This window comes from Cebus imitator, unplaced genomic scaffold (genome assembly GCF_001604975.1).
Source record: "Cebus imitator isolate Cc_AM_T3 unplaced genomic scaffold, Cebus_imitator-1.0 Scaffold98, whole genome shotgun sequence".
Classification (NCBI taxonomy): Eukaryota; Metazoa; Chordata; class Mammalia; order Primates; family Cebidae; genus Cebus; species Cebus imitator.
The window spans coordinates 1,330,823-1,402,911 of record NW_016107413.1 but is presented as its reverse complement, the minus strand read 5'-3'; the positions used below and the strand labels follow the sequence as shown (position 1 = coordinate 1,402,911).

The window sequence follows — 72,089 nt, the reverse complement described above, 5'->3', positions numbered from 1 at the left end:
TCTATGCCCTTGCTAGAGACATGTTGCTATCATTTGGAGGGGAAAAGACACTCTGGCTTTTTGAGCTTTCAGCATTGTGTTGATTCTCATCTTCAAGAGTTTATCTACCTTTGATCTTTGAGGCTGCTGACCTTTGGATGGGGTTTTTCTGGGGTCTTTTTTGATGTTGTTATTGTTGCTTTCTGTTTTTCTTTTAGCAATCAGATCCCTCTTTTATAGGGCTACTAAGGTTGGCTGGGGGTCCACTCAAGGCCCTATTTTCCTGGGCCCCTCCTGCTCTTGGAGGTATCACAAGTGGAAGCTGCAGACCAGTAAAGATGGCAGCCTGCTACTTCCTCTGGGAGGAGGAGTACTCTCTCAGAGTGGTACCAACTGATGCCAGCAAGAAAACTTCTGGATGAGATGTCTGGAGACTCCTGTTGGGAGGTGTCACCCAGTCAGGAGAAGTGGGATTAGGGACTTGCTTAAGTAAGCAGTCTGGCTGCCCCTGGGTGGAGTGGGTGTGCTGTGCTGGGGGAAATCCCCCTTGTCGGGGCTGCCCTGACTCTCCAGAGCCAGCAGGCAGAAAAGACTAAGACCATTGATTCATGATACCACAGACACCCCTCCTCCTAGGGGCTCCTCTCACGGATATCAGGATTTTGTCCAAAAGTCCCTCGCTGGGAATGCTGAAATTCCCAGAGAGAGGCCCCGCCCAGGGAAGAGGAGTGGATCAGGGTCCTGTTCAAAGAAGCAGTCTGGCCATGAAGTGACCCAGTTGCTGTGCTGCACCGTAGAAAATTGTTCTTGGTCCAGACTGCCCGGTCTCACTGGCACCAGTGGCAGGGGGGAATATGGTCAACTGTAGCTGCACTGATGGTGGCTGCCCCTCCCCACTGGAAACTCAGTCTTCTTAAGCAGTCTTCAGCATGCTGTGCTAGCTGGCAGGGATTCCAAGCCAGTGGGTTTTAGCTTGTGGGGTTTCATGGGAGTGAGGCCACTTGACTCTCTGGCTTCAGCTCCCTTCCCATGGGAGTGGACAAATCTCCTGCCTCATGGGAATTCCCAGAGCTGGAATATGCAAATACTCTTGTGTCTCAGTGTCTGCTTAACTGTATGTCCACTTGAGCAGCCACTGTGATTCTTCACAGCTCTGTGCTTGGGACCCAAGGCCTTGGTGGTGAGGGCTCACAAGGGCACTTCCTGATCAGTGGTTTGCAAGGATCCATGGGAAAAGTGTGGTTTTCTGGGAAGGGTAGCATAATCCCTCACCACCTCTCTTGGCTAGGAGAGGGAGTTCCTTTTGCCCCATGCAGCTCCAGGGCATGACCTTGCAACACCTTGCTTTTCCTTGCTTTCTGTGGGTTGCACCAACCACCTAGTCACTCCCAGTGAGAGAACCTTGGTGTCTCAGCTGAAGATGCAGAATTCACTCACCATTTTTCATCCTGAATAGAGCTGTTTCTATTCAGTTTTCTTGTCTGCTCCCCCCAGGTAGAAATTTAACCAAGGAGATGAAAGATCTTTACAAGGATTACTATAAAATGCTGATGAAGGAAATGAAAGAGGGCACAGACAAATGGAAAAAACATCCCAAGCTCATGGATCAAAATAAATACCATTAAAATGACCACATTGTCAAAAGCAATCTACAGATGCAGTGTAATTCCTATGAAAATACCAATGTCATTTTCATAGAAATATAAAAAACATTCCTAAAATTTATATGAAACCAAGAAAGAGCTCAAATAGTCAAAGCAATCCTGAGCAAAAAGAAAAAAGCTAGAAGCATCATATTTCCTGACTTCACAGTATATTACGAGGCCATGGTAAACAGAATAGCATGGTATTGGTTTAAAAAAAGACAGAGTCCAATGGAACTGACTAGGGAATCCAGATAGAAGTCCACAAATTTATTGCCAATTGATTTTCAGCAAAGGTGCCAAGAACATACATTGGGGAACGCATACTCTCTTCAATAAATGGTGCCAGGAAAACTGTCTACCCACATGCGGAAGAATGCAACTGGATCTCTACTTCTCACCATATAAAAAAAACAACTAAATATGTATTAATCACTTAAACTTAAGGCCTGAAACGAATAAATAGGAAACAGGGAAAATACTTCAGGACATTGGTATAGGCAAAGGTTTTGTGGCTAAGACCTCAAAAGCAGAGACAACTAAAACAGCTTTGTGCTTGGGACTCAAGGCCCTGGTGGTGAGGGCTCACAAGAAAAACAAAAGTAGACAAAAAGTCTATATTAATTGAAAAGGTTCTGCAGACAAAGGAAGCAATCAACAGAGGAAAGAGACACCTGTTGAAGATGGGAAAATACTTGCAAACTGTTTAGCCAACAAGGTACTAATATCTACAATATATGAGAAACTCAAACCACTCTTCAGTAAAAATGCCAAGTAATCCCATGAAAAAGTAGGCAAAGGACATGAATAGACATTTCTCAAAAGAAGGCATACAAATGGCCAACAATAAAAAATGCTTAATATTGCTAATCATCAGGGAAATGCAAATCAAAACCATAATGGGATATCATCTTACCTCAGTTAGAATAGCTAGTATTAAAAAAAAAAACAAAATATAACAGATGCTGACAAGGATAGAGAGAAAAGGGAATCCTTATACACTGTTGATGGGAGTATACAGTGGTACAGTCAATATGGAAAAAGGGATAGAAATTTCTCACAAAATTAAAAATAGAACTACCATATGATCCAGCAATCTTGCTACTGGGTATTTACCCAAAAGAAAGGAAATTAGTATATCAAAGGGATACCTGCATCCCCAGGTTTATTGCAGCACTATTCACAATAGCAAAGATGTAGAATTCACCTAAGTTGTCCTGGACTGGACCTAACTGTCCATTGACGGATGAATGGATAAAGAGAATATGGTATACACACAATGGAACACTATTTATTATGTTCCTTAAGAAATAATAAAATTCTTGGCCAGGCGCGGTGGCTCATGCCTGTAATCCCAGCACTTTGGGAGGCCGAGGTGGGCAGATCACAAGGTCAGGAGTTCAAGACCAACCTGGCCAATATGGTGAAACACTGTCTCTACTAACAGTACAAAAATTAGCCGGGTATGGTGGCAGTTGCCTGTAGTCCCAGATACTTGAGAGGCTGAGGCAGGAGAATTTCTTGAACCCAGGAGGCGGAGGTTGCAGTGAGCTGAGATTGCTCCACTTCACTCCAGCCTGGGTGACAGAGCAAGACTCCGTCTCAAAAAAAAAAAAAAAGAAAAAAGAAAGAAATAGTAAAATTCTCTTATTGTGACAAGAAATAGCCTGGACGACATTATGGTAAGTGTAATAAACCAGTCGCAAAAAGACAAATATGGCATGATTTTGCTCATATGTAAAATCTGAAAAACTCAAACTTACAGAACTAGAGAGTAGAATGGTAGTTACCAGAGGCTGGGGGTTGTGGGAGGATGGAAAATGGGGAGAAGGTAATCAAAGAGTAAAAAAGTTCAAGTTAGACAGGAGAAATGAATTTTCAATATCTATTGAACAGCAAGGTGACCATAGTTGTTAATAATGTGTTGTATGTTTCAAAATTGCTAAGAGGAGATTTTAAATATTCTCACTACAAGAAAATGATGCGTATGTGGGGTGATGTACCCTGATATAATCATTCCACAGTATATTAATGTATCAAAACATCACATTGCATCCCATGCATGTATACAATTATTTGTCAATTAAAAATAAAAATTTAAAGAAAAAAAGACTTGAATGTAAGGCTTAATCAGTTTTTATATATCAAACAAGAATGCACCATTTTAGTTACCACATAACATTCACTGTAGAAGTATGGGTGGGCAGTCTTTATGTCATCATTTTTTAAATTCAACTAAATTTTGTTGCATTAAAAAAGAAGTTGTATTGAGATATAACTCACATTCATACAAGCCATATATTTAAAGTATACAATTCAGTGGTTTTCACTTATATGCATAGTGTTGGACAACCTACTTCAAGAACATTTTCATTCACTCTCCCCAAAAACTCTGTACCCAGCAGCAGTCATTCCCCATTTCTTCCCAGTCCCTATCTTGAGTCATAGGCAATCACAAATTTACCTTCTATTTCTATAGATTTACCCATTCTGGATATTTAATATAAGTGAAATTATATAATACATGGTTTTCTAATGATTGGCTTCTTTCATTTGATATGTTTTCAAAGGTCATCTGTGATGTGGCATGTATCAGTGCTTACATTTTTTTTAAAGATGGAGTTTCACTCTTGTTGCCCAGGCTAGAATGCAATGGCATGATCTCAGTTCACCACAACCTTTGCCTCCTGGGTTCAAGTGATTCTCCTGCCTCAGTCTCCCGAGTAGCTGGGATTACAGGCATGGGCCACTGTGCCCAGCTAATTCTGTATTTTTAGTAGAGACAGGATTTCTCCATGTTGGTCAGACTGGTCTTGAGCTCCTGACCTCAGGTGATCTGCCTCTGAAAGTGCTGGGATTACAAGCATGAGCCACCACGCCCGGCCACTTTATTCTTTTTATTGATACAGCCCAATCATATGCATATACTACATATTATTTATCAGTTGAATGGACATTTGGTTTTTTTTTTTTCCCACTTGTTGGCTGTTATGAGTAATGTGGCAGTGAACCTTCCTGTACAAGTTTTTGTGTGGACACATACTTTAATTTCTTGTGGCTGTATACCTAGCAGTGGAATTGCTGGATCACATGGTAACTTTATGTTGGACTTTTTGAGAAACTGCCATTCTATTTTCTAAAATGTATATACCATGTTATATCTTCATCATCAGTACATAAAGCTTCCAATATCTCTACATCCTCATCAATATTTGTAATTATCTGTTGTTAAAAATTATAGCCACCCAGTGTGTGTAAAGTGGTAGCTCATCATAGTTTTGATTTATACTGTTTGATGTCTAATGATGTTGAACATTTTTTCATGTACTTTTTCACAGAAATGTCTATTCAGATCCTTTGCTCATTTAAAAATTAGGATATTTGTCTTTTTATTATTGAACTACAAGAGTTCTTTTTTTTTTTTTTTTTTTACGATCTCAATTAAACCTCATTATTTTGGGAAAAATATAACAAGAACATTTTATAGATTTTAAAATCTATACTTAATATTTTTATTTATAATTACAATTATTATACTTTAAGTTCTGGGATACATGTGCAGAATGTGCAAGTTTGTTTCATAGGTATACATGTGCCATGGTGGTTTGCCGCACCCATCAACCCATCATCCATCAGGTATTTCTCCTAAGGCTATCTCTCCCCTGGCCCCCCACCCCATGACAGGTCCTGGTGTGTGATGTTCCCCTCCCTGTGTCCATGTGTTCTCAGTGTTCAACTCCCACTTATGAGTGAGAACATGCAGTGTTTGGTTTTCTGTTCCTGTGTTAGTTTGCTGAGAATGGTTTCCAGCTTCACCCATGTCCCTGCAAAGGACATGAACTCATCTTTTTTTATGGCTGCATAGTCTTCCATGGTGAATATGTGCCACATTTTCTTTATTTAGTCTATCATTGATGGGCATTTGAGTTGGTTCCAAGTCTTTGCTATTGTGAGCAGTGCTGCAGTTAACATATGTGTGCATGTGACTTTATAGTAGAATGATTTATAATCTTCTGGTATAAATCTTCTGGTATATACCCAGTAATGGGATTGCTGGGTCAAATGGTAGCCAGTTTTCCCAATACCACTTATTAAACAAGGAATCCTTTCCCCGTTGCTTGTTTTTGTCAGGTTTGTCAAAGATCAGAGGGTTGTAGATGTTTGGTGTTGCCTCCGAGGCCTCTGTTCTGTTCCATTGTTCTATGTCTCTGTTTTGGTATCAGTACCATGCTGTTTTGATTACTACAGTCTTGTAGTATAATTTGAAGTCAGGTAGCATGATGCCTCCAGCCTTGTTCGTTTTGCTTAGGATTGTCTTGGCTATACAGACTCTTTTTTGGTTTCATATGAAATGTAAAGTAGTTTTTCCCAATTCTGTGAAGAAAGTCAATGGTAGCTTGATGGGGATAGCATTGAATGTATACATTACTTTGGCAGTATGGCCATTTTCATGATATTGATTCTTCCTATTCATGAGCATGGAACGTTTTTCCATTTGTTTGTGTCCTCTCTTATTTCTTTGAGCAGTGGTTTTTTGTTCTTTTTGAAGAGGTCCTTCACATCCATTGTAAGTTATATTCCTAGGTATTTTGCTCTTTTTGTAGCAATTGTGAATGGCAGTTCACTCATGATTTGGCTATTACTAATATATAGGAATGCTTGTGATTTTTGCACACTGATTTTGTATCCTGAGACTTTGCTGAAGTTGCTTATCAGCTTAAGGAGATTTTGGGCTGAGACAATGGGGTTTTCTAAATATGCAATCATGTCATCTGCAAACATCTCTCTTCCTATTTGTACATCCTTTATTTCTTTCTCTTGCCTGATTGCCCCAGCCAGAACTTCCAATACTATGTTGAATAGGAATGGTAAGAGAGGACACCTTGCCTTGTGCCAGTTTTCAAAGGGAATTCTTTCAGCTTTTGTCCACTCAGTAAGATATTAGCTGTGGGTTTGTCATGGTTCTATTTATTGACAGATTATGTTTATTGACTTGCATATGTTGAGCCAACCTTGCATTGGAGGGATGAAGCCATCTTGACTGTAGTGAATCAGCTTATTGATGTGCTGCTCAATTCAGTTTGCCAGTATTTTATTGAGGATTTTCACACTAATGTTCCTTAGGGATATTGGCCTGAAATTTTCTTTTTGCTGTGTCTCTGCCAGGTTTTTGTATCAGGATATTGCTGACCTCACAAAATGAGTTAGAGAGAATCCCTCTTTTCCTATGATTTAGTATAGTTTCAGAAGGAATGGTACCAGCTCTGCTTTGTACCTTTGGTGGAATTCAGCTGTGAATCTGTCTGTTCCTGGGCTTTTTTTTTTATTCATAGGCTATTAATTCTGCCTCAATTTCAGAACATGTTATTAGTCTATTCAAAGATTCAACTATTTTCTGGTTTAGTCTTGGGAGGGTGTATGTGTCCAGGAATGTATCCACTTCTAGAATTTTGAGTTTATTTGCATAGAGGTGTTTATAGTATTCTCTGATAGTTGTTTGTATTTTCTATGGGAATCAGTGGTGAGATCCCTTTTATCATTTTTTAAATTGTCTATTTGATTCTTCTTTCTTTTCTTTATTAGTCTGGCTAATGGTCTATTTTGTTAATCTTTTCAAAAAAACCAGCTCCTGGAGTCACTGATTTTTTTTGAAGGATTTTTCTTCTATCTCCTTTAGCTCTTCTCTGATCTTAGTTATTTCTTGTCTTCTGCTAGCTTTTGAATTTGTTTGCTTTTGCTTTTCTAGTTCTTTTAATTGTGTTTTAAGATGTTGATTTTAGATCTTTCTCACTTTCTTCTGTAGGCATTTAGTGCTATATTTTTACCTGTTAGCACCACTTTAGCTGTTTCCCAGAGATTCTGGTAGTTTGTGTCTTTGTTCTCATTGGTTTCAAATAACTTATTTATTTTTGCCTTAATTTTGTTATTTACCCAGTAGGCATTGAGGAGCAGGTTGTTCAGTTTCCATGTAGTTCTACAATTTTGAGTGATTTTCTTAATCCTGAGTTCTAATTTGACTGCACTGTGGTCTGAGAGACTGTTATGATTTCCTTTTATTTTTTATTATTTTGCATTTTCTGAGGAGTGTTTTACTTCCAATTATGTGGTCAATTTTAGCATAAGCGTGATGTGGTGCCGAGAAGAATGTATATTCTCTTGATTTGGGGCGTAGAGTTCTGTAAATGTCTATTAAGTCCGTTTGGTCCGGGGTGAATTTAAGTCTTGAATATCCTTGTTAATTTTCTGTCTCACTGATTTGTCTCGCACTAACAGTGGGGTGTTAAAGTCTCCTACTATTATTTTGTAGGAGGCTGTGTCTCTTTGTACGTCTCTAAGAACTTGCTTTATGAATCTGGGTGCTTTTGTATTGGGTGCTTACATATTTAGTTTAGTTAGTTCTTCTTGTTGCATTGATCCCTTTACTATTATGTAATGTCCTTCTTTGTCTTTTTTGATCTTTGTTGGTTTAAAGTTTGTTTTACCAGAGATTAGGATTGCAACCCCTGCTTTTTCTTTTTTTGGCTTTCCATTTGCTTGGTAAATATTTCTCCATCCCTTTATTTTGAGCCTATCTGTGTATTTGCATGTGAGATGGGTCTCCTAAATACAGCTCGCTGATGGGTGTTGACTCTTTATCCAATGCCATTCTGTGTCTTTTGATTGGGGCATTTAGCCCATTACAATTAAGGCTAATATTGTTATGTGTGAATTTGATCCCATCATTATGTTGCTGGCTGATTATTTTGCCCATTAGTTGATGCAGTTTCTTCATAGTGTCAATGGTCTTTACAATTTGGTATGTTTTTCCAGTGGCTGGTACCCAGTTTTTCTTTTCCATATTTAGTGCTTCCTGCAGATCTCTTGTAAGACCAGCCTAGTGGTGACAGAATCTCTCAGCATTTGTTTGTAACGGATTTTATTTATCTTTCACTTATGAAGCTTAGTTTGACTGGATATAAAATTATAAGTTGAAAATTCTTTTCTTCAGAATGTTGAATATTACCCCCACCCCACTCTCTTCTGGCTTGTAGGGTTTCTGCAGAGAGATTTATTATTAGTCTGATGGGTCTCCCTTTGTGGGTAACTTGACCTTTCTCCCTGGCTTCCCTTAACACTTTTTCTTTCACTTCAACCTTAGTGAATCTGACAATTATGTGTCTTGGGGTTGCTCTTCTCGAGGAGTGTCTTTGTTGTGTTCTCTGTATTTCCTGAATTTGAATGTTGGCCTGTCTTGCTAGGTTGGGGAAGTTCTCCTGGATAATAACCTGAAGAGTGTTTTCAAACTTGGTTCCATTCTCATCATTTTCAGGTACACCAATCAAACATAAGTTTGGTCTTTTTATCTTTTCCCATAGTTCAGGGAGGCTTTGTTCATTCCTTTTTATTTTTTCTCTAATCTTGTCTTCATGCTTTATTTTATTAAGTTGATCTTCAATCTCTGATATCCTTTTTTCCACTTGATCAATTTGGCTATTGATACTTGTGTATGCTTCACGAAGTTCTTGTGCTGTGTTTTTCAGCTCCATCAGGTCATTTATATTCTTCTCTAAACTGTTTATTCTTGTTAGCAATTCTTCTAACCTATTTCAAGGTTCTTAGCTTCCTTGCATTGGATTAGAAAATACTCCTTTAGCTTGGAGGAGTTTGTTATTACCCACCTTCTGAAGCCTACTTCTGTTAATTCATCAAACTCGTACTCCATCCAGTTTTGTTCCCTTGAGGATGAGGAGTTGTGATCCTTTGGAGAGGAAGAAGTGCTCTGGTTTTTGGAATTTTCAGCCTTTTTGGGCTGTTTTTTTCCTCATCTTCATGGATTTATCTACCTTTGGTCTTTGATGCTGGTGACCTTTGGATGGGGTTTTTGTGTCGACATCTTTATTGTTGATGTTGATGCTCTTCCTTTCTGTTTGTTAGTTTTTCTTCTAACAGTCAAGCCCCTTTGCTGCAGGTCTGCTGGAGGTCCACTCCAGATTCTATTTGTATCACCAGTGGAGGCTGTAGAACAGCAAAGATTGCTGCATGTTCCTTCCTCTGGAAGCTTTGCCCCAGAGGGGTACCTGCTAGATGCCACCTGGAGCTCTCCTGTATGAGGTTTCTGTTGACCCCTGATGGAAGATGTCTCCCACTCAGGAGGCACAGGGGTCAGGGACTCACTGGAAGAAACAGTCTGTCCCTTAGCAGACCTTGCATGCTGTGTTGGGAGATTCATTGCTCTCTTCAGAGCCAGCAGGCAGGAACATTTAAAACTGCTGAAGTTGCCTCCACAGCTGCCTCTTCCCCCAGGTGCTTTATCCGAGGGAGATGGGAGTTTTACCTATAAGTCCCTGACTGGGGCTGCCGCTTTCTTTCAGAGATGTCCTGCCCAGGGAGGAGTAATCCACAGAGGAAGTCTGGCTACAGCAGCTTTGTAGAGCTACGATGGGCTCCGCCCGTTTTGAACTTCACAGCTGCTTTCTTTACACTGTGAGGGGAAAGTCACCTTCTCAAGCTTCAGTAATGGCGAAGCTTCTCCTTCCACCAAGCTCGAGTGTCCCAGGTCGACTTCAGACTGCTGTACTGGCAATGAGAATTTCAAGCTAGTGGATCTTAGCTTGCTGGGCTCTGTGGGAGTGGGGCCTGCTGAGCTAGACCACTTGGCTCCCTGGCTTTATCCACCTTTCCAGGGGAGTGAGCGGTTCTGTCTTGCTGGCATTCAGGTGCCACTGGGGTATGAAAAAAAAACTCCTGCAGCTAGCTCAGGGTCTGCCCAAATGGCCACCCAGTTTTATGCTTGAAACCCAGGGGCCTGGTGGTGTTGGCACCCAAAGGAATCTCCTGGTGTACAGGTTGCAAAAACCACTGGAGAAGCATAGTATCTGAGCCAGAATGCACTGTCCCTCAAGGCATAGTCCTTCATGGCTTCCCTTGGCTTGGGGAGGGAGTTCCCTGAACTCTTGTGCTTCCTGGGTGAGGTGATGCCTTACCCTGCTTCCGCCCACCCTCCATGGTCTGCACCCACTGTCTAACCAGTTCCGGTGAGATGAGCCAGGTACCTCAGTTGGAAATAAAAAGCCACCTGCCTTCTGCATAGGTCTCGCTGGGAGCTTCCTATTTTGCCATCTTACCAGCCACCTCTGAATTATAAGAGTTCTTTACATATTCTAGATATGAGCCTCTCATCAGAAATATGATTTGCAAATATTTTCTCCCTTTTCCTGGGTTGTCTCTTCACTTTCTTGATAATTTGTAGCACAAGAATTTTAAATTTTGATGTAATCCAATTTATCTATTTCTTTGTTGCTTGTACTTTTAGTGCATATCTATGAAACTGTTCTCTTACTCAAGGCTACAAAGGTTTAAGCTGATGTTTTCTTTTAAGAGTTTTATAGTTTTCATTTTATGAAGTACAGTTTTATGAAACTATAGTTGTAGTTCTTACAGTGAGGTCTTTGATCCATTTTGTGTGAATTTTTCTATATAGTGTGAGGCAAGGGTTCAGCACCATTTGCTCAAAAGTGTACTCTTTCTTCATTGAATGGTTTGAATAGTTGAGTTGAATGTGTAGATCAATTTGGGAAATATTGCCCGTTAACATGAGCATATTAATGGTATCTAATCTGTGAAAATGGTATGTTTTTCCATTTATTTAGGTTGTCTTTAATTTCTTTCAATAATATTTTATAGTATACAGTACATACGTTTTTCACTTCCTTTGTTAAATATATTTCTAAGTATTTTATTATTTTTGATGTTGTGGGAAATGGAATTATTTCATTTTGGATTGTTTGGTGCAAGTGTGTGATAATGAGATCATTATACAAAAATCAAAATACAATTGATTTTTGTATAATGATCTCATATCCTGCAACATTGCTGAACTTATTTATTAGTTTGAATAGTTTTTGCTAAATTTAGGATTTTCTGTATTATCATGACTTAAACATATCATGTATACATATATTTTACTTCTTTCTTTCAAAATTTGATGCCTTGCATTTAATCTTCCCCCCTAATTGGCTCACCTATATAATGTTATATGGAAGTAGTAAAAATAATCACTCGTCTTGTTCCTGATCTTAGAGGAAAACATTCAGTTGTTATGTATAATATTATCTGAACTACTTGGGACCAGAAGTGTTATGGATTTGGTGTTTTTTTGGATTTTGGTATATTTGCATTATACTTTGCAGTTAAGCATCTCCAATAAACAAGTAAAAAATTTGAAATGATCCAGTGAGCCTTTGAGCATGATGTTAGCACTCAAAAAGTTTTGGATTTTAGGGCATTTTGGATTTTGGACTTTCAGATTTGGGATGCTCAACATGTATTAACTGTGGGTTTTTCATATATGTACTTTATCAAGTAGAGAAAGTTCCCTTCTGTTCCTAGTTTTTTTATAAACCGTATTTTAATCTCACATTGTGTAAAATATTTTTCCTTTTCTATTGAGATGATCATGTGAATTTTATACTTTATTGTATTGATATGTTGATTAATTTTTGGTCTTTAAACATTTGTCAGCTGTTATTCATTATGGTGTCTGCTCAACAGCTATACATTGACAAGTGTGAGATAAATGCTGAGTCCTGGCCATGTTGCTGTCCCTCATTTTTTTTAAAAAACATTTGATATTAAGTAAGACATTTCTAATGGAATCTTCCATTAAATGTCACGCTGTAAAATTCAAAATTTCCCATTTCTCAGTTTTCTAAACTTCATAGTGCTCTTACTAAATTGTCTTTATGAAATATGTGTCTCTTTCTATTTATCTGAAAGTAAATGAAGAAAATTTTATATTGCTCCAGCCCTTCAGCCAAAATTGAATTGGAATAGGATGCAATTCTTAAACAACATGAATGTGTATCTATAATACACCTTTCAAAAAAAAAAACACGTTCTTAGCAAATTGCCCTGTTGTTTTTACTGGAGTCTTAGCTTTTATGATTTTTTAAAAAAACACCTCTAAGGCTCAAAGTCCTTCATTCTTGGTTCAAAATCAGTCTCTTCTTTTCCTACATGGTTGGAAGGTTTACATACCTATGACCCACAAGCCAAATTTGGCTTGTATATATGTTTTATTTGTCCATAGACTTCTGAAATTTAGGGCAAGCATGTGCTCCTAGCTAGACACCACATTCAATCTTCCTATTGCCTTTCATTATGCATTTAAGCATGGATTTGGAGTTTGTAATGCTTGCAGTAAACATCTTGTTTTTGGTATCTTTATTTATCTCAATGGAACCATGATCTCTTGGCTTACCCAAGTTTGAAATACGGGAATCATGGAATCATTATTAATAATTTTCATAAAGCTATTTTATATAAAAAATCACTTAAATACAGATTCTCATTGTGTAAGATTTAGACAATCAAAAGTACAAAATGCTCAAAGTCCCTTTTCATTTTTGTCTAACCACTTTTTTCTCATCTACATGTAATCATATCATTAAGTTGGGTTGTATTCTTTCAGCTCACTTTGTAGACTTTTACACACACACACACACACACACACACACACACACACGGGCTTCTTTTTTTTTTTTAACATAAAAAGTAGGCTTGACAAATATAGTTCAACTTATCAACAATGGTTACTTCTAGATGGGGAAGAAATAGTAGAGAGAAGTGAAGGGAGCCTTTTCAATCTTTTGCCATTACTACTAATTCTGTATAATTATGACTTACACACACATTAATATGAAGACTAAGTCAGCAAGACACAAAACCCAGCAGCTATAAATGAGATTATTGATAGATTGACTATGTAAAAATATTATACTGTATCAGCCAGGGTTCAACCAGAGAAGCAGAACCGCCAGGGAGAATAACATAAGTACAAATTCAAATATATACATATATATATATAGACAGATATAGATTCAGATAGAGATATGTGTGTTTACACACACAGACACACACATAGATTGGCTTGTGTGATTGTTGGGATTTACTAAGAAAGTCTGAAATCAGTAGAGAAGGTCTTTAGGAAGGGAATATCATAGTATGAAACTTCATATTCCTTTTGGAGAAGCCTCAGTCCTACTTTTAAGGCTTTTCAACTGATTTAATCAGGTTTTCTCAGATTATTTAAGATAATATCCCTTAAAGTCACCTGAGTAGGGACTTTAATTATATCTGCAAACTACCATCACAAGAAAAGATTAGGTGTTTAATCGAATAATTAGATATTGTAGCCTAGCCAAGGTAACACATCATAAAAGTCATCACATATACAAATTAAAAATTTACATATAGCAAAAGATAGTGTGAACAGAGATAAGCAACACACAGGTAAAATATCTAAACAATATAGGTAATAGATGGATTAATATTCAGAACTTATTGAGTTCCCCTAAATCAGCAAGAAAGATAAGAAACAGCTGATAGAAAAATCGGCAAAGGGTATACATAGGCAATTTACACACAAAATTTCATAATCTGAAAAAAAAAAATACAAGAGAATGCTCAAATTAACTAGTAATTAGGTAACTGAAATGTAAACCAATAGCTTTTTTCCTGATCATTTTAGCAAACATTTAAAATGATGGATAGTATCAAAAGCAGGCAAAAATGCAGAATAATAGGAACTCCTGATAGGGATCTGTCCTTTCTTACTTTCTTTATTAATCACTAAGTTCATATGTTTGATTGTTTACAGCTGAGTCTCCCAACTAACTTCTCTGATTCTTTTCTCCCTGAGTTCAGCTTGCATAGTACTACCAGATATATCCTAATTCTTTTTCTCTTACATACACATACACACACAATGCCTTAACATTATTTGTAACAGCCTCAGCCTGGAAACCACTAACTGATTAACTATAGCCTGGATAAAAAACTTGTGATATATTCATGCAACAAATTATTTATAATAAAGAAAGTGACTATAAACTACAAGAATTAGCATGGATGACTCTTCAAAAATACTGTTGGGCAAAGAAGCAAAAAACAAAGAAAACATCAAGCATGATTGTATTTAAACAAGTTCAAAAATGGCAAAACTAAACTATCTTATTTAGTGATGCATATCTAGGTGGTAAAACCATAAAGAAAAGCAAAGAAATGGTTATTCCAAATATGTGGGTAGTGATTACCTTATGGTTTGGGAGTGAGGAATGGGGAGGGAGAAAGCTGTGATTTGGGAGTTAAGCTCAGGAGATTTCTGGGGTGCTTTTGATCTTAGACTTCTTGATCTTGATGGCAACATGTTAAACAGACACATTTTATGTTTTCTCTTTATTTGGTTATAGTTCATAATTTTTAAATTTAAAAATACCACGAGGTAGCTTCCTGAGGTGCTGGTAGTTTTCTATTTCTTGATATGAAAGGTGGTTGCATAATGTGTGATTTAAAAAAATTAAATTTACTTAAATTTTCCACACTTTTCTCTTTGTTCTATTTGGCTAAAAAATTGTAAAAATAAAGTAGATAAAAAACTTTTATGAATTACTCCCTGCCTACAGAATAATGTTCAGACTCCTAACCTTTCAAACTCCTTTACATATTGACTACCACAGCCTTTCTAATCCTAATACCACTGTTGCCTTCAATAGAAACCAATAATGATAGCTCAAAATAAATAAAAAACCCCCCAAAAACTCCAGTCCTCAAACTTCAAACAAAACAAAAAAGTCCCCAAAGACACTAATTTTACTAAATGTCCTTTAAGAAAAAACTTGACCTTGCCTCTTTTTATTCTTTATTTGAAGGATTTTGAATTGCCTAACACATGTTTTCCTAAGATGAATCAGAGCAGGATGAAATGCTTGCTTAGTCTTTGATGATAATGAATATGTGTTTACACATTCGTCAGAAAGGACACATTTCTCCCAAGTTGTTACCTAACTGGTATTGTGTGTTTAGATGAAGAATTTTCTGATTTAAAACAACTAAAGCCAGTTTTTTAAAAAACATATATATATATTTATATTTATTATATATTTACTTTTCATACATATATATATTTGTTTTTCACTGTGTTTTCTTGGGCACAAACTGGTTATATATATGGTGTTAGTTACTGGTTTGTGCCCAAGAAAACACAGTGAAAAATAAATAACCCAAATCAAGCCCTGTGTCTTCATGTGCAGAGTATCAGCTTCACACTTAGTCATAGTTAACTTCACACCTAAACGCCATTGAAAGAAGCAGGGCCAAATGTTCCTGGAAAATGGGACTCTTAGGTTCACAGACATTTGCTGCAAATACCTGAGCCCCATACTTCGGGAGGATCTCACTAAGATTGATGTGCAGCTTCCAGGGGAAAGAATGAGGGAGGGGCAGGATGTGGTCTTGGTGAATAAGAGGCGGCTCTCCTTCCCCACCCCTCTTCTGAGTCAGCATGCAGCCACACGGCCCCACATGGTGTAGTTCTGGCTCTCAGATGAGCTGTCATACCCGGTCCTCCCTGCCTGTCTTCGTTAAAGCACTTGGTGATTTCCAGAAGCCTGATTTGTCATATGAATAGTTTGGTTCTGTCTATAAATTAGTCAAGCAATGAATTTTTGAATCTTTCTGATAAGTGACACAGTGGCATGAGGTGTTGTTGGGCTTGCTTCTTGGTGGATTTGCTTGCCTAATTTGGTCCTTAAAATGGTAAAGTAACATCACGTCTTTGTAGACAGTCTCGCAAAAATTTGAGCCCCTGGTTTTGGAACCAAGTCAGCTGGGTTCAAATTCCTGCTTGCCACCTTCCAGACCTGGGATTTTATAAGTGCATGCATTCCCTTTTGCTTTAGGGCATGAAACATGTGCTCAACACTTGGTTGCTGCAGTGGGAACCAAGAGTCATTCTTGCTGGTGGTGCTGGTGGCAGAAGTTACGGCGAGCCTCCCCAGAGCAGTGGCAGATTTGCCAGTCCCCATGTCTGGGTTTCAGGGCTGGCAGTGTGGCAGAGTGGGTCACAATCTCCGGTGCTGGGCAATAAAACAGCGTTTTCACACTGGACTCAACTTGGCTATTCTCACAACTCTGGGAGTTCTGCAATGCCCTTTTAAGCACATTCCCTTTTGCTTAAACCAAACGTGGTCTCTTTTAAACGTAACAAAAGATATTGACTGATACACTGACCTTGTGAAAATTTACTTTCTCATCTATAAAGCAGCTTAATAATATTCATCTCTAAGGGTTACTGGGAGATTTCAATGTTTTAATGCACGCAAGCACTCAGTGTGGTGTCTGCACTAAAATATTAGCTATTAATTATTAATAATGTGCTGGACACAGGACGAACATTGAACTGTCTGTAATGAGAGTGCATCTTGTTATCAGGAGGGCCTCACTGTTTTAGCTTTAGGAATGATAGGATTAAAAGTAATTTGGGAATCTTTATGACTCATGACTTTAAGGTGGTTGGTTTAGGCAACCATTTGTTTCACTTATTTAATTTAAATTTAATTTTTGGACTGGTAAAGGCATAAACATTAATTTTACAGCTTGATTATGACACAAAGCAAGATACTGAACATTAACACCACCACAGAGGCCCACTTTGTGTTCCTGTCCCTGTTGTTGCTTCCTCCAAAGGTAACCACGGCACAGATTCCTATTACTATAAATTTGTGTTGCCTGTTTTTGAATTTTATTTGAATGAGATTACATAGTATATACTCTTTTTGTTGCTAAATGTTATACCTTTGAGATTAATTAATGTTTTTATAGATATAATTTTCTTCATTGCAAAATTGTATTCCATTGTACATATATAACATAATTTATCCATTCTATTGTTAATGGGTGATGTGGTTTGGCTCTGTGTCCCTACCAAAGTCTCATGTCAAATTGTATCCCCAGTGTTGGAGGAGGGGCCTGGTGAGACGTGATTGAATCATGGGGATAGACTTCCTCATTGCTGCTCTTGAGATGTACTTCTCACAAGATCTGGGTGTTTGCAAGTGTGTACCACCTCCCACTTCGCTACCTCTCTCTCCTCCCAGCCATGTGAAGACTGTGGCTGCTTTCCCTTTGCCTCCCATCATAGCTGTAAGTTTCCTGAGGCTCCCCAGAAGCAGAAGCCTGTACAGCCTGCAGAACTGCAAGCTGATTAAACCTTTTTTCTTTATAAATTACCCAGTCTCAGGTGTGTCTTTGTAGCAGTGTGATAATGCATTAATACAATGGGCATTTGGTTGCTTCTAGTTTGGTGCTATGAAGAATAATGTGCTAGGAATATTCTCATTCTCATAACTATGTTTTTGTGCACATATATATGCACAAAATATATTTCTGTTAGGTTTATACCTGTGGATTGAATTACTGAATCATAGGGTGCACATATGTTCAGCTTTACTGGCAACAAAATTTCCAAAGTGGTTTTTACCAATTTACACCCCTCAAAGCATCCTATGAGTTTCTGTTGCTGTGTATCCTGACAAATGCTTGGTATTGTCAATCTTTTTAATTTTAGCCATTCTGGGGTGTGTGTAGAAATATCCTATTTTGTTTTCAATTTGCATTTTCCAGATAACTAGTGATGTTGAATACCTTTGCATGTTCATCGGCCATTTGGATATCGCTTGTAAAAAGCCTGTTCAAGTTTTTTGCCCTTTTAGAAAAAAATTGAGTCTATCTTTTTTGAAGATTTATAAGAGATATTTATATAGTCTAGATATGAGTTGTATGATTTAAAAGTCAAATGTCTTCTTCCACTTTGCATCCTTCCTTATCATTCTCTTAATCATGTCTTTTGATGAGTAGAAGCTTTAAATTTTAGTAAGTCCAAATGATCAATAATCTTATTTTGGTTAGTACATTTTATTTTGATTAGATTTTATTTTTAAAGCAATTTTAGTTTTACAGAAAAATTGAGCAAAAGAACAGAGATTCCCATATACTCCCTGCTCTTCCAGTTTCCCTATTAATTTATGTCTTACATTGATGTGATACATTTGTTACAGTTGATGAACTGATATTGATACATTGTTATTAATATAAAGTCCATCTCTTCTTATATATTTATAAATATCTTATTGGTTCTGTTTTTCTGGAAAGCCCTGATTAATACACACTGGGAACCACTAATCTTTTTACTGTCTCTATAGTTTTGTCTTTTCCAAAATGACATTTGTTGGAAATACACATATGTGGTCTTTCAGACTGGCATCTTTCACTTGGCAATATGCATTTAAGTTTCCTCTATATCTGTTTTTAGCTTATTTTTTCTTATTGCTCAGTAATATTAATATTCCATTGTAGGGATGTACCACAGTTTGTTAATCCATTTATCTGTTGAAAGACATCTTGGTTGCATTCAATTTTAGGCAATTATTAATAAAGTTCCTATAAACATTCATGTCAAATTTTTATGTTAACGTAAGTTTTTAACTTATTTGGGCAAATACATAGGAGTATGATTGTTGGATCATAAGGTGAGACAAGGTTTACCATTGTCATAAAATTCCATTTGTCTTCCAAAGTGGCTGTACCATTTTGCATTCCTACCAGCAATGAATAAGAGTTCTGGATGGATATGTGTGCATGGGTGCGTGTGTGTGTGTATGTATACTATATATGTATATGTGTTTCTGTTTGTGTATATATGTGTGTATGTAAAACTTAACCCCGACTTCACATCAGATATAAATATCAATTCCAGATGGATTGAAAGATAAATCAATAAAGGTTCTAGAATATAACACAGGAGAATATTCTGTTTATAATATCCTTCAAAGCACAAACTTAAGAGAATTAAAAACAAGTCACAGACTAAGGGGAAATATTTGCAAAACACATATCTGATAAAGGTCTTGTGTCCAAAATATACAAAGAACTCTTAAAACTCAACAGTAAGAAAACAAACAACCCAATTACAAAGTGGGCAAAAGACCTGAACAAACGCTTCACCAAAGAAGATATACAGATAGCAAATGGCATCTCAACAGATGTCCAACACCATATGCCATTAGAGAATTCCAAATTACAACAAGATATCACTACACATCTGTTAGAACGGTTAAAATCCAAAACACTGATAATACCAAATGCTGATAAGAATGTAGAACAATCAATCCAGCATAATTTATTTAAAAGACCATCCTTTTCCCACCGCATCATAGTAACACTGTTGTTGAAAATCAGGTAACTATGTATCAGGACTATTTCTGGATTCAATTCTATCCTCTTGGTCTATTTTTCCTGATGCCAATCACCCTTTTGGCTACATTAAAATAAACTTTAAAAAAGCTTTAAAATAAACTTTGATAGCTGTAAGCTAATCTTCACAATTCTCTTGGCTATTCTTGATCCTTTTATTTCCATGTAAAGATCAGAAACAGCTTGCCAATTTCCACACACACAGACAGATAAACAAAAACATGCTGATAACTAGATTGTAAGTGTTTTGAATCTATAGATCAGTGTTATCAAACCTTTTGATCTTGCAACCCTTTTACAATCTTAAAAAGTATTTAGAACTCTAAAGAGCTTTTGTTTATGTGGGTTTTATCTATTAATGGTTACCATAATTAAATGGAAGACTGAGAAAATTTAAAAGACTTATTAAATTATTTAAAAATAACAATAAACCCATTACATGTTAAAATATATAGATAAGTGAAAACAGCTGTATTTTCTAAAACAAAAAAATAAAGTGAGAAAAAGAAACTTGCTTTATGTTTTTACAATTTTTTTAAAATGCCCAGCTTAATGGAAGACAGTGGGATTCTCTTATTGCTTCCGTCTTTAATCCACTGTGGTGTGTTGTTTTGATTGTAGTACATAAAGAAAATCTGGGCTCAGGCATATGTAATTGAAAAGGGAAATGTTTTAATAGTGTTTTTCAGAAAATGGTGAATATTCTTCTATGATACTACAATGAAACATAAAAAGTGGTAGTTTCTTAAATTTTAATTGTAGTGTTTGATACTTAAAAAAATGGATTTTAATTCCCTGATTTTTTTTTTAATTTTCTCATCTATGTTTTTTCAAAATATCAGTTTACAGCTACCTTAAAGTCAGTGTCTTATAACTCCAATATCTGTATCACCTATGGTTCTATTTTTAATTGTCTATTTTTTCTCTTTATTTTTGTTTGGCACCATTTCCTAGTATACTTAGGATTTTTTTTTACCGATTATAAGAAATTTATTGTAAAAATTGTAGAGTCTCTGAATGATGTAAGCTTTTCCAGAGAAGATTTGATTTTTTTTTCCTGTATGGCAGGTAAGAGTACATGCAGAACACTTTAATCTGGTTAAGGCTTTTATATTTCTGTATTATTCTTAATCCTAGGATATATCTTATTCAGGGCTTTAATTGAAAGCCTGAAGTGTTTACTAGTATCTCTTTTACTTGGTGGTTCCTGAATTCCAATTTTTGTTTCCTTGATACCATGAGATTGCCTAAATATCTGCTTAGGTTTTTAGCTTCTTAGCAGCTGTTTTCTGCCAAGTTTCTGCCATCTTGCCCAATATGTGCTCATTTCAGAAATCAGGAAATGCTTCATAGGAAAATTTGCATGCTGAATGTTGGGATTTCTTCACTGTAACTCCCTTTTCTCCTGGAGCTGGATTCTTATATTCTGGGCCTTAATTTCTCTTCTATGTGTAGAAAGTATATTAAAAGTAAGAAAAAAGTTTATTACAGAAAGCAAATATGTCTTAATATTAGGGAATTTATTAATATGATTCATCAAAATGTTTTAAAAATCAACAATCCTTTCTTAGAAAACTCTAAATGTTTTTCTTAGTAAACTATAACTTGATGACTGCTTTATCAACAGGACTTAAAAAAACTTAGTTATCTATCGAAGGGGTTGGCAAATGTGGTACGTGGGCCAGTCTCTTGTTTTTGTAAATAAAGTTTTATTGGAACACTGACATGACAATTTATTTATGACATCTATGGCAGTCTGATGGTAGAGCCATTTCTATTATTTCTCTAAGAATAACACAGGCAGAGTAGCTGAGAGCTTAAGAATTCAGGCTTTGATCTGGATTCAAATCTGTGCTCTACCACTTTCTATCTATATAATGGGAAATGTATTTAATATTCCTAAGCTACCGTTTCTCATAAAATAATAATACTTTATAGGGTTGTTGTGAGGATTATATGAGATAATGTATATAAAATCTTAGTTGTAAGTACAATAAATAGTAATTTTTATTAATATTATTGCAAGTGAATGGTACAGCCAAGATTTTTTGGACTCATTTATCTTGGTATCTTTAGGACTTAGAGTAGTATATAATATAGACTTCAACAGAGAGAGTTCTCACACAGCACAGAGAAAGTGAGTGAAAGAATATTTAGGAATAATTAAACAATAAGGGTCTTCATAGGCCTAGAGAATAGCAATATTGACAACATATGTACCTAAAAGTATGAAAGGAAAATATGCAGAGTTTGATATTTTTGTTGGTTTGCTTCAAAAATACCAATAAATACATTGCAATGCAGTGAGACATTTTTTAATCTGATGACAGTACATGACTTCAATTGGATCAGAGAAAACTAAATTGAAGGTTGAGCCTTGGATGAGAGGGAATGAAGGCCTGCTCCAGGGTGGCAAAGGGAACAAAAGAAAGGCACAGATTTCAGAGACATCATGAAGGAAGATGCAGACTCAACCAAGTATCCTGAGTCTCTACTGTGGGTTAGGTGTCATGCTAGGAGCCTGTATAGTTTTCTCATTGACTTGTAGGTGACAAACTGAGGCTTTGAGAGACTAAGTGATTTGCTTAGTGTCACAGAATAACAGATTTAATGTGGGGTTCTAATTTCAAGGCCAGCTTTGATTTTTAAAGATACCTCAACTACCTCTCTTGGAGTCAATGACAAATTGGACATGGAAGAAAGATGAGGGGGGAAGCAAGATAATTGAGAGCATAATACCATGAGAAATCAAGAGGTAAACTTATACCAGCATGCATATGTATACACATGTGTGCATGCGTGCACGCACACACACACACACGCACACACACACAGAGTCCCATCCTCCCTGTTATGGTCTAAATGTTGGTGTCTCTCTCAAATTCCTACGTTGGAACCTAGCCCCCAACGAACGTGATAGTATTAAGAAGTGGGTGTCCTTTGGGAATAAAGTTATGGGGGCTCTGTCTTCTTGAATGTGATTGGTGCCTCTTACAAAAGTGGGTGAAGGGAGCTGCCTTGCCCCTACTGCCATGTCAAGATGAAACAACAATGTATCCTCTGTGAAGCAGAGATTCCTCACCAGCCACTGAATTTGCTGGTGCCTTGATCTGGATTTTCCAGCCTCTGGGACTGTGAGCAATAAATGGCTATTACCTGTAAGTCTGTAAGTCAGCCTCCAACATGAGCACCCAGTTTTCTCTGACCCTACTGAAATTATGTACTGTCATCACATTTAAAAACCATTTCTCATGCATTGTAATTTATTTACTGATATTTTTGAGCACCCAGCCTAAGGTATTTTATTATAGCAGTCTGAATGGGCTAAGACACTCCCAAATATATGACAATACACACAGATTCTCTAGTTAATATCCATAATCACACAGAATCCACACATTTCTTATCTGACAGCAATGTTGTGAAATAAACTTGTGTAATATGCTTCCCAATAAGAATGAAATACAAACAGATATAGTAAAGGTTTATGGCTAATTTTTATGGAACAATTATCAAATCATAGTACTGTGGTTACATGCATTAGGCCATTGAATCACAACCCTGTGAGAGTCTTATGAGATAGGTATTCTCACTGAATCCATTTTACAAACAAAGGAAACCAATGCACAGAAAGATTGCCCAATGTCAACTATGGTGTAGAGCTGGCATTGTCTTTCAGCTAGAAATTGGAAATTGGAAGCATAAGTCTACTCCATGTTCTGCTTTGCCCAATTCCTATTTTTAGGATATTTAGGTGCTACATGGCAGGGTTTGTAAGCAACTTAGATAAACGAACATTATCTTTCTGCATTAGGACCCAGTGACAAAATGACAATGTATTATGATCTTTGTGTATATATGAAAAGCATATCTTAGAACTTTGCCCATAGCAAACAGAATAAATGCACTATTTTCTCTGAAAGAAAATGGGAGATGTTGCTTCTAGCTAGTGTTCCCTCTTCCTATTTCCTAGGTACAGTATGCGTTTTATAGTTGTTTACCTCTTTTTCTCTGTTATTTATCTTTCTTCCTGCAGGCTTACATTTTTGGAAAATGCCCATCAATTTTTACTACCAGTCCGAAAATAAAGCTTCTCTTTTTAGCTCCTCCCCAGTCTTGAGCACCTTCCTACTCCACTTTGGAAGCTGAAAACCTCACAGGCCATGCTTTTATGGAGGCCTGGACACCCCCAGTGTGGGCAATGAAGCTCTTTATATAGAAGATGGAAATATGGCTTGGTATGTATTTGAATTTGTTGTTCCTGGAACCAGAGATAGTTTATTTGTGACCAACAGAAAACTTACTAATCTTTCTCTTTTAAGGGACAAGTGACAGAAACCCAGCTCAAACTTAAGCAAAGGAAAAATATTTTGGGTGACTGACTCCATTTTTTTTTCTTTAATCAGTGAAAAGTCATATATTCCTTTTTAAAAGCCATGCTTGCATATATAATGACTGAAGTGAAAATAACTGCATATAGTTGCATTAGTTTCTAAGCTCACCCTTACAAACAGGAGTACTTATTCTTAATATCGGTTACTTAAGTGCAACAATGTGTAAGTTTTGGAAGAAATAAGTCAATATAAATGTATGAAATGTTAGGAAGGCATTTCTAGGTATAGTAAATATAATAATTCAACTTTGCTTTTGAAAAGTATAATAGCTAGAAAAATTATTTTTAAAACCACATATAAATTTCTTAGTTTGATAAAATTCTTAGAGAGAAATAAAACATGAGGAGGTCTGCCGTGAAGATAACTAATGAGAAGGTGTTCTTGATTATGTTAAGGTAAGGCAAAGGATCTTTAAAAACTGAAAATGTATTTTAAAATGCAAATTTTCTATACAGTATGATACAGCAAAACTGTATGAGAGACAATTTATTTGTTTTTTGGCTTAATTGATAGAATATGTATTTTATTTAACCTAGGTTACAGGTCAAATGGATTTAAAAAATTAACTTTTGCTAAGAACATGAGACAGTGGTAAGGGGTCAGTTGAACTCATTTAATATTACTGTTTTGAAAAAGTAGAGACTATATGGTGTAAAAATATTAATTTAAAAGTGAACTATATTGGTCGTAATCTCGTTCAACATATCTGTAAGCCTCATGCTTATAAAATCTGAAGCAAAAATAACTACAGATCACCCTGTTAATCCTTTAGGCATTCCTAGTTGAATTAAGTTTGTCCTTGTTAAAGAAATTATCTTCGTTTTTTTCCCCCTCAGGCATGCATGTAAAACAGTTCCTCTCTCAATGTATGCCTTAGGCAAAAAGTTCAGTGCTCAATTACCTGCTGTCTGAAGTCTCATATTTTGCAGCAAGCAAGTGAAATAGCATTTTAATCAGAAGTCTTGACCTCTGCTCTTCTTTTCCCTTCACAGCGCTGCAAGCTATTTGGCATATGAAGGTCTTGACCTGAGAAAACCATCTTGGATAACCACAGCAAGGAAAAGGAAAAATGCAACACCTAGGAGATTTCAGTAAACAGTAGAATCATGCCAACCTAATCTGTGTTAAAATGCTTGGAATGTGGGAGCCGCTGATGATGCCTGTTGTCTGTGTGTCTGACTGAATCCTTTCTTTTCTCAGAGCAGCAAAGCAAAGCCTGGGAACCAGGCCAAATGCCTGCCACTTACCTTAAATTGATCAGCCACTTTGAGATTAAAACCCCTGAAAGCTGCCACACCGTGAAAACAAGGCCTCCTTCACATTAAAGGCAAATTGCGACTTTGGGTTTGCTGTGATCTTTTTTCCATTTTATCCAGTTTTTCACAGTGTACTTTTTTTCCCCCTTTCCATTTATGCTCCAATATAGAAGCCAATAGTTACAGCATCTTGGCCAAGCATTCATTAAGGTTTATAAGAACAAAATTTATGGTTATTTAGGAGTTGGCGCAAAGGCAGACTGTTGCTGGAAAAAGAAAAAGAAATACAGGTGGGAAATAGAAGCCTTCATAAAAGCCCATACTATACAGTAGTATACTGGGCTCTAGTAGTGGGCTGGGAGGAAAATGAAATAGTATTTGAAACCAGCTACTCTTCTATTCTGAATTATTCTCATTTTATGGCTCTGCAGATTGTTGAAACAAGTATATTCGTTATTCCAAGAGATTTTTCTGTCTTGGGTAAACGCTACCATTTATAGGAGCTGGCAGTAGAGATAAATAGATGTGTGTTAATCAGGCTGATTTGCCAGTTTGGCTAAAGGACAAAGAGCATTTTAAAAAGTACATGCATACACACACACACACACACACACACACACACACACACACACACATATACATATCATACATACACACACATAGTAGGGTTCCACATCTGCAGAGTCAACCACACACACATATTATATATATATATATATATATATATATATATATATATATGACCAGAATGAGGGCTCTTGCGTAAAGAGAAGAGTCACATTATCCTCGTCCTCAGCAGATCTTACATAATGCAGGGCCTGTGTTCCCAAAAATCTAGGGTGTGGGTAAAACACACCCTTAATCTTAGAATTCTGGTAGTAGTGTGGAATTCTGATACATGCTGGAAGGCTGTATTCTCCTTCAGGAAATACTGTTAATGATTCTTCTTCCTTTAAAAAAATACCCTGATTTTCTTTACTAGGGGAATGAGAAAGCTCTTTGCCCCATCTTTGCAATATTTATGAAGTAAGCCCTTTAAAAATATAGTTTAATTTCTACTCATTGTTGTCTAAGGACTACCCAGGGTATTTTCATTTATTGAAAAAATATACAGTTTCAGTGTTTCATGATGTAAACTGTTCCTAAAATATCACTTATTTTAGCTGACCCAGTAACTCACTGTGTGACCTGGGAGATTTTAATTTAGATGTTCAGCCATCTCCTATTATCAAATAGGAATACTAATAACAATGATGATAATAAAACATACTCTACCAGGTACACTGTGATGAGGCATTTGCTTCTACGTCCATAACTTTGCACATACTAGGATATTTTACCCTTTTCTCCCCATAAAATTAAGTTCATCATTTTTACTGACACTGTTCTGAAAATCTTCCACCCGATTCTTTTTATTCCTTTTTATCAGCATCACTTCAGCAGGGATACACATACTGATATTTTGACCCGCATTTGTTCACAGGTTGCTCTGCAACGGACCTATTTAATTGTGCATGGATATAAGTACTTCCTCCAAACTACACACTCTTAAAGCTCCACAAGGGCAAGGGTAATGACCTTCTTGATATCTTGTTCTTATTATAGTCCTCTGTTCTGAAAAGACACTCATTAAATTTGGAAAATTGAAGATGGGCAGAATCTTTTGTGTCATTTCATAAAATGCCAGCTACAACCCTGGATGCATGAGCACATATGTGATCATCATTTGCAGATAATACGGATTATTTCTGAGCCTGGGTTAGTCTGTTTAGTAATCATAAGTCATTTACCTTGTTTTGTGGAGTGTCAGAAAGCCAGAGCTGTGATAAAAGGAAACACAGAAAAAAGCCATGGTTCAGTCTGCTGGTCAACTCTGTTTCTGCCTCTTTTTAACCAGTTTGTGTTATAATTTTGTCACTTAAATTTTCCACCACACCTAATAAACTTTTGCCTTGACCACAAATTTTATAATTTCCAAGTCTTCATATTTCCTATTAATTCTGATTCTTCTGTATTTCTCTAGCTATCAAATATTTACAGAAGTCCTGGTATATATTTAATGTTAGACTAATGATAATTCAAAAATCGCTATATAAAATGAAGTAGTTGTTAAGAAAAGACAAACAAGCAAAGGACTGCCTGTAGCAATTTGGTTTGTATTTTGTTGCAAAGGGTAACAATTAGAGAACAATCCAAGAAAATACGTTAAAGAGTCATATTCCATGATGAAACAGTCAATATAGACAGTTCAGAGAGTATACATTGAAAACACCATCACAGAATGTATAAGATTTGAATGGGGTCTAGAGGGATGAAAGATAAAGGAGGTAAGGATCTTTAAGGGGGGAATGGCATAAACAAAGGCGCAGAGGTGGGAATGATTTTGGTGAGCTCACAAAGCAGCCAACCAGGCTTTGGATGGAGAGGTGGGAGTGTAGCTAAAAGTGTGATTGGAAATAGGATTGAGAGACAGACAAGAGCAAACTAATGGAAGGTCTTGAAAGTCAAACAGAAGAGTTGTCACAGTCTTGGGAGAAAAATGGGACACTCTTAAGATTTGGAGTCCAAGAATAAAAGATTTTAAAATGATTATCCTTTTTTTCTTTTTGGTGCAAAGAGCGTCGAACCTGGAAACAGAATGCCTAGGCTGTGGTCTTGGTTTCACCATTTTCAAAATGTGCAATCTTGAATAAGCGAGTGGATCTTTCTGAGCTTTAGTTCTTGCATTCATAAATTGGGGATGAAAATATCAGCCTTGCCGGTCAGGTTCAGCACACCATTAAGCCACTGCAGCTATACAAGTGTGAGGAAATCAGGATCTGGAGGGTGGCAGTGGCTACAGAAAATGAGTGGGAGAAACAAATCAAAGAGATGCTGCAGAGGCTGACCTTGTGTCATAGGCGTGACTGGTCTGCCTGTCTCCAGAAATAAATAACACTTCCAATTCACTTCTTTCCCTGAAACTTTATCTTGTCACCTGAGGTCCTTTACAAATTCTCACATTTTGCTGTTCTCTTTCTTCCCTTGTCCATTTTGGGAATCACCTAAGAGGGTTCAGACTCTCTCTGAGGAGTCACCAACAGATTTCCAAAAGACCTCTGTTGTCTACTGAGTTTCTTCACCACTCAGCTTATATGCTTTCATCTGTTAACCTGTTAACATCTTTCCTTAATAATATACATCTTTTATGTTTTTTTTAGTTCAAATCATTGTTTTATTGCAAAGGGAAATAAACTGTTACTAAGTTAAACTACCACATGTGAGTTACAGGTGTCACTGCATGAATGTATTGACTGAACATCTGCTGGGAAATGAAATGTGAAACATACTTTTAGAATTATATACATATTTTTGTTTAAAGCACATTTTAATGGTTCTGTAAAAGTATAACATCTTCCTTAGAGTATACAAATGATTAGTATCAAAATTAGACATATAAATACCATGTGGGTTCATTAATTTTTCATTATTCCTGCCTGTTGCAGAACTAGCCCTGTGACCAGGTTCTGGCTGTGTCTTAAATCACATGCACACTATGTTAGTCCTTCCCTCTTCTTCTGTTCTGGGCTAAGGGAGTCCAGAATAGGCACCATTAGCAATTCCGAATGAAAGCTCTAATTCCTACTTAGAAGCAAACAGTAGGAAATTAAATTGGTTCAATCTAAAAACATACGGTGGTAATTCTGTTTCACAAGGGATGCTGTTTAAACAGTTAACTCAGAGTGAACTCCTCCTGTTCTTTGATTGGGAAGACTTTCAGACCTTAATTACTGTGTTCTGTGAATCTGTGACAGATCTTGGTAATGTACCTTCTTGTTTTCTGTAGCTCTACAGAGTTTCTGCAGTCTGATTCTAAACGACTTTTATTTCCCACCTAAAAGAATTCTTGAGAGTGATGTCAGCAAGAATCACTTTTTGATTAACATAACCCTACAGAAGCACTCATTTTAATAACCACACATGCATGAGAGTACCTTTGAGGAAGTCTGGGAGTCCAGTGGACAAGTTCCAGCACACCATTAAAGAAGAAAATTTGAAAATAGGTGCATTGAAGAGAAAATAATAATTTCATTTACCTATGTCACTCCTCTAGGTATAGCTCAATACCAAGAGAGATCCCTTTAGCCCATGATCCTCCTACAGGAAAAAGTGAGAGTATAGTGAGTGAGCACCCAGCTTACTCAACCATGGGGTGGTGCCAAAGAGGCCCCCTTGATTCTAGCCCCACCCAGAATACTGAGGTGCTTAGCTCTGCTGAGTGGCTGGGAGAAGCTGGAAGCAGGGAAGAGAGATGGGGATTCACAGCAGCCAGGGCATGGAACTCAACCAAAGGCCTTGGATTCTACTAACTACTTTGGAGACTTCATCAGAAATCCTGCCCATGAGCTACTTGGGAGACCTTGCCTGCAGACCCCTTCAGCTGGCTCATGGGAACCCCCAACACTGTGTACCTCACTCCTGCCCCTGACTACAGCTGGCTCTGTACATGCTCCCGTGAACAGAAAGTAAAAGTCTCTGCAGATGGCTTGTGAGCTTGCACAGACAACAAGCCTGATTCTGAAAAACAGGAAGAAGATATACAAATTTAAGCATTTCAGGGCACTGACGTAGGAATAAGAAATGGTAGCCTTTTATTACCTACCATGGCTTGTGTGATTGAGAGAAGACATACAATCTTAAGCATTTTTCTTGAAGAGGGAACAAGAGATGTTGAGTTGGCAAATCCATAGGTAAGTTTTGAGAGAGCCTCAGAAATCCCTACTCAGGCCGGTTGGTGATGGTGTTTCCTTTCTGAAGCTAGTCAGTAGAGACTTGAGGAGGTGATTACTTTTTCAGGTGTCTTTACTTTCAGGAACAAGAAAAACCAAGTGAACATGACACTATCAGAGAAATATAATAATTTTCCAGTAATTCTCCCTGAAGAAATGGAGATCTACAAACTGCCCACAAATAATTTAAAATAATTGTTTTAAGGAAACTCAGCTGTGTTCAGCATCTGTTCAACACAGACAACTCAACATAATCAAGTAAACAAAATGAGAAGTTAACAAAGAGAGAAATTATAAGAAAGAACCCTTATGAAATTCTAGAATTGAAGAACAGAATGAATAAAAAAAAAAAAAAAAAAAGCATCAAAAGCAGACTTGATCAAGCAAAAAAAAAAAAAAAGAACTCAAAGACAGGTCATTTGAAATTATCCAGTAAGTGAAGAAAAAAGAATGAAAAGAAACAACAAAGAAGCCTATGGGATTTATGGGACACTCTCAAGAGAATGAATTTATGAATTAATGGAATTCCCAAGGAAGACTGAGAGAAAATAGAAGAAAATTTCATTTAAAGAAATAATAACTGAAAACTTCCCAAATCTGGGAGAGATTTGGACCACCAGGGATATGACACATTTTAATCAAACTATCAAAAATCAAAGTCAAGAAGAGATTTTTGAAAGCAGCAAAAGAGACTCATCACATATAAGAGAATACCCATTAAACTACCAGTGGGCTTCTCAGCAGAAATTTTGCAGGCCAGGAAAAAGTAGATGATATAGTCAATGTGCTAAAAGGTAAAACTGCCATCAAGAGTACTTTACCCAGCAAATCTGTTTCAGAAATGAAGAGGAGAGAAAGACAAACAAAAGCTGAGTGAGTTCATCATCACTAGACCTGCCTTGTAAGAAAGCTAAGGGAGTTATTTGAACTGAAAGAATGTCAATTAGCAATACAAAAATATATGAAAGTATAAAATCCACTGGTATATAGTCAAATTCTGAATACCCAAATACTGTAATGATAGTATGTAAATCAATATAAACTCTAGTATAAAGGTTAAAATACAAAAATATTAAAAATAACTAGAACTACCATAACTTGTCTATATATATATATAGAATAAAAAACAGATTGTGGTATCAGAACACAAAATGTGGGGATAGACACTAGAAGTGTAGAGTTTTTGTATGTATATTTCAATATGCCTCACATAGAAAGACAAATACAGCATCATCTTATGTATATGTGGAATCCAAAAAAGTTGAACCTGTAGAAACAGCAGAATGGTGGTTATCAGGGGCTGGAAGGTAGGGAAGATTGGGAGATTTAATTAGAGTGCAAACTTTCAGTCATAATATGAATAAGTTCTGGTGACTTAATGTACAGCATGGTCTCTCAAGTTAACAATAATACATTCTTGAAATTTTTTAAGAGAGTAGATCTCAGATGGGTGCATTGGCTCACGCCTGTAATCCCTGGCACTTTTGGAGGCTGAGGCAGATGGATCACCTGAGGTCAGGAGTTCAGGACCAGCCTGGCCAACATGGTGAAACCTCATCTCTACTAAACATACAAAAATTAACCAGGCGTGGTGGTGGGTGCCTGTAATCCCAGCTACTCGGGAGGCTGAGGCAGGAGAATTGTTTGAACCCGAGAGGCAGATGTTGTAGTGAGCCGAGATTGTGCCATTGCACTCCAGCCTGGGATACAAAGTGAGACTCCATTTCAAAAAAAAAAAAAAAAAGAAAGGCATATTTATTGCAGATCCAGGGATCTTAAATATCCACTTATTAAGGAATTTTGAAGCTTAGTCTATCATCTTTCCTCATCTCTTTCTACTCTCTGACTGTTCTCCTAGAACATGAGCATAAGTCTCAACAAATTTTTGTTTTAATTTCCTAGTGATAAGTATAATTCGATTCAGTCATTTCACCTACAGTCTGTGACTACTTTTTCCTCACATAAGGAAATTCATTCCTTTAAATGCTGAGGTGGTTGCATTTAACATTGCTGAAGGTGTACAATTAGTCTGACTATGTTTTAACTCTGTCTGTTCCTCATTCCTTAATGTTCTTTTTGTCTGGAGGGGAGCATAGAGCAATGAGCATGGACTTTGGAGTCATATCTAAGTTTGAATCCATGCTCATTCACTTCTTAGATGCGTCACTTTGGGCAAGTTGTCTAACTTCTCTGAACCTCAGTTTCCATAAATGTAATGACACTAAAATCAGCCTTTTAGAACTGGTGAAATAGTATATACAAGGAGCCTAGCACAGATGCATTGCATCATTGCCTGGCATGCAGTAGCTTCAATACACTACAGCTGCTGTTAACCCAATAATGCTTCTGCTGCTAATCTTGCTATTGTCACAATCAGATTCATTTGTCTTAACCTTTTTCCCTACCCCAAAAAACTTTTTTTTTTTTTTAATTTTACCTTAAGTTCTAAGATACATGTGCAGAACGTGGAGGTTTGTTACATAGGTGTACATATGCCATGGTGGTTTGCTGCACCCATCAACCCATCATTTAGGTTTTAAATTTTGCATGCATTAGGTATTTGTCCTAATGCTGTCCCTCCCCTTAACCCTCACCCTCAAAAAAAAATTTTTTTTAATACTTTAAGTTCTAGGGTACATGTACAGAATGTGCAGGCTTCTTACACAGGTATACACATGCCATGGTGGTTTGCTGCGCCCATCAACCCATCATCTACATTGGGTATTTCTCCTAATGCTATCTTTCCCTCCGCCCCCCCGCCCCCCACCCCCCGATATCAAAAATATTTTTTAAGAACATTATATTGGGTTGAGCATTACACAGTGGCTCATGCCTGTAATCCCAACACTTTGGGAGGCCGAGGGAGGTGGATCATTTGAGGTCAGGTGTTCAAGACCAGCCTGACCAACATGGTAAAACCCCATTTCTACTAAAAAAAAATATACATAATTAGCTGGGTGTGGTGGAGGGCACCTGCAATCTCAGCTACTTGGAAGGCTGAGGCAGGAGAATCGCTTGAACCTGGGAGGCAGAGGTTGCAGTGAGCCAAAATTGTGCCATTGCACTCCAGCCTGAATAACCAGAGCGAAACTCCATCTCAAATAAAATAAATAAATAAATAAATAAGCAAGCATTATACTGATTGAACATTGTGTTTACTTTTAAAGGCTGTCTTTAAAAGTCCTCCATTCCCTCCATGTTTCCAGTCTCATTTTTCCAGTGTCTTCAGGTTCCCTTCTCTCCTACCTAGCCAGCCTCTCCCAACCTGCCAAGTCTTCTCCAAGTCAAGATCCCACCCCTTCTGTTCTGTTTGTCTGCATTAGAACATAAACTCCCCAGGGCAGGAAACTTGTCTTTCTACATATTTGTCAAGTATCGTGTACATTTAGAGAGCTAAACGAATAACAAATATTACCCAGTCAGCATGAACTTGTTCAATAAATATCTTAGGTATTATCTCTAGGCTCTAATTACATCAGTTCTATGGACATGAAATATATAAACAAAGAGCTGGCTAAAAAAATAATAAAATTACATTTTTGGCTTCTCTACATCAGAAAGAGGCTGTCAATGCGGATGGATAGCTAAGTGCTTCCTATCCCCTACTCCTTGAGAGCTGAGTTCCAGCTATCATTCACATCAGGTATCACATCAAAGGGTCAGCCATAGGTCAAAGATTAGTCCAATATAGTCATCTTTCCTCTGCAACACTGACCATAGACAAGCTGCTAAAACCTCTCGAGTGAAATTTCTCTAGTACGTGTAGGTTGTGCTACACAAATACCTGCCTATGCATATGTTGTTTCCTAGTTACTGTATTGGTCTGGCTCTGTATTCTTAACCGGACTCTAGACTCCCAGAAAGTGCCTTTTCCTTCTTTCTTATTCCCTCACAATACCGGGAACGTAATCTGTACTCAAGAATTGCTTGTTTTGACTTGAAAAGCCACCAAATTGATGGTCTCCTCCATGTAAGATTTTGGCTAATTTCTCATTTCTAAGTGTTTTCAAAATGCTTATATAAAATATTTTAAACGTACAGAAATGAATTTTAAAAATGATACTTATGTACCAGTGCCTGGATTAAACATATGTTAATATTTTTTCATGTTTTCATCAACTTTCTTTTTTGTGTTAAATAAAAACAGAGAAAATCATCTCCATTCCTCATTACTTCTTCCAACCATCTCTCAAGGTAAGATGTCTTTCAATTGGACTATATCATTCTCATCTAAGCTTTTTAACTACTACATGTGTAATTATCCATAAACTATGTATTTTTGTTACATGTGTTTTAAATTTTCCATCCATGGTGTTATTGGGTATATTTTGCAGCACCTTGGTTTTCTTCCTGCAAGATTCTATTTTTGAGATTCTCCATGTTAATATTTGTAGATCCAGTTCATTAATTTTAGCTCCTGATAACAGTCCATGGGCATATCCATACATTCTCTTTTGAAGGGGCAAGTTTGGCTATTCATACCTTTTTATTGTTCTAAGTAGCGTTGCAGAGAACACTCATAATAATCATCACTCCTGGAACCTCTATTATTACAGGCAGTATGCGGTGTTCTGGAGCCTAACTGCTGCACTCTAAACCCCAGTTCTACCACAACAGTACGACCTTGGGTGTGTTATTTAACTTCTCTGCACCTTGGTTTCCTAATTAGTAAAATTAGGATAATGATAGAACCTCCTTGAAGAGAATAAAGCAAAAAAACGGTCTTCCTGTATTAGTTTATTCTCATGCTGCTAATAAAGACATGCTGGAGACTAGGTAGTTTATAAAAAAAAAAGAGGTTTGACTCACAGTTCAGTACGGCTGAGGAGGCTTCAACAGAGTTACAATCCCGGCGGAAAGGGAAGCAAACACATCCTTCTTCACACAGCAGTAGGAAGGAGAATGAGTGAATGCCCCACGAAGGGGGAGGCCCCTTATAAAACCATCAGATCTCAGGAGAACTAACTCATTCTCACGATAACAGGATGGGCGAAACTGCTTCCATGATTCAATTATCTCCACCTGGTCGCTCCCACAACATGTGGGGATTATGGGAACTACAAGTCAAGATGAGATTTCCGTGGGGGCACAGCCAAACCATATCACTTGCACTTAGTAGGACCTCACTTTCTAGGTGTCTGCCCTAATGATAATTGTAATTGACAATTACAGGTCAGGTGCTGAGCATCTTTTTAATATCTATTGCCAAACTGATTTCCAATTGGTTGTACCAGCTTACACTCTCTCCAGCACTATATGAGTTTCTGCATCTCCACATCCTCTTCAGGACCTGGCATTAGCAGTGTGACTTTCTAATCCTTTCAAACACAAGGAGACTCAAGAAAGAAATGAGGGAACAGGAAAAAAGACGTGTGCTGGTAAAGAGTAATCAGAAAGTTCAGGTGGCCAACAGAAAGGAAAAAAGTAGTTAAATATTTGGGAAACTGCAAAAAAGAGACTCTTTCACCCCCTCAGCTTTATTGAGTATCACTAACAAATAAAAATTATTATGTATTTAAGGTATACAAAATGGTTTTGATATAAGCATACATTGCAGAATGATTATCACAATCAAGCTCATTGACATATTAATCACAGTATTACATTTTTTGGTGCGTGGAAAGAACATATGAGATCCACTCTCTCCCTCTCTCTCTTTTTTCTTAGATGGAATTTTACTCTTGTCACTCAGGCTGGAGTGCAATGACCTCCCAAAGTGCTGGAATTACAGGTGCAAGCCACCGCGCCCGACCTACCTTTCATTCTTGAGTCTGTGATCAGGTTGTTCTGGCTGTCTGTCTCTCCCCCTGCAACCCACTGTACAAGGTTCCAGTGCATGGAAATCAGTCTGTTTATTTCTGTTGTCTATTTATCTATCAATCCGTCTTTATCTGTCTATATATCTAATAATCTCCCACCATTTTTCCAAAAAGATTTAAAATATGTTTTAATAAAATTATATTAATAGATATAATTCATAAGATAAAATATTATATCTATTCAATAAGATAATATAGATAAAATTATATCTATTCAATAAGGTTAATAAAAGTGAAATGATTGTAAATTTGCCTGAAATACTCTTTCCCAGCCCCTCACTCCGACCCAACCACCTACCCATCACATTTCTATCATATTTTAAGACTCAGCTCAAAATTCCTTGTCAATCTGATGCTTCTATGCTGTCCTACCACTGTCCCATGTACATAATTTTATAATAGCACTTATTATATGATTTTATAACTAGTTGTTTCATGTAAGTTTTCTCACAAGACTACAAGGTCCTTGAGGTGGGAACTCAAGTTTTGCTCAAAGTGTCTGGCATGTATTAGGCACTCAAATAATTATTGAATAAGTGGATGACTAGATAAAATGAGAACAAAGGAAAGAAGAGGAAGCAAGTATGCTAAATGTATGGATTAACATGTCCTTCTGTTGCTGAGCATCAGATTTAATTCTGGAAGCTAGGGCAAAGGGGAAACACAGAAAGTCACATAATTCTCATCAAAAAGGAACACCAAGCATATTCTCAGGGAGGCAATATTTATGGCTATTTATGTCTGAATAGCTTTTATTTGGGGGCCTTTGTAAAATGTTATGAGTAATATGAAATAAGTAATATGTTCTAAACTGATTTTTTTTCAAGCAGAAGTTTCATATTAAATAAAGTATATCTCCTTATCTAATAATGGATGGCAAGGTTGTCAAAGAGCTATAACCAGAATTTCCCAGTACTATTGACAAAAGATTCCTAAATTTATTAAGAAATGTGACACAATATTACCATGAAAAAGCTTTTTGCTTTGTTGTCAATGAGTTAGTATGCCAACAAAGGAAATAGCATGCTAATCACCAATTAATGTAATTCACAGCAGCATTTTAAAAAATCATATGTCAAGTGCCTTCTTTTTCAGCATATTTATTTTTTAAATTTAAATTTCTCTTTGAAATGACAAATAGTAATTGTGTATGTTTATGGGGTAAAATGTGATGCTTTGATATATATATGTATACATTGAGAAATGACCATATCAAGCAAATTGATATATCAATCACCTCACATAATTATTTTTTGTAGTGAGAACATTTAAAATTTATCATTTTAGCAATTTTGAACTGTGCAACACATTAACTATGGTCACCTTGCTGCGCAATAGATACTGAAAACTTATTTCTCTTATCTAATTGAAACTTTGTACCTTTTGGTCAACCTCCTTCCATTCCTTTCCCCTTCTCCCACCTCTGGTAATCATGTTCTCACCTTTATTTCTATGAGTTTGACTTTTTTAGATTCCATATATAAGTGAAATCATGTGGTATATGTTTTTCTGTGCCTGGTATATTTTAGCATAATGTCCTCCAGATTCATTCACATTGTTACAAATGACAGAATTTGCTTCTTTTTAAAGACTGAATAATATTTCATCATATGTATGTATAAAAACACTTTCATAAACTATTCTTGCATTGATGGACACAGGTTTGTTCCATGTCTTGACTATTGTGAATAACAGCATATTTGTTTTGAGACATGTGGTTCAGTAAACAGAAGATGCATCTTGAATCAAGCATCCTTAGGCTCAGTTCCTAGCTCTGCCATTTATTTGTCATGCAATCTTGGAAAAATTATAGTATCTCTGAGCTTCAGTCCCTCATCTGTAAAAATTCTATAAGCAGTGTATACAGCAGTATATGTCAGACACCTAGGGATTTCACATAGTACCCACTCAATCAATTATGGTTATTATTGAAGGCAAAAATGCAATTCTTCCCTGGTTGCCTTTTGTTAGGATATTTGAAACCATTCTATGTGTTTTAAGAGTGAAAAGTGAGGAGTGAACACCTTTCAGGTTGTTTCCTTGGGGCGGGTTGCCTCTGACTGTTGCTTTGCTGATTATGGCCAAAACTATCACTGTCTTAGCACTTACCCTGGGGATGAGCCCATATGTTGCCAACAGGGGAGCTAAAATGTTTGCCTATCTGCTTGGAGTGGTACCATTTTCTTCCTGGCATCTAACCCTGCTGAAGAAGATATTAAAATTTTCTTATATTTATGCTTTCTCTTTTTGTATTTTTTTTTTCTTTTTAGTAGAGATGGGGTTTTACCAAGTTGGCCAGGCTGGTCTCAAACTCCTGACCTCAAGTGATCCTTCCACCTCAGCCTCCCAAAGTTCTGGAATTACAGATGTGAGCCACTGCGACCGGCTTATGCTTTCTCTTTTTAATTTTCATAGGCTGCATCCTGGTCACTGATCACTACTCACCTTGTTTCAGTTCATTCTAAAGAAATGACCAGGACGATCTTACTGAAGCTCGGAGTTCAGGATTTAATTACCATTTTCAAGAATTTAAGATAGAAGACATACTAACCTACTCAGATCGTGGATCCATTCATAACAGTATTTTACTTCTGCACCAAGGAACATTTTCTGAGGAGTCTCAAAAGGTTATGAAAATACCCATTACCTTTAGTAACTTCCTAGTAAGCTATTACCTATATATCTAGAATCGCTTTCTTTTTTCAGGATTGGCTCCTTGAGACAGACAGTGACATACTGTAGGGTAGAAAAAGCACCAAAGAACAAAAGGATATAGATCCCTGCCCCCCAGCCCCACCCAATTTATCTCAAACTTTCTGCAGATAATGGGAAGCAGTCACCCAAGGCATATAAGCTAGAGGTGCTTGAGCTAGAGGTGATAATTGGGGTCATGCATTTTTTTCAATAAAGAAGAAGTAAAGACAAAAATGCTCTGGTCTGGTGACTTCTGATTTCCTCAGAAAATAGAGCTTTAGAGGGAAAAAGTAAACAGCTGTCTAGACACACATAGAAATGAAATGATAAAGGTCTGCCTACAAGGAAGGCTAATAGTAACTATAACAATAGGCACCATTGACTTAGAACCTTCTGTTCCTAATTTTCATTCCCTTTTAAAGTCCTCATTTGTGCTCATCAGAAAAAGACTATTTAGCATCTATTTAGGTGCCGAAATTCTGTAGCTTCTCATTTATTTTCCGTAAAGTTAAACTATTCAGTTCATCAATCCCAAATATTTATTCATTGACTACTGCAAGAAAGGAAATGAGCCAGGTTTTGTAGCACAAATAAAGTAACGTATGACTGCAGTGGATATTTGTAGGATTTGTGTGTGTGTGTGTGTGTGTGTGTGATCAATATTCAAGCTCCTTTTCGCTTGTGGACATGCCCCAATGTGTGGTTCTGGTGAAATGGAAGCAGCATGGGGCAGATGTCCCTTTTGTCTTACCCCTCTTGTATCTAGGGTGTGAATATATGATGTAAGCTGAGGTCACGTCTCCCCTTGGTAATTTTATCCTGAAAACAGTGACCCAAAGACACAGGATTGTTTAGAAATTATTTGTGGTGGCAAAGAGAGTCTAGCAGCAGTGATGTCCCCTGGGGCAGGGATGATGCAACCAGCAGCAGTATTTTAACCAGATTGTTCCTATGGCTTCACTTTGACTATGACTCTTGTTTTGGAGTGTCTGATTCTCACCTGCTTTCTGAATCTGCTTCTCCAGCTTCCCTTTGATATTTTGCCTCAGTTACCTAGAGCAGATTTCCATTATTTGTCAGCCAAGAGGTCTGACTGATGAAATACCAATACAGCTCCTTTCTACACATGCTGTGTCTGGGATTCAGCCTATTTCCATCTTGTGACTCCACCATTTCAGCATGGCTTCGAGGGTTGCTGCGGCAGAGAAAGGGAGTGTGTGAGAACTTGTAATCTCTCTTAAACACTTTGGCCCAGAAGCACACAAAGCACTTTTTCTCATGAGTGTTACCCGAACCAGTCACATGACCTCACCTGACTGCAAGGAGTCAGGAACTAGACATCTGCGTATCTAGGAGGAAGAGGATGTTCACGTATGTGTGGGCACTAGAAGTCTGTGTCATAGAGCGTGTAGATGAAGTGGTAAGAGTTCACTAAAAGCAGAAAGTGACAGAGGTTTAGAAGGTCAGAGAAAGTGTCTCAGAAGCAGCTTGAGCGCTTCCTCAGGTTGCTCTGCACCAACATCTCCTGAACCATTACTCTTAGCTGAAGAGCCAGGTTGTTCCGGCACCCACTGCTACCCAATTGTTGGGTGGGCTGGGCTATGTAGCTTCTTCTGCCACTTTTTAATTTGAGTGAAATGTTGCACAGCGATGTGTGGAATCTCTTTCTAAGTAAATATCAAAGGGGCTGAATGCAACTACCTGGAAGGGCTAGGAAACAGACTGCCCGTGGACCAAACTTGACTAATGGAAAACAGGAGTCAGGATGGAATTAGGCAGATACAATCCCTTTTTCTTCCCCTTCTTTGAGGCAGTTTCTCTGTAAGGTCAGTCAGTAGACCTGTTGTGTCTCTTCATGGCTCATTGTAAATCAGTGGCCAGCATGGAAACATTAATATTTCTCCTTGTATGTTTTCCCATCTTTTCCTGTTTTATTTTCTTTCTGCCTCACTCTTGTTGACCTAGGATTGTATTACCAAATAAACCATCAACACTTAGTACCTGGCCTCAGGCTCTGCTTTCTAGGAAACCCAGACTAAAAGGAGGCTTCATGCAAAACAAATTAATATTGTACACACTTATTTGAGCTTTAAAAATACTAATTATATGCAAGACTTACATTAAGAAAATTTGAAGAATAGAAGTTTAGTCTGTTATAAATTAAGAGACAATGGTGTGCTTTCAGAAAGCATTCCTTTCTATATTTACTAGTCTTTCACTGTCATTTCGGGAGAGGATGAAGAGTTTTAGGAACGTTGAGATCATAATAAAAGCTTACAACTTGCAAGTTCTGTGAAACTAAACTATATTGTTGCAAAGGTAAATCTAGTCATCATACAAGGATAGAAGGTAGCACAGAACAGTGTGGCTATCAAAATAACAAATAGAATTTGTAATGCAGAGTATTTAGTATTCACATACAAAGCAAATAACTTAAGATATAGATAGGTACAGGTAGGCAGATGATTTTGAACCACAAATCAGTTAGCCAAATTCAAAACAGTTGAATTGTTTGAGGACAGACTTGAGTTTTACTGAGCTATACATATTTGATAAATGTCATATTATTCTATGAGGTTCTGAATGGGAGGCACCTAGAAAAAAATAACTTCTACTGGAAACATGTCAGCCTTATTCAGAATCCGGAAAGATATCAAGAGAATATCATACTATAGGTATTTACTATCTAAAAGTTCTAATCAAGGAGGTTAGAAATCCATTATATTATACCTGAATCTCTCCCACAATATCTTCACCTCTAGTCCTGCATTTGCTTGCAGAATGCTAATCATGGGGAATTTGCTTTCTCAATTGAAAAATGGTTTCTGGGGTCATTGTGTGAGTGTGTGTATGTCTTAAAAGTAAAATTTGCTATCCTTTAACTTTAGCTGATCCTGGATCCTTAAACCAAACAAAAATGGTCTAAAATCTAACTGCTCTTCTATATGACAGTACTTAAAACACTTGAAGAGAGTTTTCATATTTCCTCAGGGTCTCCTGTGCTCCAGGCTAAATATCTATCACTTCATCAATCACTCTTCCGGTGATTTTGCATTTTTGTTTTGGCATGACCCATGTTGACTTTCTAAGTGAAAGAGAATCAGTCACTTTCTCTGATTGAGACATTATATTCTTCAAAAGAATGCCCAGAATTGAACACAAAATTTTAGGTATTGTGAGACCTGTGCAGAATAGATAGGATTGTCAATTTCTTTATTAAAGATTCCATACTTCCATTAATGCAATCTAAAATTACACGTCTTTTTTTTGGTGGCCACTGTTGACTGCAATAAAACATAGCCAGCTGCTAAACTATTAGTTTTTTTCCTTTCTGTTTCTTCCCAGCCATGTGTCTTTCATTTGGTCCTTGTATTAATTTGTTTTGAACCCCAAATTAGTGCTTTACATGAATCGTTATTAAAGTTCATTTTATTTGATTCAGGCTATCATTAATGCCTGTGGAGATTCTTTTTTGATCCAGAATCTGCTAACTAATATATTTACTATCTTCATAGATTTTGAACACAGGCCTTCAATGATAAGCAACTTGACAAGACAGAACCAAGGATGACACTGTGCATATCAGTAGATAGTGCAGGTTGACCTCAACTTGATATTTAATCTGTATTGATTGGGTACCATCATCAGTCATTTAAAATGTGTAGCTGTACCAAGCTTAAGAGGCTTTGTCAGGACATTTGTTGAAATACATTTCTACTTTTTCTACCACTTTTCTCTTCTATTGTCTAGTCACACTCAAGAAAGAGAAAGCAGCTCTTGGCATCCTGCTTTATTCCAGGCACAGTCAGTGAGGCCTTGGTGTTACCAGCTGGCCTGGTGTTTACAACTAGGTCTTAGTTTTCTCTTGTTGGATATAATCAATTTCACAGAACATGCCCCATCAAATCAGACCCAGTCTGTGACCCTGATGGATCAAGATAATGACTCTATAATCATGTTTGAACACAGACAAAACATTAATGTTGTCCAAGTCTGATATGGTTTGGTTGTGTCCCCATCCAAATCTCATCTTGAATTGCAGCTCCCATAATTCCCACATGTTGTGGGAGGGACCTGGTGGTAGATAATTGAATCATGGGGGTGGTTTCCCTCATACTGTTCTGTGGTCTCACGAGGTCTGATGGTTTTATGAGGGGAAACCCCTTTTGCTTGACTCTCATTCTCTCTCCTGTCTGCTGCCATGTAAGATGTGCCTTTCACCTTCCATCATGATTATGAGACCTCCCCAGCCATGTGGAACTGTGAGTCAATTAAACCTCTTTCCTTTATGAATTACCCAGTCTCAGGTATGTCTATATTAGCAGCGTTAGAACAGAAATACAAAGTCACAAGTTATCAAACCTTTCTCTTTCTTGCCTAATGTAATGGACTGTTACTTCTTTGGCAATTACAGCTTTATCTTTGCCCTACTCTGCTCTTCCTATAGGTAAGATTTATTGAGATACCTAATCATAGAATTGTCTCCACTTTCTGACAGAACCCACCTAAAATGAACTTCCACTTTTGTAGAGCCTCCCCAAAGGCCTCAAGCCCACATTTTATAATAGGTTATTTCTAACACCATCTTGCTGGGTGCCTCATGGATTCCCCATAATGAATGTAATCCCATGTGGCAATGTGTAATAAATCTAACTTAATCAGCTAGAGTTGTGTTTTTGGTAGTCTTTAGCTGGAGATGTTGACACCCTATCAGAAAGGAAGGAAATAGTGTCCTACACAAATGCATACACATACTCTCTATCTGAACAGATTTATTATTTTCATTTTGGCTCTGGAGGTTAGATAGGAGTTCACAGTCACAGAAACCTATTAGCGTTTTCTGCAGTTAGGATCCAGAGTGGCCCCTGGCTTTCCTAAAGAAGGAGTTGGCCTTGTCTCCCTCTGCATGAACTCAGCTCTGTTCATGCTGATTTGAGCACTGAGAGTGGAACCCAGGGCAGAGCATATACTATCCTGGTCCTGTGTCCTCAGCAGAAGTCTTCTGCTTGTGTTGTCACCAAATCCAATGACGCTTAAAGTGGCATAAGGAAACTATTGGCTTGTGGTGACTGTGGTGTCTGGCTCTGGGAGAGCAATTCTTCTCTGAGTTATGGGCAAGCCTGGCTCATGGGCTGAGGCCAGGGGTGGGCTAGAGATAAAAGCTTTTCTCTTCTCTGCAATACCCAGCTAGAACCAGACTCACTGAACCAGACCTAGCATTACAAATATTGTATTCATGTGTAACTTGTATTCATTTAGTTTCAGGGAACGTCAGTGTTTTCTTGGCACTGGATTCTATTTGCACTTAAAGCCTGTGATTTTTTTTTTTTTTTTTGCTACCAGTTTACATACTAACTGTTGCCCTTTAAAACAGACTTTATCTTTGCATTTAATTTAATAAATATTTATTCAGCAACTATCATAGAGCTGTGAGAATACAAAGATGAATGAAATATAACTGATTTAAAGCAGTAGATAATCTAGAAAAGGGGATCAGACATATACATGAATAGCTGGGTGTAACCCTTTCAGCCAACAAATATTTATTAAGCAACTACTTGTTCAAAGGAGTTCAAAGGACAATAATCTGTGTATTGAGCACCTTCTTGACATTAATACTGAACCAAGAACTCTTCTCTGGATAGCTCCCTTTATTCTCAGAACAGTGCTTTGAGATTGATGTTATCACCCCATTTTGCAGAGGAGATAGCTGTGGCTGTGGTATAACTTGCTGAGATCCTGGGACTAGTTACGTGTGAAAGCCTGGATTCAAACCCAGACACGGTGACTTTGGATCTGTGCCCTTAACAAACACTTATCATTTGTGTTTTGTTATTCTTTGGGTTCACAGTTGTTTGAGATGTTGTTGATCGCTGAGAGCCTCTGCTTTGGGAAAGCTTAGAAAAATTGTGATGCGAGTGGACGTTTTAGAAGGTGTTTGAATGATTTTCCTGCAGTTACTTCACCTAGGAGCACATGCAAACACATAGGCACCAAAGCAGACTCTGGCGTCTGCGGCTGTGACTGTACTCCCCTTGTTCTATGTATTCTGTACAGTCTTGGGAGGTTATTTTTAATGCAACATGCCAGAGTGGCATGTTGAAAGATCCATAGTAACCAGCTAACAGTAACAGCAGGGCCTGCCAAGTAAAAGTTCCGTAAATCAGTCATAAACGCAGTTACAAAATTGAGGCCAGTATCGTGTGCATGAGGGAGTGTCTCTGGAGAAGGCACAATTCATGCATAGTTTCATGGGATCTCCATGAAATTCCATGGGAGTAGAGAGCTCTGTGGCAAAAACAAAACAAACAAACAAAAAAACAAACAAAAAAAATTGAGATGGAAAGTGAAAGAGGCTTTCTAATAGGAAACTTTCTCCTGTGCCATCAGATAACACAGAAAAGCTAAGGAAAAACACACAGTGTGATGAATGCTTTAGATACCAAGTGTCCTCTTGTCTCATGTTTTTAATATTTTTGGAATCATTTCTTTTCCACGACCACAGCCCACGTTCAGGCCTTAATGACTTGGTATTCTGCAAAGCCTCATTGCTTTGATGTATCCTCCCTCAAATCCAGCAAACGCCAAACAGTAATAATTATCCCAAGCAGAATTTTGAATATCTTACTTATCTTTTGAGTGAGAATTTTACAAGGCGCTCCCAAGCACTACCAACCCCCACCAAAAATCCGTAATTTGAAACACTAGAGGCTTTCTCCTGTGATAGACTTACAGAAAACTCTTTGAGGGAGCAAGATGCTTTACGTGGGATTTGAGAATTGTCAGGCTTTGGGATAAGGACTTTCTTGTCAGGCTATGGGGACATCGCCAATGAGTACTAACAAATAATATGTTGCTTTTAAAAAGTTGGAGAAATCACCCTCCCTGATTTAGCTCCCTGCTGTTACAGGAGATCTGGTCATAGGGGGCAGACCATTCATGACCGACAGTATATTATAGAAGTATAAAATACACCACAGGCAGGGAATTGGAGCATTGACAAAACTCAATAAAAGAGTTAATCTGTGCCTGCTGGAGTGGACTATGTTGCCCCTTCCCTTTGATGCCCCTTCTGACTTTACAAATAGCTGGCTCTCTCTTTGCTTACCTATTTGTTTACAAATCACTATCCTCTTTGCAGAGGAGTGTTAGGTAGGGGAAGAAAAGGATTGGAGAAACCCAAAGGAAAAGCTTGGAGCAATGCCACCACCTGCACAGCAATTTTAATTTAGATAAAACTCTTCTGCCTATATAACCGAGGTTATGACCTGGGAAGATATGGTTTAGCTTACAACTTTACAGAAACATCGGTACTGGTAAAATGAGGTGTGGCTGTGAAACCCAAAGGACTAGAGATAAGTTTAAGTGGAAAGGTCTTTCCAATATGCTTGAGGAGGCCGCCTACCTTGACTGGGAATTCCCCACTTCAGGTGTTCTCCCAGAATGAGATTCTTGTTGAACAGAAGGGAGTCATGAGGCTGATTTTACTCTATTGACTATAAATGTTTTTTATTTCAGGAATTTTAATATTTTACACACTTTTGTTTCTTTTTATTGTGGTGACATATACATAATGCAAAATTAATCATTTTAGCTATCTTTAAGTGGTGCAACTCAGTGGCATTAACTATATTCATGATGTTGAGGCTGGGTGCAGTGACTCACACCTGTAATCCCAGCGCTTTGGGAGGCCGAGGTGGGCAGATCACGAGGTCAAGAGATCAAGACTATCCTGACCAACATAATGAAACTCCGTCTCTACCAAAAATATAAAAAATTAGCTGGGCGTGGTGGCATGCACCTGTAGTATCAGCTTCTCGGGAGGCTGAGACAGGAGAATCACTTGAACTTGGGAGGCGGAGGTTGGAGTGAGCCGAGATCGCGCCACTGCACTCCAGCCTGGCGACAGAGTGAGACTCCATCTCAAAATATGTATATATACACGTGCATATATATATTTATATATATATATATGCACGTGTATATATACATATGTATATATATTCACGATGTTGAACAACCATCAGCACTAGCCATTTCCAGGACTTTTTCATCATGCCAAATGGAAACTCTGCACCCCTTAAACATTAATTGCCTATTTCTCCTTTCCCCAGCCCCTGGTGACCTCTATTCTACTTTCTGTCTCTATGAACTTGCCTATTCTAGGTATTGCATATAAATGGAATCATAGAATATTTTCCCTTTTGCGTCTGGCTTCTTTTGCTCAGCATGTCTTCAAAGTTCATCCATATTGTAGCTTGTATCAGAATTTCATTTCTTTTTAAGGCTGAATAATATTCCATTGTATGTAATATACCCATATTTTTTATCCATTACTGGCATTTTGGGTCGTTTTCACCTTTTGACTATCATGTATAATGCTGCTATGAACACTGGTGTACACACATCTGAGTCCCTGCTTCCCTTTACTTTGGATATATACCCAGCAGCAGAATTGCTAGGCCATTTGATAATTCTATGTTTAACTTTTTGAGAAACTTTGGAGACTTTTAAAGAGAGTATAAATCAAAGAGGCAAATTCATTTCAGAGTCAGAGCTGAAACTCAAATGAGGAGTATTAATAAGATTTAGTATTTTTTTTTTAAAGTTAGTACTCACTTAAAAAAAAAAGTGACTGTTGACCCTGATATGAACAGTTTGAGTGGAGCAGTGGAGACAGAAACCAGGCATATTTAAGATGGGGGAATCCTGAGCATACTTAAGTGTTGTGGGAGATATGAAAGTGGGGAGACAGTCAGCAGAGTGAGATCTCCAAGAAGGCAGGAGGAAGAGTTGCCTTGGCTTGCTTTGAGAACCTGCCTTGTAATAATGAGAGGCAAGGACAGCTCCAGGTGCAACCCAGTGTAATCAATTAAAGGTATTTATTGAGTTTGGCATAATGCAGGAAGATAAAGTGAAACACGACTTGGATTCTACCGTAAATGGCACAGTGGAAAGACTTGACGCCTGAACCAAAAATAGAATAGAAAATGCTAAATGTCACAGGTGAAGGTGAAAAGCAGCTGTTACATCCTCACCAGCGGGACAAGATACTTTCAGCTGTGGTGGAGGACAAATAACGAGGGAAGCCTTCACCGCAGTGCAAGCTATTCTGGAGGGGATTTGAGATCTGGATAGGCATTGACGCCTGGTAAAGTGGGGAAAGGTCTTGCTACCCAAACTGTATTCTACCACATACTTAGGTATTATGTGAAAAATGGAGCAGTGGTCAAATTAATTTAGAAAGTGCTGTAACTAGGAAAACCATATTGTACAATGCGAGGCATTTTTACAAGCTGAAAGGGACACTGTTAATTATGCTGGGATGACAGGCATACATTGAGACTGTTCTAGGCTGACTGAGTGGTTATCTTGCTTCTATACTGTATTTTACCTTTGGAGATTTAAATGAACATTAGAATTTTAAAAGGTTCTGAGAAGTACTATATCAAGGAAACCCATTTTATGCTGGTTAATCCGGCATTTTCCAAATTTATTTGACCATGGAATCCCCCCCTGCTTTCCCCCCTGAGAAGTACTTATTAGCACCTAATAAATACTCCAAAGGCAGAGAGATGAAAGAGATGTGGGGATCAGGGAGGATTTGGTTTGGCAGAAAGAGAGCAATGGAAGATGAGATGAGAAATGTGGGTTGAGCCATGTCCTAGAGGCTTTTGAGGGCCAGATTTAGAACTTTTACTTGATGGAAGTCTTTTCTTATAGCACCAAATGGTGCTGTGTGCATACAACTCAAAAAGAATTTTGAAGAATCATGACTTTTCAGGAGGATAAAATGCCATATTTTTCCTGGTTTTCCTACTGCTGTTCCTTCTTTAATCTCTGAGATTAGTGGAGACAAAACCCTCCAATTTTGGAGTTTTCTTCCATTTATAAGGTATTAAGGGATGAGTTGTAAAACTCCTATCTGAAGTCATGTCTTCTTCTCTTAATCTGGTTTCATTTGTGAGGTCTAAAGGATAAACGCATAGGAAAATGCCTAGGCTTTGAAAAGAAAAGTCATCTAGATTTCATTCGCTATTGTGACTGCTATACTTTAAATACAGATTTGAATGCAAAGAGTTAGCATGGTTAGAGCAGCCTAGTCATAAGTGAAGATCAATGATTATTATTACATGATTACAGTTATGCTTTTCTTAACTAAAGGTCACATATCTGGCAACCTGGTTAACTGGACAATAGACAGGTAAGAAACAGGAGTAATTAAAAACAAACTTCTTGAGAAGTTATGACACAAACTATATACACTAAAGGCCACAGACAATTCTCAGAAAAACTGATTTATTATTTGTAAAGCCTTACTTATTTGCACACATACTTCCAGTAAATTAACTGAGCTAGATTTTTAGTAAATGATAAATTTAGTAGCAAATAAAAAGGGAAGAAAAAATTAACTGGTAGGTACATTTAAGTGAAAAGGGAAAGTGTCAACTATAAAAATTCAATCAAAGGACTAAATGGTATAAGGTTCTGAAGGCATTTTAGAGGCAAAAAGTTCCGTCAAATCTCAGTTGTTCTCACTGAGGATGCCATTCAGTTATATCATAGAATCATACTTATTTACGAGGCTTACCTTTGATTCACCAAAGGATATTAAAGCATGTACCATTACTCAGTTTAAGGTGGCAAGAAAGGTCTGGATGTGGTTCTACACTTTGGAAGGTTGAGGTGGATGGATCACTTGAGGCAAGGGATTCAAGACCAGCATGATCAACCTAGCAAGATCCCACCTCTACAAAAAATAAGAAAATTTGCTGGATGTGGTGGCTTGTGCCTGTAGTTCCTGCTACTCGGGAGGCTGAGGTGAAAGGATTGAGCTCAGGAGGTCAAGGCTGCAGTGAGCTGTGATTGTGCTACTGTACTCCAGCCTAGGCAACAGAATGAGACTCTGTCTCAAAAAAAATATATATATGGCAAGAAAGCATATATGACATTTTGGAAAGAGTTCAATCTAAAATGCTTGTGATTTAAAAAGTTCGGTCACTTGAAAGTTTTGTTATCTGGGACACCCAATATATAAATCTGATATTCTATCCAGGTGTCTCTTCCTTTAGAAAGAAGTTCATTGTCAACTTTTTTCCAACTATATTTCAACATCAATTATTAATCCTTTAGGTTAAAAGAGGATCAATATGGCAACAAAGTGTTTTGGAAATAGCCTCTTGTGATTTGAAGATTAAATAAATCATTAAATTAAATTACTATATAATCAAATGTTTATGGCTGTTTGAAGTTGGCTGTCCAGTGGCACTCTGTAAAGAGACATTGGCTGAATTATGTCATAAAATATGGCAGCTAAACTTTTATCTTATCACCTTAAAAGCCACTTGTGGTTCTTATATGGGGGTGTTGGCTGTTCAGGATAGTGAGCAACAATCCTGTGTGTCAAGAAGCAGCTGTGGCATTGTATCAGCTGCCTTCCAGGAAGAGAGGGCCAACAGTGCAGTCCACACAGAGCTACATTTTTTCTTTATATTTGATTTTGGAATATTTTTGCCCACTTTAAAGGTACTTGGCAATTTTTGCCTCATCAAAAAGTGGGGAAAAAAAAAAAAACAGACAAAGCTGCCTTTAAGCTAGACACAAGCAGAATTTGGAAATTGTGGGAAAAAACAACCACTCATGCTCAGTTTGCCACTATTAAGAATAACAAGCACTGTTCATAACATACGGCCATCATCCTTATTTCTTGGAAAACAAAAACATTTCCACTTCTTATCCTAAATTGAGCTAGACAGCTGAACAGTAAATCATAATTAGAAGAGTACATTTCCTCTCTGATAATCTGAACATGCTAAGATTGATCAGTCTCTTATTATATGATTTAATTTGGTTTGCTTTTACCCATTTTTTCTTGATCAGAAATATTGGTAGATTTCTTAGAAAAAATATGTCTCTAATGTATTAGGAAACTCTGGAATTTTTAAACAACTAGCTATAAAAGGTCATGTTGAAAATATGTAGGATAATCTCTTGACTAGTAGTTCAGACAGAGAAAAACAAGCACACAAACCAGCCTATTGTATGGCTCAGGGGCATTATGGCTGCCATTCCATGGGAGAGGTTGCAAGGGACACAAAATTGGTTCAAGCCACACAGTTTGATTTTTTTTTTTAAGTAGTAGGATTTTAGGACTTGAGGGAATGCCAGTGTGTGATCCTGGACCAGCAGCATTTGCACCACCTGGGAGCCTGATGGAAACGCAAATTCATGGATCTTACCGCCCCAGGACACCTGGATCAGAATTGCTCAGGGTGGAACACAGTAATGTGTGTTGTAGAAACTCTCCCAGGTGATCCTGGTGTGTACTAAAGTTTGAGATCCATCTGCTGACTGACTTTCCATTCTGACATCCCTGTGGAGCATCATTAACTCTATTGATTGTATGGGGAATATTTATTATCTTCTAAGGCAATCCATTCCATATTTGGATAACTTTGATTTTTCAGAGATAAATCCGATATTCAGCTGATAACTGTGTCTCTTTTGTGGCCCTAATTCTACTCATTAGGATTCACACAAACAAGCCCAGTTGCTTTTCCTCTGTAGGGTTGTGAGACAACCCTGAAGAATGAGTAAGAGCAGACATGTTCTGGATTTGAATACTAGCTCTGTCATTAATGCATGTGTGATTCTGTACAAGTTTTCTGACTTTCTGAGTTTCAGTTTCCTCATCCACAAAGGGAGGATAATATCAGCACTTTTCTACAGTGGTGTGGTGAGGATTCATTGAGATAACGTTTGTACTTAGCACATGATGGTGACTATTATTCTGGAGGATGCCTCTACACATTTTAAGACAGTTATCATAATCCTTCTGAGTTTGTTTCTATCCAAGGTAGATGTCCCCAGTTCTCTCCACTGTCAATGTTATGATATGCTTTTGGATCCTCTCACCATTCTGATTACTTTTCACCGAATACCCTTCAGTTTCTATATTCATGTCCCTACCAAAGTGTGGCTCCCAAAATAGAAGGAGTTCCATATTCCAGATTTGCATAGTTGAACACCAGTATGGTCTTTTGATTTTAAATAACTATTCTTCTGTCAATGTAGACAAACATAGCTATTTTGACTATTATGAGTACTGTAGACTCACACTAACCCTGCTTTCAACAAAAACACTGAAGTCTTAAAAGAAGTATTACTTTTTAAGCTGGGTGTGGCGACACACCTATAGTCCCAGCTATTCAGGAGGTGGGAAGATTGCTTGGGTCCAGGAATTTGAGACCTGCCTGGGCAATATGGTGAGGCTCTATCTTTAAAATAAATAAATATATATTTTTTGAGATGGAGTCTCATTCTGCCCAGCCTGGAGTGCAGTGGCACAATCTCAGCTCACTGCAACCTCTGCATCCCGGGTTCAAGCAATTCTGCTGCCCCAGCCTCCCAAGTAGTTGGGATTACAGGTGCTCACCACCATGCCCAGATAATTTCTGTATTTTTATAGAGGTGGGTTTTCACCATGTTGGTCAGGCTGGTCTCAAACTCTTGTCCTCAAATGAACCACCCACCTTGGCTCCCAAAGTATTGGGATTACAGGTGTGAGCCATTGCGCCAATAAATATTATTTTAATTACACATATGATATGTATTTAATAAGCAAAAAAGAAAAAGAATGCTACCAATAATCACTACACAGGGATAATTATAGTTGAAATTTTAGGATATACTTTTCCAGACTATAAAAAAAGATATTTGGTAGTGAATGTTTTGGAACAAAGCCAACAGCATGGACTTTGGAGCCTAAGAGAACTATATTCAAATACTAGCTAGTTGTGTAACACTTGAAACTTTGTATAATCTCTCCTAATCCCGTTCCTCACTGGTAAGATGGGAATAGTTAGATTTATCCTTTTGCTAATGTGAGATCAAATGAGATACTATTTGTGAACCACAAAACAAGATTTCAGTAAGTGGTATTCTTATCATCATCATAACTACATAAATTACACGGATATTTTACCAAAAAAAGAATTATACCTTCTGATTAGATATCAGCTCTTTTTCAATAAAAAGCTTTCCATTTTAATAAATTTATTCTTTTTATTTCAAAATTATGATAGACTTACAAAAATTTGAAAAATTATTCCAAAGAAGTCCTGTGCACCCTTCAATTAGCCTCCCATGCAATGGCAACCTTTTACATAACTATAGTACATTGTCAAAACCAGAAAATTGACATTAGTGTAATACCATTAACTAAACTATAGATTTTGTTCATATGATCCTTTCCTATTGGGACTGTTTTAGATGCATATTAATGAGTATGTCTGTATGTTAATCCATTACTAACAATGTTATGTTCAACCCTCTGGTAGCTAAATATTATGTGCATCCTTAATTATTTAATGAACAAAAGTCCTATAAGTGTAATTGTTAAGATGAAAGCTCTGCATGGCTTTTTTTTTTTTTTTTTTGAGATGAAGTCTCACTCTGTCGTCAAGGCTGGAGTGAGTGGCACGATCTTGGCTCACTGCAACCTCCACTTCCCAGGTTCAGGCAATTCTCCTTCCTCAGCCTCCTGAATAGCTGGGATTACAGGCGTGTGCCACCATACTCAGCTAATTTTTGTATTTTCAGTAGATACTAGGTTTCACCATGTTGGTCAGGCTGGTCTTGAACTCTTGACCTCGTTATCCACCTGCCTCGGCCTCCCAAAGTGTTGGGATTACAGGCGTGAGCCACTGCGCCCGGCCGAAAGCTCTGCATGGCTTTTTGATTTCCAATACACGTGGCCAAATTGTTCCTGAGGGACTTACCAATTCACACTTTCACATGATGTATATGAGAAAGTCTATTTCTTCATACCGTTTTCAGCATTTAGAATTATAATTATTTGTAGTTTATCAGTTTGGTAGATTGAGGGATTATTGTTTTAATTTGAAATAATGCATATAGTTTTATTTATTATTTATATTTCTTCTTTATATGGTTGTCAGTTCAAGCTAGTTCAAGCCTGAGCCTTTAAAACACACACACACAGACACACACACACACACATACACACACACAGACACACACTCACAACACTGTTCCATGCCTCTCCCATCCCGTACTTGTACATAGTGTTTTTTATATGCACCAGAGTGCAGAAACTTACGTTGTAATCATTTTGTTAAATTCAGCCAAATGTTTCAGCTTTTCGGATCCTGATTCTCTCATCCTGTATTTGCTGTCCTTTCTGGTTTGTTTTTAACTGCAAATCTGATAAATGTGCAAAAAATATCTTTTTATTCTCATCTTTCAAAACAAGGTTAGCAAGACATGGTTCTGCCCAGAGCCTGTGGCCCTCCCTCTGGAGCTGGTCCCTGTCTTGACATTAACCAGTTAATTAGATGGATTTACAGGATTACTTCCTGGTAGGGAGGGCTGTCACCTCCACTATGGATGTTGTTGGAATCCCAAGTGTTTAAATGCTCTTTCAGCCTTAGCGTGTTTATCACTGCAGCTGTGTGTTGAGGTCCTCTGATGCAAACAGGATCACAAAGTTTCGATTTCCCTGTTGTCTGTAGACTTCTAAGAGCTTGGTAATAATATCTCATTTGTCCTTTTAAGTCTCTCCTCATCCCTCCCCCAGTTTCTTTCCATAGCAGTCATTCAATAAAAGTATATAAAATTGAGTATAAATTTTCCTGGTTCTTTTGCACTTAGGGACAAATGATTCACCTCGTCTCCCTTCCCCACAGTTAGGCCTTTCAATCCTATATCCAAGTAGCAATATATGCACAATAAAATCTCAATTAAATAGACTCCAATTACCCAGAAATCTAAATTAATTAGATAATATTATGCACTCCATTATTGAAAAGGGAGAGAGATTGCACAAAAATGCTTATACCCTATAGCTTTAAAAGAGCACTTTCTTATTTGTTTTCTGGACTTGTGGAGCTACAATAAGAATTTATTATTAAAGGATGAACTTGAAGCACTTAGGGTTTCTAGGTCACAACAACTAAATTATCTTCTTTAATGAGAAAAGCAGATCACACCTAGAAAATATTTTCAAGGAGAAGTGAAGCTTATACATACATTTCTGGTTATTCAAAAACACATCAGTCTCAAACATTCTAGTTAATTGAGATTTATTATGCCCTCTTTTCACTTAAGTCTAGCTCATCGTTTCAGACCATGAGCATTTTATCATTAGTTATTTTTCCAAGCCTAAACTCTGCATTTCTTACCTAAACACAATAAACCTATCTCACTGAATCCTCTCCACAAAAAAATATACAGAACCTTTTTAGAAGAAAAGAATTTACTAGGACTTCTAATGGGGAGGTCAATTATTTTAAATACCATACTTCTATAGTATGCACAGTGAAACTGGATTCAGACTCATGATACTTATAGCTCCTATTAAAATAACAAAACAAGGGCAAATTTAGGAATCGAATACAAATAAAAGGACAAAACAATGTAATTTGGATGAACCATATATGATCGATGTGATGGATGGTTTTGTTTGAACTTTGGGCTCAATATAAGAAAAAAGGCTTATGCTGTCTTGATTCTTTTGATTTTGAGCACTATGAGCCATTGTTTGAATAATCATTATGAGCAGTATCATTAATTTTTCTCTTAACGAATTATATTGTTTTTAACATTGGCCTTTGTTTTGATGGAGCAGTCATTTGAATAAGGCATCCCAAAAACAATAATAAAAAGTAGTTAAAAGTTGTTTTTATAACAAACTTCACAACAACTATACTATCACCCACAATGTTAACGAGCTGGGACAATTTGGTCTGTACAAACCAGGACCCGCAATACATCCACTACCAAGGCTCCTGACTGCTGTTGTGAATAATTTGAGTTTAGTTTCCTTTTATTGCCATGAACTCTGTGGTGGCTGGGTTTTCCCGTCACTTTTCTCTACTTAAATGACTCTCAACCTCTTATTTCTGCAGCTTGCCCCAAGGCCTTTTGGCTTTTCCCATGGTGAGAAGAAGATAGTAAACACGAATAAAGCATGGGCACTAATGTTATCTGTTGGTGGTCATCAAGATAATCTCAACAAACTTCTATACTACTTTTTTCTACTTTTGTTGAAAATTCCAAATTGAAACATTCTAAGGTAACTTCACAGGGGTTGACATTTTGAGACACTTTTTAAACAGCTTTATTACAATATAGTTCACATACCACACAATTCACCCATTTAAAGTGTACAGTTCAATGGTTTTATTAGATTGGTGCAAAAGTAATTGCAGTTTTGCCATTACAATTTCAATGGCAATTACTTTTGCACCAACCTAATAGTATATTAACAGAGTTGTGCAACCACCACCAGTTGATTTTAAAACATTTTATTCACTTCAAAAAGAAACCCTGTACCTGTCATCTATCACCCCCCTATTCTTTTATCCTCTATCACCCCATTTCCCCAGTCTTTTTTTGTTTTCTGTCTCTGAGGCTGGAGCACAGTGCTGTGATCATAGCTCACTACAGCCTCTACTTCCTGGGTTTCCCTCCTGCCTCAGCCTCCTAAGTAGTTGGGACTATAGGTGTGTGGTACCATGCCTGGTTCTTCTCCCTTAGTTATTAAACCATCACTAATTCACTTTCTGCCTCTTCAGATTTCTCGCTTCTGGCCTTTCATATGAATAAAACCATATAGCATGTGGTTTTCTGCAACTAGCTTATTTTACTTAACAAAATGTCTTCAAGATTCATCCACCCTGTAGCATGTATCAGTATTTCATTTCTTTTTATAACTAAATCTTCCATTGTATAGACATACTGCATTTTGTTCATCTATTTGTCAGTTGATGGATTTTACATTGTTTCCACCTTTGGACTATGATAAAACATTCATGTAAAAGTTTGTGTTAATATATGTTTTCATTTCTCTCAAGTATATAGCTAGAAGTGAAATTGCTGGATCAAATAATAACTCTATGTTTAATTCTTTGAGGAAAAACAAGGCTGATTTTCAAAGTGCTGCACCATTTTACATTACCACCAGCAAACCATCATAGCACACTCCTTTTACTATTTTTTCCCTTAAATAAAGGGGTCATTGTAGGGACCCCAGCAAAATGTGGGCAAACCAAACCTAGCTTCCTTTGTAATATTTGAAGACATGAGATCAAATAGGTGGACTGGAGCAGCAATTAGTCCCTTTCAAGAAGACATGTGTGCTATACTTTGCCACAGTCATCGCTACATCTAGTTTTTCCCCAACCCTGAGCCCCTGTGCCAGTAGCATTTATCATCACACCAGTCTCTTGTTTTACTTATGCTCAGTCCCATACATTAATTTTCATCCCTTCTTGGCCACTATAGTCATTTCAGTTTGTGAGTCATATATAAAATCAATTTTTATTTTTCTCTTCTGAAGCTAAACTTTTATGGATATTTCTTGTAAGTTTCCTGAGACAAGCTAAAAAGCAGCATTAATTATCCCAAATACTGAACAGCTGAGTTCAGGCCAACTCTCAGATGTAACTCATGTATGCCACCTTTCTTGGCCTGACTAGTTTTGTGCATTCATTGAGAAAGGGGGTCTGCCAGGCGTTGTTTTCTATCTGATTGTAGGCCAACAGATGCTGTGAAATCATGCCAACACGTGCCAAGCTGTCACCTCTGCATCCTTATTTATCAGAGAGTCCATTGTACAAGTCTTCTGCCTGCTATTACATCATGTTTACTTGCTCAGATAGATAAAGGTCCAGACCCAGATGAACAAATTCTTTGGAAAGTGCTATTTTTACCCAATTCGCTCAACCACATATGAGTGACAAATATTTCCATAGGATTAATGAATAGGTGTTTCAGTCTCCTTCACCCTTATTAAATACTAGCTTTTTCTTTCATGCTTGGAACACTGTTGAATTTGTGGATGAGAAACATTTTCCATATATAGTGAATCCAAGGACTTTTTAACCTATTAGATTTTGTTGAATATATTGGTGACTCTTTTAAATAATAGTTTTCAATCTAACTGAAAATCAAATAACTTGAGAATCTGGTATGCCTTCATTTGGAATATTCTCATATTTTAAAAGTAATGTACACATAGCTTATTTCCTTGATAAGATTGAAAATTGACCAAGGGAATCATGTAGCTTTAGCCATCTGTAGTTTTATCATTAGCCAAAAAATTTCTTGAGCTTCATAGAAACCACATAGAAACCAAATGACTTGGTTTTATTTCCATTTCTCTAGGCAATAAACCAATTTTTCAGTCTCCATGGACACCCACTTGAGCAACAGTATTTAGATCTGTAAAAACTGCTATCTGACTTAGAGTCTGATGGTGGCCTGCCCAACAGCACTGGATGACAATTCAGGCTTGACCCTCTAAGGTACCGAATGGGTGAGAGATTGCGCGTGAACATCTGGAATAGTGCCAAGCTACTGTTTCAGGTTCTTAATTTGTGGAAGTTCACAAATAATTATGGACCTTGTCTTGAAAGCTGGGTAGTTAGAAAGTCCAAAATAAGGCAGTGGAAATAGAAAAAAAAAAAAATTAAAGGTCTGGTTGAAATAGATTTATTTTCCACTTGGTTAAGCAAGAGCCCTCACATACTGATGGGTATGTTAGCTCAGTTAAGAAAGAATACATATTTGGAAATCCTTGTGGAAAGCCCAAAATAATACTTGAAGTAAGAGAAGTCATAGGCTTATGTGTTAGTACATATGAAAGACAGCTTTGAATCTAAGCAGTAACTGCAAAGTCTGCCCTTTCAATCGCAGCAGCAATATAAGAAAAGATTGAACTAAATTGCTCTGTGTCATATATTGGTCCTCTAGGGCCGGTTTCATCTAGCTTAAAATGGTGATTACTTAAAACGATTAATCCGGTTTCGAGGTTTTGAATATGTGGTTCTTTGTTCTTGCTTGCATTGTGTAAAACTCCCTATTTCCCAGTTACTCTAAAATTAACTAATTGAAAACTAGGTCTTGCAGATCATTAAACAGCATTGGAAATGTTGAAAAAGAAAGGCATATGAAAATGACACCTTAATTGGCATTAGGAGACATAGCACAACTCTGTGATAAATATGCTAGACCATTCCAGGTATGTCATTTCTGTTTTTTGGGGGTTTGCCTCCTTGTCTGTAAAGGGCGAGGGGTGATTGCTAATATTCCTTCTAGTGCTAATATTCTAATCATTAATGAAAATCCAGTTTTCATTTCGCATACCACAAAGGTTATGACATGGTCTTGAGAAATCTAGCTTTCTACAGGAAGAAAACATTCAAGTTCATGATCTCAGGGAATTGGATGAAAGAATCAATCTTGTGCTTTTTGAACAAGCTCTAATCATTCCTATTTCTCCTTGTACCATGGAACATTTCCATGAATGTCACAGAAAATGAATTACTGAGGAGTAAGAATAGGTGCATTTTCTCAGAGACTTTTATATTTGATTTGCTCCTAGAAATTTGACATAAAATAAAAATAGAATCTAAAAATGTAAATTGTTTTTAAAAAGAGGAGATAGTAATAGATGACAGTTAACTATCAGAAATCAGCCACAGTTTTGTGGATGTACAATGAACTAATGATTTGAGGTGATATATTTAAAAATTGCCTTGGGAACAGGAGAAAGATTTAGTATTGATGTTACAGAAGAAACCTTTAGCTTTACAAACCCAGGGATTGTCACGTATATATATACATTGTTCCTCGACAGCACCTTCCGTCTGTTCAATGTTTTCCATCTCACTCAAGTCACATGGGCACATAAGGAGGGAAAAACATTCCAGGCAGAAGTGACAACATGAACTAGAGAGAGGAAGTGTGAGACTGCATGGCATGTGGAGGCAGTGCAAGGGGTATAAAGTGTAGAAAGAGGCTGGATTACTCAGAGTTCAGGTGCAGTTAATAGAAACCACGTGAGCAATTTTGAGCAGAGTTTTAATATAGGCATGTGGTGCTTACGAATCTGTGGGAAGGAGTAGAACAGCAGGCTTCCAGCAGGCCTTTCAGAAATGATTCTTAAATTGACACTCAGGACCTATCTGCCTCTTGGCCCCAGGAACTTAGCCATAATCTGTTTATAAAATAAGCCAACTCAGAACCAAGCCGCACCTGTTAGATTCTTTTGGCAAAATAGAGTCTTAGTGCCTTGCCCGTCTCTCCCTTTAATTCAATACCAAAATCAAATCTTGGAAGAGTACGTCTGATTGGAGAAATCTAAATCACTTCCAGAACTCTAACTGCAAGGAATTTGGGGAAATAAATTCTTTAGTTTTCCTTATTCTATTGTAGAGGAAGGAACACTAAGAAGAGATATGGATGCTGAGCCCACCGATCTATCTCATCTGCTGCAGTAGCTGTTGCAGAAGTCTAGAAACTCATGTGGAAGGCCTGAAGTAGGGTAGTCAGGAGGATGCCATAATGACGATAGTACAATTCAATCAGTCTTTATAAGGCAAAAACGTAAGACCATTTGGAAATAGGAGTGAGAGAAAGGATGATTTCCAATGTTCTGATTTAACATAGACTTGATAAAAATTATGTTGAAGAAAAAGCAGATTTTGAGGGCAGGAGTGAAGAATTGAAAATGGGAAATGTTGAAGAGTTTAGTTTTATAGAATTTGAAGTGATAGAGGGGATACTAGGTTGACATGTCTAATAAACACTTTGGGTTTTGGTCTGAAGCTCTAAAGAAAGTCCTGAGTAAAAATATAGATTGAAGTTGGGCATGGTGGCTCATGCTTGTAATCCCAGCCTTTTGGAGGGCCAAGGTGGGAGGATTGCTTGAGCTCAGGAGTTTGAGACCAGCTTGGGCAACACAATGAGACCGTGTCTCTATTATTTTTTTTTAAGTTAAAAAAATAAATATAGGTTGAGAAGTCATATGTGGCACTTAAAAGCCATGCATGTGGCTAGGTGCGGTGGCTCATGCTTGGGAGCTGAGGCAGGTGAATCCCCTGATGCCAGGAGTTTGAGATCAGCCTGGGTAACATGGCAAAACCTGTCTCTACAAAAAATACACACGCACACACAATTAGCCGGACGTGGTGGCTCACACCTGTAGTCCCAGCTACTCAGGAGGCTGAGGTGAGGGGATAACTTGAGCCAGGAGGTTGAGGCTGCAGTGAGCCTAGATCAAGCCACTGTGCTCCAATCTGGGCAACAGAGTGAGACCTTGTCTCAAAAAAAAAAAAAAAAAGCCATGCACATTGATGACATTTCCTGGGGATAGCAAGTAGAAGGACAAATGAAGATTCATGGCAGAACAACTCTGGAGATGACTAATGTTAAGAGGTATGAGGCACAATAGGACCATACAAAGGAGACTGAGTGGCTACAGTGGTGGGAGGAGAACCAGGGGAGGAATGTGAAACAGAAACCAAACAAAGAGACAGTTACTTAAGAAGGTCAAAGCAGCTGTGATGTCAAGTAAGATCACGGCTGAGGAGTTTCCAGTGGTTTTGACCATTAGGAGATCCTCAGCAAAAGAGGCCAAGGTGTTGAGTGGGACTACCCTGTGTTGATTTAGGTATGAATGAAAAATGATGAAGAATGGGATAATCTTTGTTTTCTGGAAACTTGGCTCTGAAGGGGAGGAAAGCTTTGGAGAAAGAATACAAAATGGAGCGAGAGTTTAATCTTAAGCTCCAAAAGTCTTAAACAGGTTTGGATGCTGAAGGAAAGGAATCAATGGACAGGTAAAGATTGACGATACAGGAAAGAGTCAGGTACTTGATACTAGCTGTCTACAGGTTTGGAAGAGGAGTCTAGAGTCTGTACTACTCCTCCTTAGACAGGGGGAGGAATATGTATTTCTCTTACACATGGCAGTGAGGGAAATCATGAATGAAGAAGCAGATATGTTTGTAAAAGGTAGAAAAGAACAGAATAGAAATCACAGCTGATAGATTATTTTCTGGATTATATAAAATGGAGATAATTTGCTGAGAGAAGGGAGAGTGGGCATGGGGTTAAACAGAATGGAGTAAGAGGTTTGCAGAAAAAATGGATTGGGGGAAATGAGTGAGAAGTTATCAGGGACCCGTGTCAGAATTGCTAATCAGGACTGACCATGAAGAGTGGGGAGATTTCTGAGGAAAGGCATAAAGTAATACAATTGTCATGATCATGAGGGCTTTGGTTCTTTACAAAGTGGTGGGTCCTTACAATGATGGTGTTCTTCTTTAAATATATTTGTTTTGGAGTTGACCAACTGTTGATTAGGTAAGCCTTTTAAATCACTGCCATTGTTGTCGTTGTCATCATCATCATCATTATCATAATCTGTTGTTAATCTATTAATAAGATCAATCTTTTATTTCCACTGCAACTTTCAGTGTCTTGGATAAAAATGAGACAAAATGGCAGAAGTGTATCATTAAAGAAAGAATGACTAAAAATTTACATTTTGAAGGACTCTTCTGTGACTGAAAGCTGTCCCTTTAAATTAAATCTGATTGAGGATCTGAGAAATGTTCCCAACAGATGCTCAACATTATTAGTTATTAGGGATATACAAAATGAAACCACAATGAAATATGACCAAGTATTTATTAGAAAGTCTAAAATGAATAAGGCTGAAACATAGCAGGTATTGGCAAGGATGTAGGGCAACTGGAACCCTCATACACTGCTGATGGGGATGAAAATGGTCCAACCATCTTGGAAAACAGTTTGACAATTTCTTGGAAACACACACACACACACACACACACACACACACACACACATACACACTCATGCTGTATAACCCAGTCATTCCATCTTTAGATGCCATAAACATTTATGTGTAGGTCTTTAGGTTACCCAAGGGGAAAAAAATACATGAGTATACAAAGACACAAACAATGTTCATAGCACTTTTTTTTTTTTGAGACAGAGTTTCACCTTGTTGCCCAGGTTGGAGTGCAATGGAACGATCTCGGCTCACTGCAAACTCTGTCTCCCAGGTTCAAGTGATTCTCCCACCTCAGGTTCCTGAGTAGCTGGGATTAGAGGCATGTGCCACCACTCCTGGCTAATTTTCTATTTTTAATAGAGACAGAATTTATTCACTTTGGTCAGGCTGGTCTCGAACTCCCGACCTCAGGTGATCTACCCACCTTGGCCTCCTAAAGTGCATGATCTACCGCCCTGGCCTACATACCACTTTTAGTTGTAATAATAAAAAATTGAAACAACAAAGGTATCCATCAACAGATGAATGGATAAACAAATTGTGGTATATCCATACAATGGAATACAAATTAACAATAAAAAGGAATAAACTATTGATTGCGCAGCAGCACGATGTGTCTCAAAATAATTATGGTGAGTGAAACAAGCCAGACAAAAGAGAATATGTAGTGTATTATTCCATTTGTAAAATTGTCTACAAAATTCAAACTAATCCATAGCAACAGAAAATAGAACAGATACTTAGAGACAGAGTTGAGGGCAGGACAGGGCTGAGAGAGGAATTACCAACAAGCACAAGGAAACTCCTGGGGGTAATGTGTGTGTTCATTATCTTGATTGTGATGATGGTTTCACAGCTACATTTATAGGTCAAAACTTACTAAACTATACACTTTTAATATGTGCAGTTTATTATACTTTAATAAAGCTATCACAAAAAATAAATAAATTGTATGTTCAAGAACTGGAGCATGATTTTATTATGTTTTATAACAGCATACTTTGAACTTTGTATATCTTTTAAAAATCATGTTTTGAAGACTATTTTTATCGTTGGCAAATGCTCATAATATTTAGAGACAAGCTTGGTTCTCATTAATTAATATATGTTGAAGGTTAAATAAATGTAGTGTTAAATTAAAAACAAGATATAAAAAATACATATAATATGATCCCAAATGTGGTAACTTTCTTTTTCTTCTCTCTCACTGCTGAAAGGTAATACCCCAAAATGTTAACATTGTTTGTGTCTGTTAGGTGGAATGACATAGGATTTTTATTTTCTTTCTCATCCTTTTGAGGCTTTTCTAAAATTGAACTTTTGCTACTTTCACAAGCAGACAAAAACCTAGTAAATGTTCTTCTAAAAGATTTTTGCCCACACAAGGGAATTCATTTAGTGCAAATATTTTTAGAAAATATATTAGTCTAATTGAGGTACATAGCATCTTTTCTTGCATTTTGTTCATAGCAACACGTTAGCAAATACTTTTCAGGGATTTTGCTGTGGAATGGTAGACTGTGCTAGAAGGAAGGCCTGCTATACCAACTTTAGCCTGCCAGCTTGTGATATGCCATCTAGAAAGGCCTACTTATGTTTTATGTTTTATGTAGCCTCAGGAGCCCTCTGACCTTTATCACTCCACCTCTAGCAGTCCTTTAATAAAACAAGGTCAAAGACAAGGACAATAAATTCCCAGGGCCATTCCTAGCACAGTTCTGCAGGAAATGATCATCAAAGATGTCTTGATCAGAAAAAGAGAGTCACTGAAAGTGGGTTTTTCAGTGAAATGCAGATAATTGTTCGCTCTTTTGTCTAATCAGTGGTGACCTTTTTTCTTTTTGCGTCAAAAAAGAAAAGAAAGCAAGTGGAGAGCAAGGCATGTGGGGTCAGAGCAAAGGAAAAAACCCTCCCCTGGGAAGGTAAGAGTGAAAGGTGGTGAAGAGTCAGGGTTCTTCCACACAAACACACTCTGGAAGATGTATTTTCCTTACTGTCCCAAGAATATGAAGGACATTTGTCCTGTGAGACTTTCATTTTGATTTTCTGCTTGTGTGAGAAAGACAATGACTGGGTGCCATTTGAGTGAGGTGGGATTTGGCAGGAGGGTGGGGTCTGGGCCATGAAGGAAAGAGATTGGTGAGACCGAGGTAGTCCTATGTCCTGCTTTGTCAGGATGTTGGGATTGTATCTCATAGCCTGATCTGTTCTTAACCAGTAACATGAACACTAAAAATAAGGTAGGGATGGAACTTTCCTCATTTGAAAATCATCTGGTGGATTACAACATTTTAGCCTTTCATTTCTTATTATTTAAAAAGTTATAAGCAAATCCTTGAAAATGTGTTTGTTTATGTCCCTGGGACCCAATGTAATCCCGCTGCTATGTAAACAATCTTATCCTTGAATGTGTCAGTTTGCAAATCAGATCTTCATGCACTTTTCTTAATTTGTCTGTATTCCTCTCTAGATTTCCCTAGAGGTTTTTTTGTTTTTGTTTTTGAGATGAGGTCTGACCATGTTGCCCAGGCATGATCCTACTACTAATTAGCATGGGAATTTTAACCTGCTTCATTTCAGACCTGGGCCGGTTCACTTTTCTTTAAGTAACCTTGTGGTCCCCACTCCTGGGAGGTCACCATCTTGATGCTGAACTTAGTGCAGACATCCGATGGACATAGCGCTCTAGAGCCCAGGACTCCTGGGCTCAAGTGATCCTCATGCCTAAGCCTCCTGAGTAGCTGCGACTAACGGCATTTGCCACCACATCCCGCTAGATTTCCCTTGAGTTTTGAGAGGGACATCTGGTCACTCCGTCATAGTTCTTCAACCTTCTGAATTTTACCCTCTCCCTTCTTGCACCTCTTCAACTGGTCAGGCCATACAAACTACCATCCTTGGGTGGAAACTATGAAAATCCAGTTCCTCTTTCTTGCCTAGGGTCAGGGATGGTGAGTGGAACTGGGAATCAGGAGAAACTTCCCTCTGGGAACAAAGTTTTAGGCATTAGAGGTGAGAATTACAGATGCTTCCCTCACCTCAGCTTAGAAACATTGTTATACCTGGAGACTAAGTGCTAGAATGCTATGATGGGAGAGTTTAATGCATTTGTGTTTAAATATGTTTTAGTAGGATCACTTGGGCATTCAAGGTGTTTGATAAAAAGCTGTCATATGTATATATATATGTTATGTATCTATGTCACATATCTATTATATATCTACACAATTTTTGTGAAACCAATCGTTTATTTAACCCAAGAGCAGAACAACACATTCCCCAATCATGTTTGACAATAGGATTGGCCACATTTAATTGTGGAAGAATGAAATGATATAGAACGCCTCCTGGGTTCAAACTATTCTCCTGCCTTAGTCTCCTCAGTAGCTGGGACTACAGGTGTGCACCAACACACGCAGCTAATTTTTGTATGTTTAGCAGAGACGGGGTTTCACCATGTTGGTCAGGATAGTCTCAATCTCTTGACCTCATGATCCACACACCTCAGCCTCCCAAAGTGCTGAGATTACAGGCATGAGCCACCATGCCTGGCTGGTAGGGAAGGAATTTTCTAAAGAAATATACTGCTAGGTTCAGTCTTAAACAAAAGCATTAAGGGAGACTCTGAAATAAGACCTGGGCAATCTAGATCTTGGGAATGATATTTGGGATACATTAAAAATGCCATTTTCAATATTAAAGCCCTAAAATATGTTTCTAACAACAGTTTATTAAGGTACTCTAGTCAATAAATTGTTGTTCTTTTAAAATATAGTTGTATTCTATATAAGAAATTGTTTACCACATTAATTTTTGAGTTGGGAGGATTATAGACATGTGACATTTATACACACAGGAGAAAAAGTCATTTTGAAACAGAAAACTGCTTCATTTCATAAGCATGCCATTAATACATGATTCAAGATGTCATGGTTTGGATGAGATAATCAAATTCCTCAGATAAATCAGTTGAAGGCAGCTGCTTCATTCAGGAGTGATTTAGAGATACATAAATTGAAAGGGAAAACGGTAAGTGTAAGGTTATTACTGAAAATGAAAAATGATTAAAAATTACTATTATGACTATTGGGTCAATTAAAACATTTTATGCTCATTCATCTTTCAGGAAGCCACCTACAAATGAAAGTATGGCACTAGCTCTACTTTTAACAAATAGAGCTTTTTTGAAGCTGAAAGATGTAAATGCCATTATTTTGAGACTGCATTTGCAAACTTTGGTGATCATCATAGAGAGAATGAACTAACATACTCTGAAAAATCCCAGTCCCATAAAGTTTTTTCTTGATAATAATAAAATTTCATGTTTATAAGGTGCCTTTTGTTTAACTTTTAAGACTTCACATATTGATGTGTTTAAATATGCACAGTTGTATATCACTGTCTTCATATATCATAGCTCAACTATTTCAGTTCCCTGGACATAAGGCAACTCTTTATTTCATATGAGAGAACACAATCTGTACTCCTGCCACACAAATTCTCTACAAATAACACCTTCTTATTAATGTTTCTATATTGCTTGAGCTGAAGGATTGTCAATGCAATCTTTTCTTAAAGCAATGTTTTAAAAATTTCTTTAAAAACAAAACACCTGTGTTTTCTGGCAGAACAACAATGCATCAGCCAAAATACTTTTATTTTATGACTAACTGTGGTTAGCTAGCACCCCATAATTCATTTCATAATTGGAAAAAAATGTAACATTTGCTGACATCATCTGAGTGCTGATCTGGACCCATTGAACAGGGAGTTTTCCAACAAAAACGATTTAATTTTCCACTTCACAATTCAGGAAGAATTTAGGATTAGGGCATTCATGGAATCTAGAAATGGTTTTCATATTCAGAATTTTAGCTCAAAATTTGGACAGGAAGAGAGACAACATAGTTTAATTTCTAAGACAAAAGTTGATCTGTAAAATCCTACTACTTTTTATGTACATTAATACCAGTCTGAGATCAAAATACTAAGCTCTGAAGAGAAAGGTATTGGGAATGAAAAATAATGAAAAATCTAATGAGCGAGGAAAGATAGCTACCATTAAATTTTATTCTAAAAGAGTTTCTTAAACAAAAATGTACTCACCTGATTTTTGCCTACCCAGATCTCAAGTTTACCTGAGCTTTCCATGCAAAATATACATGGAATGCATAAATAATTACTTAAAAGTAATGTACTGTCAGTCATAGTGGCATTATTTGATATTGATGTGGTAATGGGTCCAAAACTGTATGCACTCCAATGCAAACATGGCCAAAGAGTAGCCTATCTTTCTTAAGAAACTTTATCTTTGTATCGGAGAGGAGACAGAGAGGAAATTTATTTTTAGAGTTGTCATTTTCAGTGCTTTTTTCTCTTCTCATTTATTTATTTTATTTTTATTGAGCTATATCTATATCTTCTCATTTAAGCACTGTCTTGCATGAATTTTTAATTATCTACTTCTTTTCTTGGCTGGACTTGGCGCCAAAGTCATGACTTGGGTTAAACCTGTCTGTCTGCTTACCCTATGCCCATGTCTGAGCAGTTGAAAGGGCTGGAAAAAATACACACACACACACACGCATGCATGTGCGCACGTGTGCACACACACACATGCATGCATGTGCACGTGCGCACGCACACACACACACACACACAACCCTGTGTTGCTTGGTCTCTGTTTAAGTTCTACAGACATAAATCTCAGATGGGCACTCAACATGTCCAGAATCTCACTAAACTTTCATAATATTTTCACCAGCTTACATGTCCTAATAACCATGTCATGTTTTCCATGTGAAACTCCTACATTACCCAACCTCTACCATGCTCGTGCTCACTATAAGCTTGTGTTATATGCATCAGGAAAGTAGGAGCATTTAGACAGGAACTCCCTCATGTTTCTCTGCGAAAGCCACCAGCCTGCCAACATCATTATTCCTCTTTTTTCACTTCCTTCTCATTTCTGTGGTTGATGTGTCTTGGCCAAGGTCAAAAGACAACCTGGTCAAAGGCCTCTATTGATTATAAATCCTTCCCAGGGACTTCATTTCTATAGTTATCCCCTCTGTATCTTTGGAATTTCTACCTCATTTTTCTGTTTCCCTTAACAATAATTGTCTTCAAAGGGTTATCTAGAGTTGCTTGCTGTTATGGACTGACTTGTATTCCTCCAAAATTCATAGGTTGAAGCTCTAACCTCCAACGTGTCTGTATTTGGAGACAGAGCATGTATGGAGATAAGGCAAAATGATAGATTTTACTTTATAAGGATGGAGCTCTAAACTGACAGGACCACTGTCCTTCTGAGAAGCAGAAGAAACACCCAAGGATCTCTCTATCCACACACACACACAGGAGAGGTTGTGTGAAGATGCAATGAGAAGGCAGCCATTTGTAATCTAGGAAGAGAGGCCTCACCAGAAACCCACCCTGATAGCACCTTAATCTGGGACTTCTAGCCTCCAGAACTGTGATAAAATACATTTTTGTCGTTTAAGCCACTCAGCCTGTGGTATTTTGTTATGACAACCCAAGCAGACTAATATATTGCCCTTATTTTTTCAACTCACAATCCCTTTTAACTTACCTCAATTGAATGTCTGTCCCTACAACTTCATTGACTGTGCCATGGTCAAAATTATTAACAACCTCCCTGTTCGTAGCACTAATAACCATGCCGTCATTTCTGTCTTGCTCTCTCAGCAGCATTTAACAAAGTTGATCACCACTTCCTGCTGAATTGTTACTTTTCCCAGAAACCATGGCACTCTTTTGGTTTCTTTCTATTTTATTGGCTGCTGCTTCTTATTCTTCATCATGGGCACTTCCTCCTCCTCTGCCTGAATGCCTAAAGGTAGGACCAACCCAAGCCCTGTTCTCCCTTCTTTTCTTTATCTACATTGTTTTTCCAGTCAGCTTCGTTCAGTCCCATGGCTTTAAATACTATTTGTGTACTGACAGTTTCCAAATCATATGCTTAGCTCTGATCTCTCTTTTGAGCTCCAAATTTTATATTTAGATCTCTCTTTGACAGCTTCACATGAATATTAAATAGCTATCTCAATTGTAATGTACTCAAAATAGAACTTTTATTTGCCAACCTTGACTCCAATCCTATTTGGTCTTTTCCTCAGTATACAGGATCACCATCCACCCATTGCTGAAGCCAAAATTCTAGGAGTCAGCCTTGATTCCTCTCCTTTCTTCATTTACTCTCACCTCTAAACCCTTGGTGAGTCTCGCTGACCCTGCCTCTAAAAGTATTTTGAAACCTACTTTTTCCAGTTCCCATCACTACCCTTTTAGTTCAAGCTGCCATAGTCTCTACCCTGGACTATTTTCACAACTTTCTGACTATACCATGTTCCCTCCTGTTCCCCAACCCATGCCCTAGTCCAAATGGAATTCGAATGAAATGGATATGTGGTATCCAGAGTGGTTTTTAAAAATAGGTACCAAATCATGACCTTCCAATTCCTCTAATAACTTCTCTAATGACTTGTCATCAGAATCAGAATAAAATCCAGAGTCATGACCTTAAAAACTCTAGAGCTTGAAGCCTTTAAAATACATTCTATAAGAGATTTAAATCCTGCAAAATTATTTCACTATTAAATATGATGTTAGTTGTGGATTTTTCATAGACCACTTTATTAGATTGAATAATTTTTCTTCTATTCCTAGTTTGTTGAGTTTTATAGTGAAAGTTTGCTTAATTTTGCCAAATACTTTTTCTGTATCAATTGTGATGATCATGTGGTTTTGTCCTTTATTCTACTATTATGATGCATTATTTTGATTGATTTTCATATGTTGAACCAACCTTGCATTCCTTGGATAAATTCCACTTACTAATGATATATAATTGTTTTTATATGTTGCTAGATTTGGTTTGCTGGTATTTTGTTGAGGATTTTTGTTCTCTTGTCTTTGCCTGGTTTTGGTAGCAGGATAATACTGGACTCATAGAATGACTTGAAATCCCTGTTTTATTTTTGGAAGATTTCATGAAAATTTGGTGTTAATTCTTCTTTATGTTTAGTAAAATTCACCAGTGAAGGCAATTGGACTGGACTTTTCTTTGTTGGACATTTTTTTTCTTAGTAGTTCAATCTCTTACTTGTTATAGACCTATTCAAATTTTCTATTTCTTCTTGAGTCAGTTTTGGAAGTTTGTATCCTTCCAGGCATTTGTTCATCTTAACCATGTCATCTAATGTGTTACAGTAATTCCTAGTATTCCCTTATATGCCTTCTTCTTTCTTTTTTTTTCTTTTTCTTTTTTTTTACCAGGGGAGAGCACAAATGAAGTCCCCCACTACCACAAATTATGTAGTCAAGTTTCCCACATTTGGGGAAATCGCAGGGGTCAGCACATCTGGAGTGCAATGGATAAGCCTCTCCCTGGGAAAATCACCTTTGTGATCATGGTATCTCTCCTGCAGGGTAAGTATGCCTTCTTCTTTCTGTAAGATCAGTAGTAATGCCATTTTTTTTCATTCTTCATTTTAGTAATTTGAGTGTTCTATATTTCTTGGCTAAAAGTTTGCCAGTTTTAATGATGTCTTCAAACAATCAACTTTCTTTGATTTTATGTATTCTTTTATTCACTGTTTCATTTATTTTTGCTGTAATCATTATTTTTTTCTTTCTGCTTACTTTTGGCTTGGTTTTCCCTTCTTTGTCCAGTTTCTTAGAATGGAAAGTTAGGTTATTGATTTAAGATTTTTCTGCTTTTTAAATATAGGCATTTACTACTATAAATTTCTCCCTAAGCATTGCTTTAGCTGCATTTCATAAGTTTTGGTGTGTTGTGTTTTCATTTTAATCCATCTAAAAGTATTTTCTTTTTCTTTTTTTTTTTCAGACAGGGTCTCATCAGTGGTGTGATCACAGCTCACTGAAGCCTCAACCTTCTCCCAGGCTCAAGTGATCCTCCTACCCCAGCCTTTTGAGTAGCTGGGACTATAGACATGCACTACCATTCCCAAGTAATTTTTTTTTTTTTTATCAGTAATGGAAAGGACATCATCTAATGCCTCCTGCATTGCTTATTTTCCAGGGATTACGGGAGTTTACCTGCACGCTCTTGTCTTTGCCCGTGTTTTTTTGTAGCAGTGAGATCTCTCTATGTGGTTCAGGCTGGTCTTGACCTATCGGGCTCAAGCTATTCTCCTGCCTTGGCCTTCCAAAGTGCTGGGATTACAGGCATGAGTCATCATGCCTGGCCCTCAAAGTATTTTCCAATTGTCCTTTTGGTATCTTCTTTGACCCATTCATTATTTAAGAGTATGTTGTTTAATTTCCACATATTTGTGAAATTCCCAAATATCCTCTGTTACTGATTTCTAATTTCAATCCATTGTGGTCAGAAATCATACTTTGTATCATTTCAATCCTTTTAAATTAATTTAGACATTTTAATGGCCTCACATGTGATCTATCCTGGAGAATATTCCATGTACTCCTGAGAAGAATGTGTATTCTGTTGTGTGAAATGTTCTGTTAGGTCTAGTTCATTGATAGTATTATTTAAGTGTTCTATTTTCCTGTTCATCATCTATCTGGTGTTCTATCTACCATTGAAGTGGGACTGTGAAGTCTCCAATTACTGTTATTGAATTGTCCATTTCTCTCTGCAGTTCTGTCTGGTTTTGTTTCATGTTTTTTAAAGCCCTGTCATTAGGTGCAATTCATGTACATATATGTTTATATTGCTATGCCCTCCTGATGGATTGACCAATTTATCATTATAAAATGTTTTTTTTTTTTATTTCTAATAATAAATTTTGGGTTAAAATGTAGTTTATCTGATATTAGTAGAATCACTGCAGC

General features: G+C 37.4%; 2 long non-coding RNA genes and 1 other non-coding gene across 3 annotated transcripts in view; 2 read left to right on the top strand and 1 right to left on the bottom strand.

Moving 5' to 3' along the window:
* Positions 1–26,911, top strand: part of LOC108309878 — an 86,003-nt gene extending 59,092 nt beyond the window's left edge. Inside the window, exons 3-5 of the long non-coding RNA XR_001827542.2 lie at positions 25,078–25,631; positions 26,324–26,367; positions 26,825–26,911. This is a non-coding gene — a long non-coding RNA (uncharacterized LOC108309878). The remainder of the gene's footprint in view (positions 1–25,077; positions 25,632–26,323; positions 26,368–26,824) is intronic.
* Positions 26,912–41,622: 14,711 nt separating this feature from the next.
* Positions 41,623–70,700, top strand: LOC108309876. Its single transcript, XR_001827541.2, has 3 exons — positions 41,623–41,666; positions 45,537–45,541; positions 70,591–70,700. It is a non-coding gene; the product is annotated as an uncharacterized LOC108309876 (long non-coding RNA).
* On the bottom strand, positions 70,545–70,708 carry LOC119472396. The gene has a single exon (XR_005201555.1). It is a non-coding gene; the product is annotated as a U1 spliceosomal RNA (small nuclear RNA).
* Positions 70,709–72,089: the final 1,381 nt, after the last annotated feature.